The sequence below is a fragment of the Dipodomys spectabilis genome, unplaced genomic scaffold (assembly GCF_019054845.1).
Source record: "Dipodomys spectabilis isolate Male_0828 unplaced genomic scaffold, ASM1905484v1 ptg000487l, whole genome shotgun sequence".
In the NCBI taxonomy this organism is placed as follows: domain Eukaryota; kingdom Metazoa; phylum Chordata; class Mammalia; order Rodentia; family Heteromyidae; genus Dipodomys; species Dipodomys spectabilis.
In genome coordinates, this window is record NW_024871164.1 from 134,321 (window position 1) to 206,409 (window position 72,089).

At 34.5% G+C, this 72,089-nt stretch overlaps 2 non-coding genes and 1 pseudogene across 2 annotated transcripts; all 3 read right to left on the reverse strand.

The window, feature by feature from the left end:
- Nucleotides 1-34,937: 34,937 nt before the first annotated feature.
- On the reverse strand, nucleotides 34,938-35,044 carry LOC122098709. Its single transcript, XR_006145789.1, has one exon. It is a non-coding gene; the product is annotated as a U6 spliceosomal RNA (small nuclear RNA).
- Nucleotides 35,045-50,987: 15,943 nt separating this feature from the next.
- On the reverse strand, nucleotides 50,988-51,084 carry LOC122098711 (annotated as a pseudogene).
- A 16,376-nt stretch (nucleotides 51,085-67,460) lies between these two features.
- On the reverse strand, nucleotides 67,461-67,562 carry LOC122098718. The gene has a single exon (XR_006145792.1). It is a non-coding gene; the product is annotated as a U6 spliceosomal RNA (small nuclear RNA).
- Nucleotides 67,563-72,089: the final 4,527 nt, after the last annotated feature.

Sequence of the window (72,089 nt, forward strand, 5' to 3'; positions counted from 1 at the left end):
AGAGGTGTGACTGGGATCAAGGTGGGGAGAAATAGATAAGTGAAGCAAAAAAGTGGGGAGAAATGCAGTATCTAACTGCATATCCTACCAAATGAAGAAACTTGAAAAGATGGGATTGAGAATGTTGGGGAAAATTATGATAGAAGTGACATTGATCAAAATCCAGTGTACTCATGTACTCACGTATTGAATGTCAACTCTTGTGTACAAGTTGAAATCAAAATGAAATTTAAAAACCCAATGCTTGGTATGCTCATGAGAGTATTTTTGTGATAGCAGTTCTCTGAATAACAAAAAATCAACAAAGGGTTCAAGGAAATAAGTAGCAGAAATGGAAATCATGTTTGGGTGGAGAAGAGGTTTAAGAAAAGAAGAGGCAGATTAATGAAAAGAGGAAGGATGGCAAATACAATCATTATATTAATGATATATATGTAAAAATGGAACCAAGTAACTTGGAGGATGGGTAGTATTAGGAAAGATGGGATAGATCAATGGAACACTAATCAAGATGCATTGTTCCCCTGTTTTCACTGTATTTAATGTTGGTATAATTTGTGGAAGGGAAGGGAAAAACAAATTGTCTAAATAGGGATACAGGTGGACCCATTCCAACGATGAGATGTACAAGACTTTATGTCCAAAAACTAAGTTTACAACTTTGGCGTCAGAGAAGGACGGGAAGGAATGTGAAGGGGAAACAAAGGAGGAGGCAACAAAAATACATTGTACTAATAAACAAACATTGAACTGAAATCTCTTTGTACAACAACTTTATGATAATTACATATGAGTAAAAACAAAGACAATAATTAAATTTGTGCTTCATTTTATGTAGCACAATTAATATATAGTAAGCGTTAATTTGGACAAAAAGTAATGTTAAATTAGCTACATGTCAAAATAAGAAACTGGAAATGTCTTGTGGGTAACATTGCCTTTGGAAATATACATACCTCATAATATACTTTTCAAAAATATCAATATTCTGATTACTCTGATATTTTTGAAAATAAAGTGACCTGTGAACTTTGGGACATAATGTCTTATGATACATAAGTTAGCTAGAGTTGTTATTTATCTTATATTGTAAACTATAAGGAATTGGTATGATACCACTACATTATAACCGAAGTTTCTCTTTTTAAATTGCTGTATGGGCGACTGTTACATACAAGATGTTACAAGTCTCAAAATCATAAATATAGGTAAAATTACTTAGAAGGAAATGGTAGGAGGATAATTATTATCTTTCACAATCAATGTCAGCCATGGACTTCATAAGTCAGAGACAAATGTGTTTGTTTCACAAGGCCTCTAGTGCCAAAAAAGAAGTGTTGAAAATACCCATTATGGCAACCTATTTCTCAAAGTCAGACCACTATATAGTCAGACCTTCCAAGACCACTACATGGAAGAAAATCTCTTCCTTTAGTAATTTAGGTGTTTTGAATTTAGATAATGAATGAACGTTTTTCACACAAATGAAGTTTGAAATCCCTTTGATCCATTTTGCCATGCTTAAAACTAGCAATACAATATAATAGTTGCCACAATTTGGAATTTTCTGTATCAATGGAAAAACAATCTGGATAATATAATTTCTAGAAATAATCAAAGGAATCTAGAGATGCATCTATTTTCCACAAAATTGTTCAAGTGGAATGAAGGCCAATATAATTTCTTTAAAGTAAGAATTAGTCTAATTCTGCACACCCACACTTAACAAACATTTGTTGTAAACTAAGTGATTGTACTCTAGGTAGACATTGTAGACTTTCTTATTGTTAACAGAGACAAAAATCTAATTGAATGAGACAGAGCAACCTTAAGTAAGACTTACAGATAAAGCACATAGTGTGTTAGAAGAGGAAATCATAATAGAAAAATGAAACTTACAGGGCTGGGAAGGTACCTCATTGGTAGAGCGCATGCCTCATGCATGAGGCACTGAGTTCAATTCCCCAGCACCACATAAGCAAAAATAAAAAATGCCAGAAGTGGCGCTGTGGCTCAAGTGGTAAAGCACTAAACTTGAGCTGAAGAGCTGAGAGACAGCGCCCAGGCCTAGAGTTCAGGCCCCACGACCGGACCCCCCCCTCCAAAAAAAAAGAAACTTGCTTTTTTTTAGTCATGGGGTGTAAACTCAGGGTCTGAGTACTGTCCCTCAGCTCCTTGGTTCAAAGCTAACCCTCCACCACTTTGGAAGAGATTTCCACTTCTGATTATTTGTTGAATAACTAGAGACAAATCTCATAGACTTTGTTACCAGACTAGCTTAGAACCATAATTCTCAGATCTCAGTCTCATGAGTAGCTAGGAATATAGATGTGAGTCACCAGTATCCACCACCCCACAATGAAACTTTTCAGCTTCTAGTGAGTTCAATTTTCAGTGGACACTTGAAAAAGTATGGCCAGGAAAGACCTCCTAGAATGGTTCTTGCTACTAAGGAATTGAAACTACTGTATGAGCAACCAGGAAGTTGTCTGTTAGTAAAGACCAAAGTATAAAAAGGTGCTATTAATTTCAGTTATTTTTTCAATATGATTGATCTTCAGTTCAAATATGACCTTGTTGTCACCTCTTGGCAGGAGCAGAGCCTGGGCCTATTCTACTGCAAATGCAAGAGATTAGCAAAAGAATAGCCTATGGTCTTTCTGCCTAGAAGTCAGGACAATTAGTTGAATGCACGAAAGAAGCAACATATTCCTGGCATGGGAAGGTGTGGGAGAGACAACAACCTAGAGAGAAAAATGGTGGTCACAACATTTAACCCCTTCTCCTCTGAGGAACTGACCTCCCACAAAGTGGCAGTGACATATTTCACATAGTGCATTTTCTGATATGAAGGTATCATGTCTCACTAAACAACTTACTTGTAGTCAAAAAAGGGAAATTCTTTTATATGCCCCTTATGCCCAGTCTCAGTTAATCTCTACCATAGACTTTGTCCAGTTTCTGTTCTTACCAGAAGATACCTGTGTGATCTCCTGGTTCATTCTCTGAATTTTGCCTTTGTACCAAATCTCTTCAGAGAAATTCAAGGAATGACACATTCTGTCTGAGGGAGTTACTTTCTCGATTTCCAAAGAGGTCAATTAATATCTAATTCTGAGGCCCAGATCCGTCACTAGATCTTCTAAGCTGGAGTGGAAATTAGTGCAGAATCCAGGCCATCCTCACATGTCTCCAGCTCTTTCTCATGAACCAATAGATCACACAAGTTAAGTTCAGAAACAAGGAAAAATAAGAGTAGCAGAAAAACCATGGGCAGGTGGAGGAATTAGAAACTCAGTGAAAATGAGATCAGAAAATCTTGTAGGATCACTCACATCATTCAGAAATCATATCATAAGATTAGGGAATAAATGTAATAAATTACTGCTTAAACTAATAACTCTACTGCTCTGACTACAAGTGTTCTGTCAAAAGGTAGGTGTCCTAGATCTATGTTGATGAGGAAAAGACAGCACACTCTTTCATCACAAATTTCTACTAAGTATATTCATCTATAACACAGATTGTTTTTACTCTCTACTTCTCAGTTCCTTTTCTTTGCTAGATTCTATCAATGACATTTGAAAGTGTTATCATTTTCAGATGTAATTATTTTACTTTAATCCATTTGTTATGAAATAAAACAAATTTTAGGGAAAATCTGTCCATGTCTCATTTTCTTCCATAGCCTATTTATTTGATGCCATTAAGTATTGAATAGTTTCATTTTTTAAAATTGAGCAAAATGTTTTGTTAAATTAACACTAATTAGTTGCATATTTTTCGTATTTTTCCTTGTCTGTATTTCTGAAAATATATCTCAATCAGCACCCCACATGTTTTCTTCATCTTCTTTCCTTCTTTCCACAAAAACATAGGTGCATTGTGCAACGTCAATCACATCAACAATTTTGGCCATATTCTCTCTCGTTCACAATTCTGAACATCCTGTAACTTCCTGCTATTACATATACAAAGACAGACCCTGTTTTGTCTTCTCATAAACATTTTAAGTTTATTTTATGTTTTGGAATGAGTTTCATCAGTGTACACCATATATACATAAACTTCATTCAAATTGACCATGCAGATGACTGTTTTCTCTAACCTTCATCCATCTTCTATCATTCAACAGCTTTTGATGAATCTTATTTTACATCTTCTTCGTTCAACTTTTCAAGATAATTTGTTTTTAAGTTCTAGCATTATTTTTTCACAATTGTTGCTTCTTAATTTGCTTCAAATTATAACTATATATGATGTTCCTGTTTGTGTTCACTCATATATTTAAATTTTGTTCTAACATTCACATATTATAGGATATCTTTAACCTGTTGTAACTGCTCTGAAAATCAAAAGGGATGTTCCTCACAGAAGTAAAAATACAATGCCATAAAACCCATTGAAATTAGTATTAAGTGTATATCAAAAATACTTTGCAATGAAACAGTGGAAGCATTAACTTCTATTATATCCAGAATATATTTATAGCTATGAATAGCACATTTTTTTATTCCTTCTTACTGGTGCATGTAGCTTGATTGCAGATCTGGGTTGGTATGAATACTGCAACCATGAACATGGATGTTCATGTTAAATCATATTCCTTCAATATGTATCCAAGTTACTGTAAAGGCCATTAAAATATATGTTGTTTTCTTTTTTTGGTATTGTGTAAACTTCCATTCTAACCTCCATATGGGTTGTGCTAGTTTAAATGTCACACAACTAAATACAGTTCCTGATTTATTTCAACCTCTTCAGCATTTGTGTTTATTTGTTAGAGTAGTTATAACTATTCTGATGTGTAACATGGGATCTCAGTGACATTTTGATATGTATTTCTTATGTGGATAAGAATTTCAAATATTTCATTTATTTATTAAACATTTACATTTGTACTTCATTACTGATCAGTGTTACTATTTGATCTATTTGATCTATTTTTAAGTTTTTTAATTTGTGATTTTTTTCCATTTCCAACTATTAACATTAGCAAAAATAATCATTACAGTGGTGCACAATTTACTAAAGTCAAGTGATCATATTTTTTTTATTTTTTTATTTTTGATCTGTCGTGGGGCTTGAACTCTGGGCTTGGGCGCTGTCCCTCAGATCTTCAGCTCAAGGCGAGCACTCTACCGATTGAGCCACAGCGCCACCTCTGGTTTTCTAGTGGTTTATTGGAGATAAGAGTCTCCAGAACTTTCCTGCCTGGGCTGGATTTTAACAGCGATCCTCAGATCTCAGCCTCTGAGTAGGTAGGATTACAGGCGAGAGCCACTGGTGCCTGGCAAGTGATTGTACATTTATAACACTGTTTTTGTGTTTGTTTACACCCAGGTAAGTATTTCAATAAAGATGCTGAACTTCTTTCACTAGAAAAGTAGATTGAAAGTATAATATCTCAATTAGCTCTAAGATAATCTCAGAATTAACAGTCACAGCCTAGACCCCAACAGTTGGGCTAAGTAAAAATTGCATTTAAAGAGATCAAAGTACTTCATAAAAGATTTTTTAAAAGGCACTACCTTCATGAAGCAAATGTTGAAGTTCGCAAGCAGATCATAGGAATGTGAACATCAAATAGATCAAGGGATAAAAGTATACAGAAGGAAAATTTTATTACATTGACTCAGAATTGGTGGAGGGGGGAAAACCACTAGATACCAAAACTCAATGCTGAAGGGAAGAAGTGTTTTACCCCAGACCTCAGCTGTCTGACTCTCTCACGCCACATAGACATACACACACACACACACACACACACACACACACACACACACCTCATGTACACAGAGAACCCCACTGGCAGCTGTATCCTATTCCTTTCAGATAATTAAACTTGATAGTGAAGTTGGCTCCACAGCCACCCCACACTTGAGCATGAGGAGGGAAAGGATTCCCTAGAATGAAGCACAGCCTTGTGTACCCCTGGCTTTCTGTGTAAGAATGCAGTTCATGGTCCCCTAGGCATGGGTGGCCAAGTTAAAATGGGGGTATGCTTTGCCTGGAGGATGGCACACGTGAGCCACACATGCATGGTGAATCAGGCTTGGGATGCCCTTTAAGCATCTTCGTAATGGACACTCAGTGGTGTGCCGTTGACTCTGTAGTTGGATGTGGCTGGAGGCAGGAGGACAGCTGGAATCCAGAAGGTGGGAGAGGAACAGGAGTGCATGGGCCTTTCTGTGGAGACACCTAGGGCAAGCTAAGGAAGTTCCCAGCCCACACTTGACAGCCACCATGTTGGTCCCCGGAGGACCCACCCAGTCTTGTCCATGGCACCAGTCCTGACCTACAGCTGGAACTTCCCCGGAGGCCCTCTTCTTGGCTGGGCTGGAACAGTGCCAGTCAGGCATGTTTCCTCATCCTCCCTGTGCATGGCCTCCCAGCCACTGCTCTATGGGGCAGGCCGAGGCTCTGCTGGACAGTCCTGGTGCCCAGTGCAAGATAAGTTGCAGGCTGAGTCCGTGGCGGCGGAGTTGGCCCTCACACACTTCCAGGGGTATTGGGAGAAGCATCACTGCAGCTTGAGTCCTGTTGCCTCCACCCTCAATGCCCCTACAGTTTGCCTCCAAGTCCCTGCCTTTGTTTTTTAAAATTCTTCATCCACCGATTGTCTCATTTCTCATTTTCTGCTTGGCAGGACTTGAGAATCCTTCCTTTGCTCACAAGGCTGCCAGGCCCCAGGGGATATGCCCCAACCATCCCACCTCACAGACACTCCCCAGAACCTAGCCACCATAGGGGTGGCTGCTGCCTGAGCCACTGACCTTCCCCCTCCTTCCTCTCCTAACAAGCCTCCCCCATGTCCTACCCTCCTCTCCCTACCCCCCCCCCAACTCCAACCCCAGTAAGGCCACTGTTCTGGGGAAGACAACCCCGTGGCTTAGGTAGCATCAACGTTGCCAATGTGTGCAGCTGGCTGAGAGCTGGAGGCAGCATAGGTCTCTCTGATCAGTGTCTTTCACTTTACTTACCCATTTTTCATTGTATTAATATAGTACATAATTTTTTAATCTTGTAAGTATCATTTCATTAAGCCTTTGCAGAAGAGCTGGTAGAAATATAGTCTCAAAATTTGGATTGTCTCTTGTTTAATTCCTTCCAGATTCAGAGATGTTTTGGGTACTTACAATAATCATGAACTCTCATTTCCATAGCAGAATGCTATTCAAAAATAATTGCTTATGCATATGTTATTAATCATTTACAATACTTAACTCTTTTAAAATTTTAAATATTACAGGAAGGTCTGATTCATGTTGAGTGGATGTTTGTGAGTAGGTTGAGCTGTTGCATACATTTGTGAGGGGGTAGGGGAGTGTACATATATTATTGAAATCATGGATACAGATGATGAGCGTAGGTCTGAAACTGTTTCTTTTTTCTGAGATATACATTAGAGTGTGTCTCTTTTGGTGGTGTGCTGTGACTGCTTGTTTTTGCCTGGTGTGCACTTTCCAGCTCAATTTTTTAATAAAAGATTCTTATTTCTTATTGAGCATACAGGGCTCTGGTATTTGTCTTTAGTCTGCCATCTAGGATGTTATTTTCCTCTTTAAAAATTAACATTCAATATAAATTTTACTTCCTGGCTGATTTTCAACCTTTAATTTGCATTTAGAATAAGTATTATAAGATCTTTGAGCTCTGTATTCATGATGAAAAACAATTTTGAATTCTCTTTTTAATTCTCTTGTTAGCACCAAGATCTTGAATTTCTTTTGTAGTTTTAGTTTAAAATACCCGTCTTTGTGATTTTTGGCATTAGGAGACAAATAATTCCTGGTAACCATGAGAAGAGTTTTATTCATTAAAATATCAGATAATTCATAATTTTGAATATGTCTAATGGCAAATGAATATATTTGCTCAATAGATTTGCTGCATAAACCCATGCACAAAAATACCACTCAGTGGCTGGGAAGGTGCCTCAGTGGTAGACTGCTTACCTTGCATGCATGAGGCTCTGGGTTGGATTGCTCAACACCCCGTAAGCAGAAAAATAAGGGGTGCTGTGGCTCAAGTGGTAGAGCTCTACCCTTGAGCTGAAGAGCAGAGGAATGGTGACTAGGCCCAGAGTTCACCACCACCTACAAAATAATAATTAAATAAAACTAATAGTCAAGGAGATTAATTTCAAAGGTTGATTATCATGTTACCTAGGGGCATGGTGCCAAGACATAGTAGACCTCTATCCCAAAGCTTTAAGAAGGATTTCAACACCTAAAAAGTACCGAAAACAAAAAGTTAAAAAAAATAGCTTTGCCAACAACATAGAGAATCTGCACTCAAACAGAAACAGTTACTAAGAATGCAAACTTTTTATAACATTTCTTAAGAGATTCTGGCACTACATTATCATAAAAATTGATCTTTAAAAACTCCATAGATGGGTCTAAGTCTTAAGGGCCTCTAACTAAAACCGGAGGAGAGAATCATAAACCTGGATTTTTTTGTTATTGTTAAGGTAGTGTTCACTTGGGTCACAATTTTGTAAGTTAGGTAATGACTTCATTTCTTATTGGACAGTCTCATCACTTCCTTTGCTCTTTCTCTGTTTTTTCCTCCTGTCCCTGTCCACAACCGGTATAATTCATTATCAACATAATATCTACAGAGAACCAGTGCTGTATTTGTATCCCTGTTCTGTTTGAATTTCTGTGGATCCCTTCCTGCCCATAAATTGATAAACAAGAACAGAAAAATACCTCTTGCTCCGAATTCCTGTAATTCATTTAAATATAAATATCAGAAGTTTTATGAGAGCGTCAGGCTCTGTCCACACATCCAGAACAGTTATACTTCCTGCAACAAGTCATAACTCCCACCAGATTCTAAGCTCCATACAGTAAATCTTTTCACTTTCCAGATGGGAAGAACCTGAGACTCAGAAAGATTGAGTAATATACTGGAAATACTGAGCTGAACATTGAAGCTTACTCTTATAGTTTTCCTACTCCAGAGAGTGAGATCTGAAAATCATAGTTTGAAACCAACCCAGGTTGGCGTATTCATTAAATGTTTTTCTCCAGTTAGCCATCAGAATTGTGTGTTTCAAGTGGTACAGTTAGAACACCATGAGACTTGAATGGGAAACCTACATGGTAGTGCCAATATGTGATTTTATTAAGAAAAAATGTTGTCCCATACAAAAAAATCAAACACCACACACACACACACACACACACACACACACACACACACACACACACACCTTAAAAAAGATGTTAGTACTGAAATACAAATAGGTTTTTTATTTTTATATGTCTTATTATTAGTTTTAGTGAGATTTGACGTGGTAGTCTCTACTGATGAGCCACAATTTGAAAACTGTTGAAATGACTACCCATGTCTGTGCTCAGAGAAAAATTCTCCTATTTAAGTCTTCCTCCTTTTCCAGCAATGATAAGTTGTCTGTCCTTGGCCCAGTTTCTTTTTTCGGGATGCAATATCTTAGACATTTCTGTCTTAATATATCCAGGATTATAGGTGGCAACTACTGTACTGGACGATACCGTTGGGAAAAGTGTTGAAAGTTCACCATTCAGTAGAGGTTGTTAGCATTCACCCATGATCACTCTGTACACAGAATTGGGAACTTCTTAGGGCTAGGAATTCAGGGGAAGCACTGTGTGTTATTTCCTATTTTTTGATTTAATAGCAGCTTCTATCTATTGTCGACTTTTAGCATTATGTGAAGTTTAAGATTGCCTCTAGCAGACAGAAGCACTGTACTAACTGTTACTATCAGAACACAGGAAGAGGGAAAAGAAGTTCTGAAAGAGCCATATAGCCTAGGCAATGAGCTCTTAGAAACTCAAGCTGCCTGTTATCTTATTTCAACCTAGAAAGTCAGAGCCTGAAGGGGTTTGTAAGCTCCACTTATATTCCTGATCATGGGGCTATCTTCCCCTCAGTACTTCTGACCCTTTGCTTCAGGGTTTGGCAGTGTGTCTTTCTTTCTTGTTAGTTCATTGGATATTAAGCACGCCGAACTGCGGGTTTCCATTGCCCTAGTAGATGTTTGGCATTCTAGGACCTTCCTTCCAGGGAATTCTCTTCTTAGACCCTCATAGGCATATTCCCACAGAAGTGAGTGACTCACAGACTGTGGAACATAGTTGCTCAATGATGATCAACTCAGAGACTCAAGAAGGTGTCATTTGGAGCCTTTCTGGGAGACCTTAGCCTAGGCACTGTGGGCAACATTGACAGCAATTCCTCAGAGAAATACCACTGACAGCAAGTGAGCCCTGATTAGTCCTTAGTATCCTTGACTGTTCTACTTAAGAGTGTGAACAAATGACCAAGTCCTGTTTAGCCTATTGTACAGTAGCCCAATCACTGAAGTCATTTTGAGCCTAGGAGAAAAAGCTCCCTTTGTAAAGCAGTACACAAAAGAAGCAGATGATGCCCCACACTCAAACGCTCCAGGAGAACAGAGTGTAAGGGTGTCTACACAGTTGGGAAATAGGATTCTGAAGGGTGGAAAGGGAAGACATCAGATGTTAAACTTTGAAGAAATTATAAATTTTTTAATTGTTACCCTAACTTCCTTGTGCCCCTTAGATCTGGTTTCAGGAAGTGATCTAGTTTCAGGAATTTTTATGATCACAAAATGGAGTTTTTAACCCCAGGCCCAAACTCTAAGTGATCTTGTTAGATCTTCCCACCTGTCACTTATGCCAAATAAAGAGATGTGGTGAAGGTCAGGAAAAGGCATTGATTAGATGAAAGCCATGACAAGACAACACATTAGCACAACTTCAGATCACTAAGCATTACTAACCTACATTCCTATTCACCCATATCATTAGATCTGTGTTGTATCTAGGAGTCCTCCGTGCCTTCTGAACAGGAAGATCTAGGGAAAGATTGGTCTGGCATTTCTGACATAAACTAACTTGTTTGATGGAAACCCTGTGTACTGTCCTATATATTTATGCATTTACCGTACTATATTTGATACGTATCCCCTCACTAACTTATGTATGATTGGTTCAGTTGCTGCCATAGCAGCAGTCTGGTGGTTGAATTGTGACATCGTTTTTTCTAGTGAACCAGAAATGGAGATGGAGAGACTGACCTCAGCACGTTTGTACATTTCTCCATGAGCAGTGATTGGCAGGGGTGTATTTAAGATGCTACCTATGTTCTTAGCTGAGCACTCCTCAGATCCCTTGTGACCATGAAAATTGACGTTGGAGAGGAACAGTGAGGTTTGTAAAAGCTGAGTGCAGGTAACTATGTGGAGCCTGTTCTGCACCATTGTGGATTGTGGTCTCTCAGGATGCTTAGGGCAAAGATCCCAAAGCCGGTGTCAAAGAATGCAATCAATTTGGAGTAGACATTTATGGATGGCACGTGCCTGAACCCAACATGCTGATAATGAGCTGCTAGGAGTAGCTCCCTAAAGATCTAACAGTCAAAACTGGAGAGGCAAACCCAGAGTTCTGCACCACATCAGTCTACCATACCAGTTGTTTCTACCGTAGTACTGGCTACCCAGTTTGCACACCCATGATCTTGTTACCCTGATTGTGTCACCCTAATCCCTCACAGCTTTTACTCTTTCACTTTGCCTTTGCTTCCTTGTCCCTGCTAATCTGTCTCAATACCTGTGTTAGCTACCCCAATCCCTGAAAAGCTGTTGCTACTACACAATTTCCTGCCACTGCAACTAAGCAATTACAGTCACAATTTCCCTTTCCCTTGTATCCTAGTCTCTGCTACTCTGTTCTGCTACCCATAATTCATAACACCATGGTTCCAGCCACCTGATCCCTAACACCCCTGTTGCTGATATCCCCTTCCCTAATAAAGGGAAGAATGGGCACAGCCATGGACTTGGGTACTGCTGTCCTATTGAGGCACATTGGGACAAGTTATACCTCAGGTATTTAACATGAGGGACTAACTAGAGGTGGAAATGAAAGAGATTACTCAGAGGTGACTAAACTATAGGGACATCAATATATCACTGGTTGCTAGGAAAAGAAAAGCCAAAGGTGAAAATTAATGAAAAAAGAAAATTTTACAAAGAATATTCGGAATGATACAATAGGTTTAGCTTATTCTCTACTATTAGTGATCTGTATAATTTTATGACATAGATATGCAACTGTTTCACATTTTAAAAATTATATGAAAATACACATTTATGTGTACTTATATTAATTTATGGAATAGTTGCATATGATCACATTAATAATATTCTGTATTTTATGCTCTATGATATTCTCATTAGTCTGCCTTTGTCAATATGAACTGAGCTCTCTATCAAAAAATGGAATTTCATTGTCAAATACTAGAAGAAGATTACTGATGCTAGTACCAAAATGAAAGCTAGAACAGGAAAATTGAATAAAGCTACATGTTTGAAAGGAGGGGACAGTTGTAAGAGTTATGATGAGGACTAGTAAAATGGAGGTTCACATGGTGAATTGAAAGAGGATTCAGGGCACAGCCTTGCTGTAGCACTGAACAGCTGGCAAGTAAAAAGGAAAAACATCCCCTAAATCTTTACATCAATGCTAACTTATTATATTTTTAAAAAGAGTTTTACTTTCCTCTTGTTCTATATTTTTGCCTGGGACCCTCTGAATTAACCAGAAATCTCCAGGATTTCTTCATGCTCAGTAATACAAATAAATGTTGCTTCTATTTTCTTTAATTAATGAAGGTTGCATTTAGGACTTTCCCATGTAAGATACATGAAAAAGAAATCCTGCAGTGAATCTGTGAAACACCGAACAGGATGTCTTCTAAACTTCTCAATGCAAAAACGTGGAGCAGTGCCTGTCTTCAGAATAAAATGAGCTAGCAACAGGTACTCACCCACATTGTCAATGGGCTAGCTCTCTCTGATTAAAAAATAATGCTGCCGTGCACATGCAGATCACTTATGGAAAATATTTTCCAACATTCTTGTTGTTATATTGCATTTCTCTTCCTCCTCCAGTCTCCTCTCCTCCTCTTCCCTCTGGTCCTTTTCCTCATTCTTTCCCTCCTTCTCCCTTCTTTTTTCTCCCTTTTCCATACTCCTCCTCTTTCTCCTGCTTTCTCCATTCCCTCTTTTTCCTTTTCCCTTCTCTCGCCCCTTCATCTCCATTTTTAATCTCTTTCTCCTCCTCTTTCACTTTCTTCTACTTCTTTATGGTCCTGGGGCTTGGAATCAGGGCCTTGTTCTCACTAAGCAGATGCTCTGTTGCTCATGCTAGTCAGCCAGTCATTTCAATGACAATCTATTTGTGAATACTTTAAGTACCACACCCAGCATGGCTTCTGATTCAGGATCAAATTCATTTTACATATTCTATACATTAAATATATGCTACACACATGTTGTGGCAAATGGGTTTTGATTATGCTCTGGGCTTCAGATAAACTTATCAGAAACAATGTGTTTGAAGGCACTCTAAATGTGAGCTTGTGTTACTCCCAATTAATGAACTGGTTACTTTGCATCTTGCACAAGTGACTTCCATATTACTCTCAATTTAAAGGGCTCTCACATTGTGGTAGTACCCACAGTAACAGTAGGGGATCAGAAGATTAAATCCAGACAGAAAAATCCATTAGATCTGCATCTCCAATTAACTACTAAGAAGCCAGAAGACCTGTGGCTCAGTGATTTAGTCCCATCCTTGCAGAGAATAAGGCCTGAGTTGAAGACTTGTGCTAGGTGTACACACACACACACAAACACACACACACACACACACACACACACACACACACACACACACACACACTTCCCCAGCAAGAGCAAGTAGAGTTTCTGTTTCCCAGTAACATATCTGAGTTTCTTTCCTATGTGTTTGGATACGTTTGAAAGCTGCATCAGCTTCCCTAATTTCAATAAATGACTCTCGTTCACTATTATTTCTTCCTCGTTGGAAAAAATTTTAAGACACATTTTCATGTAGAAAATTGAGTTTGCTCCCAATATTCTGATTCTCTTTGATTGTAAGAAAATTAATAATTGTGCCTTTTATTAATTAGCTCATAAGTTAAGTTATACGTTTCATTTAGGAGTTAAATTGATGCTCATCGGGAAGAGTTTGAAGTCACTTGTCTGAACTTTTAAAGTGGAATTTGAATTGCAGAGAAGCCTGAGGTAGTGAAAGCAAGAGACAGATGAAAAGAAACAGAAATGAACTTCAGACTCTGCTTAAGGCCAGTTATATTTCACAGTCCTGCTCTTGAACTCAGTATGTAATGATTTTGCTCAATAGCAGGCACTCTACCACATTGAGTCACACTTCTAAGCCCTAAAGGCATTCATTTGAGAGGGGAATTCCTGGAGCTTGAATTCAGGGTCTGGGCTCTATCCTTGAGCATCTCTGGTACAAGCAATCTAGCACTTGAGGCACAACTCCACTTCTGTCTTTTGGTAGTTAATTCAATCTAAGAATCTCAGAAACTTTCCTGCCCAGTCTCACTTCAAACTGGGACCCTCAGATTACATCTTCTGAATAGCTAGTGTTTTAAGTATGAGCCACCTCCAGCCAAAGCTAGGAGTTTCTATGAGACTCTTATTTCCAATAAAAGTCTAAAACACATACACGCACAAACACTCACACCCACAAGAAAAAAAGTTCAGCTATTGCTCAAGTGTTACAAAGAGTGTTAACCTGTAGCAAAAACACCCACATACAGTGGCCAGGCCCTAAGTTCAAGTGCTAGAACCAACAGAAAAATAAATAAATTCATTAATTAAAATATAACAATGTCAAAACAAAAAATAAGTGGAAAAGGCAAGTTGTAAGAAAAGATGCATTAAGGGGGTGGAGAGGCCTGGCTAAGTTAGTGAAAGCATTGGTTGGCTTGTGGGAGTCCTGGTCCTGGACTTAAAAATATAGAAAAAAGAAAACAATTATGGCTTCTAAAATGAGCCAGGCAGTAGTGGCACACATCTGCAGTTGCTACTAAAAATCAGCTATCTGAAGGTCGGGATTCACTGTCCAGGTAGAAAATCCTCCTGCCTGCTTGCAACCAGCAGACAGGCATCATCAGCCCTGTGCCTGCAGCACAGCTGGACCCCTATGCTCACCTAAACCCAGAGCAGAAACCCACCCAGCTGGACACAACAGCAAAATCCAAGCCTTCCCCAACTTGATTTAGAGCCCAGAGGCACTTTCTGTGTACTATGGTTTTGCTGCTCCAGGGCAACAAATGAGGCAGACCCTTGTTTCATGGCTCCACTGTATTTTATCTTGCTGGCACCCTCTGTCTAGGAGTCCAGCCCAAGCTTCCTTTCTGTCCTATAGGTGCAGAGACTTCAGCCCTGTTCTTGTCTGAAAACACTTTCAGACAAGTTTTATTTTCTAGTTACCCAATCCAAATTGAATTAAAATCTGTGTTCAGAATCTCTTTCTACTTCCTTTCTCTGGATAGCCACCATTTTCTTCTCGTATATTGTAGTCAGTAAATAATCTTTACATGGAAAATGCATTCTTCATTATGACTTCAACAATGAAGGCTCAATTTAACTGATCATATACTCCAATCGTTTTCATTATCTTACCTTTTTCTTGACAGTCATGAAGCATAGAGAGTTGAATGGAAATACACGAATCCACAATTAACAGGACACTTCATTCCCTCTCTCACATCTGTTTTGCTGATGGAGACCCCTGAGAGAGGATGCAAAGCCATTAAGAAGTACAGAAAGAAGGAAAAAGAGAGGGAGAGGAAAAGCCAGAGGGAAAAGTGGGACAGGGAGAGGGAGCACCAAGCCAACAGGGACAGGTTTACCTCACGCAGAGGTTTGGCAGGTTTGCAGTGGAGTTCTTCCAGAAATTTAAAATTTGGTAACAGTGGGTGAGGGAAATCAACATCCCAGTAAGTCCTAATGAGCCATATATTAGCTTCCATGAGGTCAAGGATTGAGGTGGGTCTTCCTGAATGGAGAAAAGAATATGATAGGAAGGATCATGAAAAACTTTTCCCTGACTACAACACATGATTTAATGAAATAAGTGAAATAATGTAGGTAAGACCTGTAGATATTATATTTTGATAAGGGATATTTGTTTATAATGACACAAGCATTACTCTGTATATAAAATACATTCTCTCAAAGCTATAAAAGTATCAAATAAAATGTTAGAATCATATGGATGTCCAGAACCAATTACTAATATCACATACTCTAAGAAAGTATTCTCAGGTTTCTCTAGTTTAACATGAAATGTGTTGATCCTTGATTTATTTCCCACAACAATAATTTTTTGAGTCTTAATTAAATTCTGAGTTGTGTTATTGCATTTGTTTCATATTAAGTAGTTGATAATATTACTCTCCCCCTCTCAAAGAAAAGAGAGAGAGAGAAAGAGAGAGAGACAATTAGATGCAGTCACTAATGCATTTTCTCTGGGGGGACAGACAATATTTACTAATTGTAAATAAGTAAATAGCTAGCTCTTCCTAGAACTATAGGTAAATGAATACTTTATAACTGAGAAAAGTAAGCTACAAAAGATGGAATATTTTCCTTTTGTTCATAGTTTTGGTGATAAATTACCAACTGTAGGGAGTAAATCTACCTAGCTGTACTCATTAAGACATTAATGAGATTTATACTTCATTTTCTTTCTTTTTGTACATGTCTAGGGGTTGATATCAGGATCTGTGTTGTTTTTGAGTTTTTTTAATAATCACTCAATTTTTTTAATGTTATTATAGAGCTGATGTAAGGAGCGGTTACAGTTGCACAAGTCAGGTAATGGATATATTGCTTTGCTTTTAGGATGATGTCAACCCTTCTATCCCTGAGCTTTTGTTTTTTCAAGGTTAGCACGCTACCACACTTGGGCCACAGCTCTACTTCTGGCCTTTTGCTGTTTCATTGGAGTTAAAAGTCTCACTGACTTTTCTGACTGAGCTTATTTGAAGTTAACCTTCCATATAGGAAGGATTATATTTGTGAACATTTGGTACCTGGAATACTGTTCTTTAACCTGACATAAAAGTATAGTAAAATACACAATACTCTGGAAACGCAGTCTGTGATTCAAGTAGCAGAGTTATTCCTTCTGGAAATGTTTCTAAAAAGAAGATAGCCAGAGAATTTTAATTCCTCCTCTAATGTAAGCCTTTCATTTCGTTGATCTGAATTTCCCTCAGGTGCTTAAGATTGATATTTACTTCAGCTCACCTTCAAAGGAACAGAAAGTTAGGATTAAATCATAAAAATTTAAATGGTAGCTTACCTAAAACTTCATTATAAAACTGATTCCACTTCTTCTCATTAAATGTTTGAAAGTACAGATCAAAAACAATCATATTCATCATCTGCTTTACCCTCTCCATGAATGACATTTGATCACTGATCTCAGACAGTCCAATAGGCACATAGGAAGGTGGAAGCAGAAGTCTTCCAAACTGTTTCTCATATTCATTGCCAGGGAAGAAGCAGGGAGTGTACACAAAAGGAATTTTCAGTAGCTCAGACAGCAGTTCTCCACAGGAAACCAGGGGGTCTGCTAGCAGGACATCAAACTTTTCTTCGTGTAATTTTTTTCAAATTTTCTTGGTTCAGAACATGTCTTTGCAGAGGATTTCATAAACATCAGAAAATTCTCTAGACATGCTTTGCAATATTGAATAAAATTTCCAGACAGTATTTTGGGAACTCATATGTCCATTCATTGACCTACTGTTTGAAATGACTTTCAACACCTGCGTATTCAAAGACATTTGGAAAATCTCAAATTTAAAAGGGGATGATTTTCTGGAATCCACACGAATGGCAGTAGAGAATGACAGGACATTGATCTCATGGCCCCTCTGCACGATCTCATCCAAGATCATCTTCACATTCATCCAATGGCTGTACCATTGTGTCATTAACTAGAATTCTCTGTCCTGTTAAGGCGAACATGAAGAGAAAATGAACATTATTCATTAGCTACATTTTATGCTTAAGAACTCCTTTGGAAGCAGCATCATTTATTGAATAATGCAGGTGAGAGAACAAGTTTAGTAAAGACTGTAGGTTAAAGGATACATTCTAGATTTTCATTATAGAAAATGTTAATACATTTACCAGTGTCAACTTAATTTAATTTTCTTCTCTAGAATGAAAAATACCAGGGAAAGAGAGGTTCAGTCATAGAGGATGGTGAAAGGGAACAATGAGTACAAAGTCTCTAACTTTTTCAAGTCTTCATACTGATTGTTTTCATTTTTATTTAAATGATATATTCTAATCACTAGAATAAGAACTTAAGGATACTTTAGTGTTCGTGTAATGGCAGAGTTAAATAACAGTGACAATAAGAAAAGTAATCAAAGAACTATGTATCTACCTCTGAAAGTTTAAATGTGTGTAAATAATTAAAATTGATATAAAGGATAGTTCTTGAAACATAACAGTTTCTCACTCTAAATTACATATTTCTTGACTCAAAATCTGAAGCTATTTCACAAACTAATATGAAGTATTATAACCATTAACCTCAAATGTGGATATCAGGAAAAAAACAAAACTCTAGTTTCCATTGATCCTACCTTTTCCAATTTTATTAACATTAATTGATTTCCTAAACTTAACTATATCCCTAAACCTAACCTTTAACCTAACACTAAATTTAACCTAATTTAAAAACAAAAGTGTAAAAGTAAAAAGAAAGGAAAAAAATCACTGCTATTTTTTAAATAAAATTTAACATTTATTTTAATTTTGATTGAAAGTAGTACAGTCAGTATTACCCTAAAGCTTCCATTTTTAAAACTCTACCCTTAAGTAAAACTAGAAAGCTAAAACTAATTAGCTCGAATTATTCTTGCATGCAAAATGTCCCACAAACATACTTATTTTCTTTTATTCTAACAGTGACTCAATTGATAATTGTTAAAAGTAAGTTGCATTCTCACCAACAATGCTGTAAGGTTCCCTTCTGTACACATCCCCTCCAGCATCTGATGTTATTAGAGTTCTTGATTTTAGCCTTTCTAAATTGAGTGTGGTGGTATCTCAATGTTGTTTTGATTTACATTTCTTTTATGGCTAGGGAGTTTGAGCATTTCTTCATGTGTCTATTGGCCATCCTTCTTTCTTCTTCAGAGAAGTTTCTCTTTAAGTCTTTAGCCCACTTATTAACCACTTTGGGAAGTAGTATGGAGGTTCCTCAAAAGACTCCACATAGAGCTCCCCAATGACCCAGCAGTCCCACTTTTGGGCATTTACCCAAATGTTTACAAACAGGAACACACTAAAGCACTAGAACACACTACCACCACGACTATGTTTATTGCAGCATTACTTACGATAGCTAGGATATGGAACCAACCCAGATGCCCCTCAATAGATGAATGGATCAAGAAAATGTGGTATATATACACAATGGAATTCTATGCCTCCATCAGAAAGAATGGCATTGCCCCATTTGTTAGGAAATGGAAAGGCTTGGAAAAAATTATATTAAGTGAAGTAAGTTAGGCCCAAAGAAACATAGGTCCCATGGTTTCCCTTATTTGCAATATCTAGTATATGTCTGAGTCAAGCAGAAAAGGTCAGATAAGGTGATGTTAGGGAAATGAACCCTAAGATATATTCAAAGGTTTTTTTTTTCTTTCATGCAATTGTTTCTAACACATTTATAAGATTATTTCTTTGTTACTTTGTATGTCCCTCCCCCACAGTATAAACCCTACTTTCACTGTATTTGATGCCGGTATAATTTGTGGAGGGGAAGGGGAAAAACAAATGGTTTAAATAGGGATACAGGTGGATCCATTGCAACAGAGATGTACAAGTCGTTATGTCAAAAACGAAATTTACAACTTTGATGGGTGGGTCGGGGAGATTTGGGAAGGATGGTGGTGGGGAGGATGGGAAGGGATGGGAAGGGGAAACAAAGGAGGAGGCTACAATGCTTGATAAGATATGTACTCATTATCTTGCCCATGTAATTGTAACCCCTCTGTAGAATATTTTCACAATAGAAAAAATACAATAAAAAAAAGTAAGTTGCATTTTACCTCATAGTTTCTCTTTTCTAATTCTATCCCTAGCACCAACTGGAGCACTCAGGCTAAACCTAAATTTAATTATATATGAATCCTCAAATTATTGCAACGTATGTTTCACATTCCTCCTCACCTTTACTTGGCGTGTATTTACTTTTAGTTTAGGCCTCTTTTTTCCATTTTTCTAACCCTAACCATATCTCTGCACAGAACTCTTACCTGAGCCCTATTCCTAATGGTGGCCTAATCCTAAAGTTGAAGAAAAATCTTGGAGTTTTATTCATCTTAGGTGATACACCATTTGTCTTTCTTGAAAGGAATTAACCCCAAATCTTACAGGTTACCTGACTCATAATTATGAAAGAATCTTCTTCGCTGACATGAACATTACATCCATGGACCTCATATTCTCATACACACACACACACACACACACACACACACACACACACACACACACACATACACACACCACACATACTCACACCACACACACACACACACACACACACACACACACACATATGTATATTTATAGTTTTCATTGATATTAACTATCCCTGAACTCTTAGATGTTAATGTAAGTTTCAGATTTACCAGCTGTCCAACACATTTTTTCATCCTAACCCAATTCCTAAACAAAACCAGAAACCTACCACTACCCTTACCAAATTTACACCATATTGAAAATGTAAGTAAATTCTCAAGTTTCTGTTCAATATAACATTTATTTTTTCTTCTACTTGTTAGTGGAAAATACAATTTAATCCTAATGTAACCCTTTCCTAACTCTAACCAGTTCTAATGTAAACCTCACCTAAAAGGAATGATACCAGAATAGTTTTCATTCATCCTAACTTTGATTTAATGCATCCTCCTTATAATAAGTTGAAGTTTTATGCAGTATCCTACCATTTTTCTAAACTTCACTCTAACCCTAATTAAAACACTGAGGCTCACGCAAAATATAATTAAACCAAAATCCTAAAATTACTACCAATACTCTACACTTGTCCAAAGTCTTTTGTTTCTTGTAGTTCTAAATTCTATTTTCATATCGATGCTTCATTTTCCATTATTCGAACCTGCACCCTAATATCTGCCAGAAACCTATCCCTAAACTTCATCCTAATTGTAGCCAATTCATAAAGTAAATAAAAACTACTCAATTTTTATTCATTCTAATAGATAATCTAGTTATCACTCTTGAAATAAGTTGCAGTTGACCTTAAGTCCTACAGATTTCCTGACTCTAGACCTGAAGTTACCTTGGTCCCTAACATGAACCATTTTATCAATTGACCTGGAATGTTGACATCATGAAAAATACTATGATTTCTCTAGGTTGTAGCTTTTTCTGTCCTAGATCCTAAAATAACTTTCACATTTACTTAGCATTAATCCATTTCCTAACTCCAACTTTAAATCTACATGTAATTTAAAACCGAAATTTATAAAGTTAAGGCTAATACACAATGAAAAGTAAATGTAGGGAAAATACTACACTTTCTAGAATATTTCACACTTATTTTACATCTGTTAATAAAAATAAACTCAGTTTTATCCTAAAGCTTCCTCTTCCACAACTCAAAACCTAGCCTGAACTAGAAAAACAAACCTAAACCTAGCCCTAATAACCCTCCTAATGTATTACGTTTCATTCATCCTACCTTTGAATGAATTGATATTTGTTGAAATTGGTTATTTTTAACCCGACATCGAAACCTTTTTTCTGAGCCTAACCCTAATCCAGAATCAAACAGTGAAACTCACTATAACCCTAATTGCACCAGAATCTTTATATTAGTATCAGAAATCTACTTCACATTCATCTGAAAATTTATTTGTCTTGTAGATCTAAAGTTTAGTTTGAGTTTGAGTTTGACAGTAAATTTTCCATTTCCATAAACACCAACACCCCCAGACATGAATCTTAAACATAACCTTGATGCGAATGGTAGCCCAATCCTAATGTTATAAAAAGAACTTGAGTTTTGATTCAGCATAGATTCAAACTCTGAATCTATCTTATTCTCAGTTAGGAGTAGTTTTAACCATTGACTTCAAATGCTCACAATATTAAAATACATAACAAAAAATACTGTAGATTCTATTGAGCCTAAGTTTTCCTGAATTCCTGTATACAAAAGAATGTTTCAGATTTACTACACTCTAGTTTATTACTTAACCATAACCCTATCCCTAACCTTACTGGACACCTTACCCTAAACCTGACCCAAATGATCTCTGATAGGAAATGTAGGGGAAACATTGTAGTTTACATTAAATTTCACAAATAATTGACCCGTAATTAGTAGTAGAAAACAGTTTTACCTCAAATCTTACCCTTCCCTGACCCTAAGGTTAATCTGAATTAGAAAAGTAATCCTAACCCTATGGATTAAAATAAACATCATATGAATACATTGGTTTTTACTCATCCTGACTTTGGTTCAACACAGCCTTCTTAAAATAGTTTGTGGTGGTACCTCATATATTATATTTTTTCAAACCCTAACCTTAATTCTAACCCTAATGGGAACATTGAGGCTAACCCTAACACTAAATGTACCTGAATGCTCATGTAAATAGCAATCCTGTGTTTAACATTCATCCTAACTCTTCCTCAGCCTGTAGTTCTCAGATTTACTCTTCAGTTTTATGCTCAACCTTCCATTTACCTAATCCTAACTCTAATCTTTGTCAGAACCCTAAGAGTAACCTTGATGATAATAGTAACCCAATCCTAAAGTTAATGGAAAATACTCGAGTTTAGATGCATCCTAACAGATACTCATTGTCTTTGAAATGATTTGCAGTTTGATCCAAATCCTACAGATACCCTAACTTGGTATCTGAATTTATCTTGTTCCCTATTATGAATCATTAACCTCAAATCGTCATATCATGAAAAATACCCTAGTTTCCACTGATCTTAACTATTACTCTACTTCTATATCTCCAAAAAGAAGTTGGAGGTTTACGTAAAATCAACTCTATTTCCTAAACCTAACTACATACCTGAACCTTACTAAAAACCTAACTTTTAATTTAACCCTATTGAACACTAAATAGGAAACTAAGGAAAACTCTGTACCTTTTGTCAAATTTCACAATAATTTTATTTGAAAGTGTTAGAAGAAAACTCAGTTTTACCTTAAAACTTTCCTTTCCCTAACCCTGTCTAACCTGTACTAGAAAATAACCCTAACCCTAGAACTAATTGCCTTAGGATTCTAAAAGCCATAAAAATACATGAGTTTTTATTCATCTTATCTTTGATTTAACTCATCTTTCTTAAAAGTTTGTAGGTTTACTCAATATCTTGCCATTTTTCTAACTCGAACCCTAACTGGAACATTGAGGCTAACCTTCACACTAATCACACCCTAATCCTAATATTATTAGCAGTTTCTTATTTCACATTTATCATAATTCTAACTTGATTTGTTATTTGAAGATTTACTTTCAGTTTGACCCCTAAATTTTCCATTTCCCTAATGCTAACATTACGCTCAACTGGAACTGAAATCTAACTTTTACCCTAAAGATAGTCCAATTCTAATGTTTAAGAAAAAAACTGTAGTTTTAATTAATTGTAATGAATACTCCAGTTTGCACTCTGGAAATGAGTTTCAATTTTCCCTAATTCCCACAAATTTCCTGACTCTACCTTTGAAGTGATCTTGTTCCCTAACATGAACCACTATATTACTTGTCCTCAAATTCTCCTATCAGGAAAAATACTGTTGTCTCAATTGATCCTACCGTTTTTGGAACCCCTGTGACCTAAAACAGTTTCAGATTTACTTACCATCTAATTCATTACTTAACACTAACTCTCAACCTAAACCTGGCTGGAAAACTCTTATTAATCATTACAAGAATGATCACTGAGAAATTATAAATATAATGATAATGCTCTAGTTACTATTCAATCTCACATTTTTTTCTTCTACTTGTTGGTGAAAACTCAATTTTATACTAAAACCTTTTTTCATATCAGTAATCATAATAAGAACAAAATATTGACCTAATCTTAATCGAAATTTTATGTCAATAATAATAATAACAGTAACAGAAGTACAGTAATTTTCACATCCTCTTTATAGAAATAAGCCTTCCAAACAAAGATTTCAATTTTTTTCCAATATCTTAGTCATTTTCTAACCTTAAACTTAATCTTAACTGGAACATTGAGAATAACCAGAAGCCTAATTGTAAGTAGATTCTAATATTAATAGCACTAATTTCGTTCACAAATATTCTAATCTTATCGGGTTTATTCTAAAATTTAGCTTCAATTTGAGCCTCATTTTTTTCTCCTTCCCTCTAACCCTAAACATGGTTGGAATCCTAACCATAACTTTGAATCTAATGTTATCCTAATTCTTGAATTTATGAAAAATACTGATTTTGTGTCATCCTAACTGAAATTCCAATCTCAATTCAATAGAGATTTAATTCTTGAAGTAAATTGCAGGTTTTCCTAAACCCTAGTGATTTTCTCACTCTTCACTGTGAATCTATCTTGTTCCACAGCAGGAATCATTATACCCATTGATCTCAAATAATGATATTATGAAATACATTGTACTTCTATTACCTCAGCTTTTCCTGAATTCCTAGAACTTGAAATAAATTCGGATATACTTAACATTTAGCCAATTCCTTTTTTTTCTTTTTGTTGGTTGAGAGGCTTGATCTCTGGGCCTCAATATGATCCCTTAGCTCTAGGCATGGGGACAGTCCCTGAGTTCCTTAGCTCAAGGTGTGCACTTTACCACTTGAGCCACAGCACCACTTTTGGGTTTTACCGTGGTTAATTGGACATAACATTCTCCTGGACTTTCCTACCTGGGATGGTTTTGAGCTGTGATCCTCAGAAATCAGCTTCCAGAGTAGCTAGGATAATAGGCATGAGCCACCAGTTTAACCCATTTCTTTATCCTAAACCCCATTTAACCAGAAACCTAATCCTAATAAAAATCTGAATTAACACCAAATGGTTAATGTAAGGAAACTTATGTAGATTTTATTCAATCAAACATTTTTTGTTTCTACTTCTTAGTGGAAAACTAAAGCTTATCTTTCCCTAATCCTAACAAGAAATTAAAAAAACTCACACTTTAAACCAAATTATATCTGAATATTTAAAGTAACACAGACACTGGTTTTCTCTCATTCTAACTTTGATGCCATTCATTCTTCTTAAAACATGTTGCAGTTTTATACAATATCTTACATATTTTTCTCATCCTTACCCCAGCTCTAACTTGAACACCTTGCCTAATCCTAAACCTATATATAACTGAATCATAATATTAATAGCAAGGCTCTATTTCAAAATTATCCTAATTCTTGCTAGGCATGTAGGTCTAAATTTTACTTACATTTTGAACCTAAAATTTTAAAGTGTTTTTCTATTTCATGTCAGGTTTTATTTTTTCATTTTTAAAACTTTATTTTATTGTAAAGACACTTACAGTGGGATTACAGTTATATGCGTAAGGTAATGAGTATATTTCTTGTTGAGCATTGTTACCCTCTTCTTTGTTGTTGTCCCACTATCCCTTCCCTCTCCCACCTCCCTCACTCCTCCATCCCCATGGTGTAAAGTTGATTTTCAACATAGTGTCTTGTGAGTATCATTGTTGCAATGAGTCATCCTGTGTTGAACCTAAATTTTCTATTTCTCTTAACCTCATTCTAATTCTGTCTGGCATCCTAACCCTAACCATAACTATAATGATAGCTCAATTCAGAATTTAACAAAAATATTCAAGGTTTTATTCATCCTGTTAATCCACTGTACATCTTGAACTAAGTAGCATTTCACCTTAAATCTTCCAAATTAAATTATATGTGCATATAGAAGATGTAATTTTATGTGAAAAACAGAAGTTCTTTGGAGGAAGGAGTACGAAAAAGTAAATAGAGGAAGTATAATCAAATGCTTTAAATATATTATGGAAAGAGCATAATGAAACTGCCAATTCTGGGAAGTAATAACCATTAACAAAATAACTCAAAATTAAGAAATAAATAACACTACCTAATAGGGTTCTTTTTTTATAGTGAAAATACCATACGGAGGGGTTACAATTACATAGGCAAGGTAATGAGTACACGTCTTATAAAGCATTATTGACTCCTACTTTATTTCCCCTTCCCATTCCTTCCAATCTCCCACTTCTCCTCTTCCCCCTCCCCCAAAGTTGTAAAGTTCGGTTTTCCACATAACGTCTTGTACATCTTATTGTTGCAATGGTTCAACCTGTATCCCTATTTAAACAATTTGTTTTTTCCTTTCCCCTCCACTAATTATGCCAACATCAAATACAGTGAAAGCAGGGGTTACACCATGCGGGAGGGACATACAAAGCAACAAAGAAATCATCTTATAAATATGTTATAAACAATAGCAAGAAAGAAAAAAAGCGTTCGAATTCTTATCTTGGGGTTCATTTCACCTAACATCAACTTATCTGACCATTTCTGCTTTTCTCAGACTTATACTAGTAATTGTAAATAAGAGGACCCTTGGTAACTATATTTCTTTGGGCCTGGATTAATTGGCTTAATATAATTTTTTTCAAATCTTTCCATTTCCTAACAAATGAGGCAATGTCATTCTTTCTGGTGTTCTTCAGCAGAGCCATGATATGACTTGTGAAAAAAGTACTTGTGTTAGATAAACTTTGTTCATGCATAACTTATATATTGTTATTGATGAATTGGTTAACTTAATCAATAAAAATATCTCAAATATGATTCCATGATAAAAATATAAAACAGTTACTTAGTAATTGTTTGAGAAAAATGTTATAGTCATGACTTTTAGGACAATAAATTTCTATTTCCCTACAAAGCAATGATTTAGGTTTACGAATCTACTGTTTGTGGTAAGTCTAGAGAACATAATTGGCTTGAAAAAGAACAAACTGTACATCTTGCTTCTTGAATGAGAGATATTTAAACATTGTCTTTTATCAAATGAATACTTATGTTTATTTTTCAAATTCTCCTTTCAGAACAAGTATTTACCTTGCAAGTAAATATATTAATATATTAAGGTATTTAAAAGCTAAATTTTCTATGTTTGATATGTAGCTCTACATATTCAGAATGACAGGATTTTTCTATTCGTAAATGTCTAACCTCTGGGATATTTGCTTCATCAATATGAATTTTCTCATGAGGTTTTTGTGAAGGCTCTAATAACCAGTGTGGTCAAAATCATTTCCTGAATTCTAAATTTTAAATCTAACCATTTTAGCCTTTGATTATAACATTTATTTTCTCTTCAGAGCAATTAAACAAAAATACATACTACTTTCTAAACATTTCACTCACATTGTAAGTGATATTTACATAGTTCACACAGAGACTAATTATTCAGACTCACCATATTTGATGACCTTAGTGTGAAGAATGTAGAGAGTATAAGGTCTTTATACTTAATAATATTTTTGTTCATATTAAATTAAATCATACCTGGATTTCTAATTTGGAAGTTAATCACATGGAAACCGTAAAATAATAAGAAAAATGATTACTTTGGGACTATTTTCTTCTTAAAATTATGCAGCAAAAACTATCTCTAAGAAATATATTTTCAATAAAATGTTTCAATCCTTAGGCAAAGTGTATTATACTTTAATATAAAGTTAATCTCAGAATAGAAATTCTGCAACTAATCTAATATATGTTTTCATGCACAAAATGCTGTGACTTCTAGACTTGTTATGTGAATTTAATTATATTTTTCGTTGTGACATGATCCCTACTTACATTTATTACTAACTTCTGTAATTATACAAATCATGTCTGTGCACTCTAATTTACGTAAGATTATATTAAAACAAAATTATCTTTTTTCCTGTCTTCCACAGGGAAGGATGAGGTGCTGAAGTGTATTAAATGAAAGCACTCTAAAAGAGAGTTTTATGAAATGGAAATTTGCAACGTGAGGATGGGATCACAAGCACTTTCTACTTGGCTGAACAGGAATTCTTGTTTCTATAGTATTTTGTTACCTTTTAATCACAGAGGGAAGCCACAAAATTTAAAATTCGTACGAAGGAATTACATTCCTAAAAGATGTGGCAACCTGCTTAAAAGTTCGATTTTATCACTAGTTCTTTGTGCTTGCTGGCTGATCTATTTCTCTATCATATGTTTCATATTCTTAAGCATATTAGTAATTCAGCTGTGAGGACAATGCTGGAGACTCCTGAAATCACAGCTATTGTTGTGTAATATTCAGAAGGGACAAATATATCATATTAAGCTCCAGTTTCTCCTTTTGGCCTTAAATATACCAATTAATTCTGAAAACAATCATGTAAAATGTTAGTTTACTTTTCCCTTTTTTAATTAGAGTTTAAGCAAGTGTTTTTCACAATAAAAAGTGATGACAGTGGTATCAGAGCTCTAATATGAGCACCTTCTCCCTAACAAGTAATGCTCTATGCACTGCAAATATGGAAGCCACTCTAAACACACACTCTCTCTCTCTCTCTCTCTCCCTCTCTCTCTCTCTCTCTCTCTCTCTCTCTCTCTCTCTTCCTCCCTCTCTCTCTCTCTCCCACACAAAGACAGAACTACCACCCAGACCCATCAGAGATCAGTTTCATTCTTTTGTATTGATAGTGGTTTGATGTTTGCTCCTATGGTTTTTCTTTGCTTTAGGATCTTGCCTGGTCCTGTATCTTTCCCTGAGATCAGGTCCCTTGTTCTTAGTATACTGTATGTCTGTGTATTCATAATAGGATCCCTGGCTGCTTCAGGCCAATTAACAGTATCCTGAATACAATATCCCCAAATTTATTATTCAAGTCAAACTTCATGATTTTATATTACTATTCCAAAATACTAAAATTTATTGGATCTAGAAACATAAAAAAACACCCACCTTGTTATTTTAGTAGCAATTGACATGATGAAATTAGAAGCATATTGATCAGAAACTGAGGTTAGAGAATGGGAGTATGTAGGGAAATGTAGAATACTGGCTGTGTGTTGGAGATACAAAATCATCTTCTATAGGCTCATTTATTGAAAAATTGTCATCCTATATTGAAAGCCCAATTTACATATACAGTTTTCCAGTTACTTTGCTTATGTATCACTTCTGATCTCAAATCCTCTTGTGAATTTTTATAGTATTTTTGAAAAAAATCAGACTATTTGCATGTGCTTAACATCTTAAGGAAAGACAGTGTGCGTCTACATCTTTCATTCTATGTGACAATCCCTTATTTTTTGTTTCTCGGTTTGCTGAGTAAATGTATTCCTTGAATCAGGATATTGACAGCAAATCTGGGTCTAATTTTCATTTTTTAAATTTCAAATATTATATAAACTTTGTTTTGACTAGTCATTTTCTAAAAATTCATGAACACAAATATTTTGGTGCCTTTAAGTAAATTGAGATTTGATGTGGTAGTTCTTGTGTCTAATTGACTTAACCATTATATTATTCGTGTATAAACATGTTCACTGCACTTTTATATTTTTATGTATAAAAATAATCCCCAAGGATTTACTTTAAAGTGATAACGCTGAGTGGGGTATGTCTTTCTGTTCCAAACTTGATATTTATTTCAGTAAAACTACTAGAAGTACATGATGTTTACTGGAACAATATTAAAGATGAGAGCATATTTCTAAAAAGAAAAGATTTATTGAATAAAACATAGAAAAGAGTAAAATACTCAGGTTTCTTTCTTGAGACTGCATAAGTTTAATATGAATGTAGCTCACGATGAGACTCAAAGATAAATCCATATTAATATTCCTAAGATTTACATCACAATATAAGCAATATAGGAATTTAAATAATTGGTCATTCAAAGCTCTACATACCTGATGGATGAAGAATAGAATTCAAAATTACAGAGGAAAACAATTCAACATGCAGCTATTTATGATTTTATAATACTAATATGAAAGAAATGTGCTTTTGCCTTTCTGAAGAAGAAAGTTTAGCCAGTTATTTCAATGTAATGCACCAGTAAAGTGTTTTCTTCCAAGATATCCAAGAGAACTATACTCACCATCTGAAGAGAAAATAAGTAATTACTTCAATTAGCTCTGCTTAATATTAATTTTCTTGTAGCAAATAGGTTAAAAAGTCTGCTCTCTTTCTTTTAACGTAGTAACATATATTTCATGTTGCAAGAGGTAAGGGCAAGAGAAACACATAAGGGGAATTCAAATAGGAAAGAAGTAAATCTAACCCTTTGTGCAGATGAAATGATCCTATATTTAAAGGGACCTATATGTTCCTCCCTCAAATTAGTAAAGGTTATGCTAACATTCAGCAATGTAGCAGGGTGTAAAACCCACAAGAATCAGTAGTTTTTCTGTGTTACCAACAATGGGAAGGTTGAGGCTGAAATCCAAAAAGCAAACTCATATTTATTATCCTCAAAATCTAATCAAATCTAAACAAAGAAACAACAATACAACTAGGAATTAATTAATTTAACTAAATATGCGAAGGAACTCTACTGTGAAAACATTAAAAATCTAAAAAAGGAAATTGAAGCAGATTAAAGGAAATGGAAAGTCTTTCAATATTGCAATTTTAAGGATGTTAATTCTTCCAAACAGGAGCATTGGAAAAATACTGCCACCAAACAATTGACATTGCAATACCCATCAAAATCCCAATAATATTCTTCAACGCAGTCTTGAAAGCAATCCAAATTTAATATGGAATTACAAAATGACAGATGAAACAGAAGGCTTAGAAATGAACTCATGGGCCTATAGGCATCATGAACACACACACACACACACACACACAAAATGGAATTCTATTCACTCATCAAAAAGGATGACTTTTCACCAGTCTTAAGGAAAATGAAAGGTTGGGGAAATTATACTAAGAGAAAGGAATACAGACTCAGAGAAATATAGGTTTCATTGATTCATTTAGGGTAGCAAGAAAGTGCCTACAAATCTACAAGTAAACAAGACAAATTCTACCTCGTCTAATTTAGGATGGCCATTATCAAGAAAACTAACAATAGCAAATGCTGGCATGGATGTAGTAAATTGGGAAGTCTATTACACTGTTGGTGGGAAATTAAACTTTTCAACCTCTCTGGAATGCAGTATGGAGATTCCTCAAAAGACTAAACCTAGATCTCCCTTATGACTCAGTAATACTCCTCATGGACAGTAATCCAATAAATAACAAACAAGCTCATGTTAAAGCTGCTAGCATAATCATGTTCAGAGCCCAGGCCCAGAGTTCAAGGACTGGAAAGAAAGTTACTACTGCTGGTATTTGTTTCCCCAAATACGAATCTCTTGACATAAGATACCAAATCATTCTATTTGCAGTAGCTAGGATAGGACTTAAATATACTGGGTGATAAAATGCCTTCTTTGTTGAATATTAGGAAAAGATGTAGGCAGTCCAAGAAAAGGGAGATTTTTGTTGTTGTTGTTGGTCAAGGGGCTTGAAGAGTGGACTTGGGCACTGACCTTGAGCTCTTCAACTCAAGGTAAGTGCTCTTCATCTTGAGCGACAGTGTCACTTCTGGTTTTCTGGTGATTAAATGGAGATAAGAATTTCAGGGACTTTACTACCCAGGCTGGCTTTGAACAGAAGTCCTCAGATCTCAGCTTCCTGAGTAGCTACGATTACAGCTGTGAGCCACTGGCACCAGGCTAAAAATGGTTCTTTTTGTTTTTTTATAAAAGAAGAAAATCCGTCTCTTATATTGGGTTTAAACTTCAGATATCACTATTAGAACACTTCTCCCTCAACTCAGTCATCAGACATTTGTAAATTTTCTCCTTCCTACATGTGGGAATATTGCAGTCAATATTAACTGAGTTGTGAGACTGGATCAATTGTACGGTAATCTCTAGCACCTAAATCAGGAACTATTACATCATAAGAAATGAAACCCTCATTTGGAATAATGTTTTTTCTCTTTTTATTACAAATCTGTGCTCGATTGCTTCCTAATGTGATATTGGACCTCCTATCAGAGTGATGCCATTTTCTTTCTCTTCAGCAATTGGCCTTCTCCCACATGTGGTAAATTTTTAAGAATTGAAAGATTTCCTTGGATAATTCATTAAGCTGACCTCTAAGAAATTGTGCGTTTCTGAAATTTGGACTGCTGTCTTGTACTTACATGCACAGGCTTTGTATGATTTATTTCTTCTACAAGGAATTCTATTTTCCAATCTTCGTGTGACCAATTTTAGTCTCTCTGATCAGTCTTTCTGACCCTCTCACTGAAATCTCATTTCATTCTCCCTCATAAAAATATATTAGTTATCAGCTAACTGATTCTCAGCTTCTGGTTTTTTTTTTTTTTTTTTTTTTTTTGACTGACTTCATGTAGACTGTGATAGCAGCCCTGACTGGCTGTGCTTACTGGAGGTTTTACTGTTTGTTTGTTTGTTTTTAGATGTCTAGGATTACTATTCAAGGTAGTAGCTTCTCTGGGCCTCATTGATTTCTCTGGCCTAGAATCAATGGTTTTATCTCCTAAAGATACAAAGAACAGCTAACTAAATTCCTGTTTTAATTGTCTCAAAATGAGGCAATTTGGCATCCTTGAAAAGCCATGAATAATCCTTGTAACCATGTACAGAAATGGTCTATCAAGATTGCTTTTCAAGATTAACTGTGAAAAATGTTCATTTCCAAGTCACCACCATAAAACAGATCACATCCTTGGGAGCTGATTTTTGGAAGGAAGGTTCACCTTCTTTCCTACTCTTATGACAGATCAAACCAAAATATTCTGCAGTTGTAGTCAGCCTGGAGCACATTTTCCCAAGAATATTCTGTAGTGTAAAAGAGGACCAACTATCAAAATAAAGGTGAAAATACTTGTCTAGTATGACTGATTTATCTTGCTTATATCTGTTGTTATTTTCATTACTTCAAACACATGGATAATTTATATTGGGATTAGACAAGTGGCAAAGGATTAATGGAATAAACATTCAGTTTACTTTCATATATCCAGTGTAATACACTTAACCCCTTATGGAAAATTAAATCTAACTCTAGAAACAATGTCAGAAATATTAAATAATCCTCAATACATGTAATCTGGCACACATACACCATCATCTACTCAGAAATTCAGTCTGTCAATAAATATTTATTTAGTACAAAATAATAAAAATTTAATTAATGAATATGACTTTTAAGTATCATCTGAAATACTCCTCACATATATAATTGTATAGCTGTCACCTAGACAGGAATTTAACATGCATGTAGAAATCAAATTTCCACAATATAAGCTAGAGAGGAGTCATATGCTCATGTATAGTATTGTGTGAATTTTACCACGGTGCTGAACCCTTCTGCCTAATACCAAGAGTCATGTGCAATAATTTATTATTTAACATTAAGAATACACTTTGAATTATTACATAATTATTACATAATTCACAGAATTGAAACAACAATGATATATTATTTGTTTAAATTCTAATGTTTCTCAATTTTACAATTCATGAAATATATTATTAAACTTATTAAACTTAGTTTCACTTTCTTCGTTGCCATAGATACTAAAATTTAAATTATATATTAAACATTAAACTTATGAAATCAATAATAAGTAACTTATTATTAAAATAATATGCTATTAATCTGTGATTTAAGTTATAGTTCTAACAAATTATGAGGTAAAAAAGATTTGATAGAAGTATGGTTAATTTTTTTAAACTTACCAGCTTGTTATTTGTTTCCTAATTGTGTCATTTGTTATTCTTGTTCCAAGTCATCTGTTCCTCTTCATTGTTTAGTGTTCTATTTTATCGGTATTGGTTTACTGATTGTGCATTTTTCCGCTCTTCTTAGTGACTGACATGAGGCTGAAAATTTGTATGCTAGTTTATTCCTCCTATGTTAAAGCAAAATTACTGCTCTCCACAGCTGTTCTACTCTTCTTTGTATATTACAGTATTTCCCCCACTCCCATCTCTTGTGTTACTGCTCTCATGTATTTTATTTTTTTATTTAAATGTTTTTCCCACCATCCCTTCCCTCACACCTCCACAATACACTCCCCAAGCCCTCCACCCCTCACTACCCCCTGCCCTCCTAAATTGTGAAGTTTGTTTTTCAACATAGTGTCTTGTGCATCTCATTGTTACAATGGGTCAACCTGCATCTCTATCTAAGCATTTTGTTTTTTCTCTTTCCCTCCCCAAATTAGCGAAGTAGATATACAAGATGCAGGAGCACCAACATTGAATACAGTGAAAACAAGGGTTATACTATGAGGGAGGATTATATAAAAAAAAGGAAAAAAAATCACATTGTACATTATAAATACATTAGAAACAACAGCAAGAAAGAAAAAACAACTTACGTTCTTATCTTGGGGTTCATTTATCTTAATATCATCTTATCTAGTCCTATGCACATAGCTTATGATCTTTTCTGCTTATCCCAGACATATATTAATTATTGCAAATAAGGGATACCATGGGAAATATGTTCCTTGAGACTTGGCTTACTTCATTTAATATAATTTTTTCCAAGTATTTCCATTTCCTAACAAATTGGGTGATGCCATTCTTTCTGATGTAGGCATACAATTCATGTACACACACGCATGCACACACACACACACACACACACACACACACAAACACACACATTTTCTGGATCCATTAATCTACTGAGGGGAATCGAGTTTGGTTCCATATCTTAGCTATGTTAAATGATGCTGCAATAAACATAGTTGTGCTGGTAGTTTTAATATGGTCTTGCGTGTGGTGATTTGGGTGAATGCACAAAAGTGGGATTGCTAGGTTATAGGAGAGCTCTATATGGACTCTTTTGAGGAACCTCCACACTAATTTCCAAAGTGGTTGGACAAGTTTACAGTCCCACAAATAATGCAGTAGGGTTCCCTTCTGGCCACATCGCCTCCAGCTGTTGTTGTAAAAATGGAATGCTTCAGTAATTTGCATTTGTAATCCTTGCACTGCTGCCATGCTAATGTTGTCTATATTGTTCCAATTTTAGTGTATGTCCTGCCAAATTGAGCACAGAACAGTTTTTTTTTTTAATCTCTAAAGTGCAACTGATTTTCTTAAACTAGACAATTAAAGAAAAAGTAAGTTCAAAAGAATTGTCGTGAAATTTTAGAATCATGTATTTCTTCCATAAGCACACAATTAAGAATAAAGTCAAGATTAACCTGTCCACAACAAAATAATTCCAGATATTTGTTGTTCAAGAAATTGTAGGAGGAGGAATTCAATTATTGTATACAAGGCACCTGCCATAATGAACACTGCAGCAAGTGTAAAGATTTGTTAAAGTTTTACTGTTTAAACATTTAATTTTGAGAATTTGCTTATATATGCCAAAATGAAGTCTGGCAGGTGAAAATACTTTTCCATAAACTATTTAAGATTTATATTAGCAGACATATACTACTAAATATATACATTTCAGAGTTTATAGAAACTTTACTGAGAAGTTGCAAAGTCTTTGTCTAAAGAAGCAGAATGAAGAGTTAAAACTTTGTTAATTACACAGTTTCTGTTAAAACTTTAGGGCTTCCATACTTTTTATGTTAGTGAAGAACAAATGATGATATAAGCCATGTACAAACGATAAAATTAGCCATATATACTAATCATCGCCTACTCATCGCCTATAAAACTCTTGTTGAACATCATAAACTTAGCCAGTTTTAAATGTACAGGAATACGAGAAAATAGTAAAAATCTAATATGTAATACACTTCAAGTCCTGGAAACACTGGTAATTTTTTTTACTTTATTAATCATTAATATTTAATTATTGGTTTTCTTTATTTGTAGCATTCTTTTTCTTGTACTATAATACAACGTTTTAAGTCATCATTAAGAGGTACTTTGAGGATGTTAATGGGATTGTCACAGCATTTTTTTATAGGTGCACATGAATTTACAAAGAACAAAATTAAAACAAAATATTGATTAAAAATTTTATCAAGCGATACCACTTGATGCACAGTATCACTTCCATCTTTTTCTGCTTATGTGGTGCTGAGTAATCAAACCCAGGGCCTCATGCATTCAAAGCAAGCACTCTACCACTACGCCACCTTCCCAGCACCTGAGATACTGTGTTTTAAAAAATCATCTAAACAACATTTGTTTTCTACTTTGGGTTATATAATGAAATATATGAATATCATTTTATATTTTTGTGAATTGTCATATTTCTAAATTTTTATTAACCAAAGCTACTTTATTCTTTTCAAAGTCATGAAATATCTCTGAGAGTTTACTTCTGTGAAGATTGTTTTAGCATTTATAATTTGTTCTGAGTCATTTTTATGTTTTATCAAAATTACTTTATATTTTATGTTGATGGGTTATCATACATCAAATACATTCAAACGTACATGTAGAATCTAAGGATAGCAGTATGAGTATTCTCATACAGCTCTTGTTTATCTGTTATGCACTTTCAGTATTATGATATTTCTCTCTCTCTTTCACTCTCATTTTCTCTCTTTCTCTTTCATGTTGCATGCCTGCTACTTAGAATTTCTGCTAGTCTACTATTATCTTTCAGGTTCCACTGGTTTTGTAGGAACATGATAGGGACCATCAGTTACCCTTGCATTCTTTAAGAGTTATAACAGTGACGTGATATTATTCTCTGTCATTCTAAATGGCAAAACAACAGATCTAGGAATTCCTTTTCTCTTTTACCACAATTATAAATTTTATCTCATAGGAAACATTGGGATGAATATGATACTTTTAACCTGTGACCTAAAAGTTCTTTTTCTTTTACAAACAACCTTTTTATTTTATTATCAGTAAGTAACTACATGTAATGAAAACAAAGCTGTCCTATGGAAAATAGACTGAAGTTGTTCACAGGGATGAGAAACAAGGTAATGGGGGAAATGAGTACAAAGTGATACACATTATATACCACAGAACCTCAGAGCAGTTTATCATGTACACTTTGTGAGAATGACAATGTGCTGGGAACTGTAGGTTAAATCACTGAACACCTGATATATGTGTGTGTGTGCATATATATATATATATATATATACATATATATATATATTAGTGTGTGCACATATATTTTAAATGTATAGTTATTTATATATACATATATGTGTATAAGCCCTTATATGTGTACACATGTATGTTACTATACACACAAATGCACACATACTTATACCCATGTGTACATGAACACATGGAGAAAGACACATAGTTACAGCCAACACAAGTTTCACTAGTTGTTGAATTTGCCTTAGACGGAATGCTTAGAACCAAATATGTTGAAGATATATTGGTCTCTAAGAGAAATTTTGTCCTTCGTCTTATCTCTTAAAACTGGTAGGTTTTAAGAGATAAGATTCGACTTCAAATGTTTTCTTCTTTCTTGAGATTGCTTAGAACATATTCATAAGATGATTTTTTGTTCATTTGAATGTCCCTCCCCCCTGCTTTCACTGTATTTGATGTTTGTAAAATTTCTGGAGGGAAAGGGCAAAAACAAATCTTATAAATAGGGATACAGGTGGACCCATTGCAACAATGAGATGTACAAGTCGTTGTTTCGAAAAACAAACTTTACAACTATGGTGGGGGGGAGGATTGGGTGGAAGGAGGTGGAAGGAGTATGGGAAGGGATGAGAAGTTGAAACAAAGAGGAGGCAACAATACTTGATAAGAAATGTACTCGTTATATTGCCCATGTAATTGTAACTCCTCTGTACGGTATTCTACCAATTTTTTTTTTAAAGCTCCAATCAAAGAAAAAAAAGAAAACCATACATTTTTAGAGATCATTGTCATCAGAAATATATACATATATCTAAATTTATGTGTAGAACAGTATACAATATAGTGAAACAAATATCATAAAACATAATTAAAAATTTAAAAACACATAAAACAAGTGCCAGTGACTCACGCCTATAATTCGAGCTATTCTGGGTAATGAGATCTTAGAATTTTGTTGAAACTAGCCTAGACAGAAAAGTGCTTGTTAGATTCTTTCTCCAATTAACCACTAAAAACAGGAATTAGCTCTGTGCTTCAAGTTGTAGAGTGCTGGCTTTGAGCACTAAAAGGCTTAGGGACAATGCCAACAATTACAAACACTAACAACAAAAACAACAAAATATAGCACATTAATTTCACAAAACATCTTTTAACTGCTATGAACATTTCTTAGAAGCATGAATACATGCACCTGGAAAATGTTAAGTAAAAATTATAGAATATTTGGTGCTGGGAAAGTGGCTCAGTGCTAGAGAGCTTGCCTTGCATGCATGAGGCCCTGGGTTTGATTCCTCAGCACCACATTAGCAAAAAGAAAAAAGCCCAAATTGGTGCTGTGGCTCAAGTTGTAGAGCACTAGTCTTGAGCTGAAGAGCTGAGGAACAGCGCCCAGGCCCAGAGTTCAGGCCCGACGACCGGACCCACCCCCCCCAAAAAAAAGAAAGTATAGAATATTTACGTCTATGTTAAAGACATGAATATTTAGATTGTTTAAGATATTTAGATAATGATTAGAAATTAAGAATAATGATAATATATTGAGACTGGTCTTTTATTCTATTTTACAATAGTAAGAAATGATATTTTAATGATTATATAAAATTACTCTTGTTTGGTATTGGAATTATAATAAGTGATAACCATTTTTAACTGATTTCCATAGGAAAGGATCATGTTCTTAACAGTATCAATTCTTCTGTAATTTCACAACAATTAAGAAAATTATTCCAAGGCTGGTTTGCTCTAAGACTGTAATTTTTTTCTTGTTCTAGTTTTCATATGTTGGTAGAAATTAAAATTCCAAAAATTCAATGGATGTTGGAAATCAGGAACATCTTCATAGATACCAAATTTGGAGTCGATTGAGTGGAATTGTTTTATTTAATATTTTCACAAATAAATCAAGATGATTGTCTATTTTGTTTCTTTTCACTGCTATTGCCTCTTAACCTGAGAATACTTTTTCTTCCTAGCAAAGTAGAGAAAAGCAATTGGATTGAACAAGTAACATATGGCTTTCATAAAATGCAGATGCATAGATTTGGGTCTTCTGTCATTTGCTAAAAGTTTCTTCCAGAAAAGGTTATCAATTACTCATAAGTGATGCATAATTCCTAGATATTCCATTTATCACATACACTTTTTGATTGAGTTATCTCTGCATAAACTCAAAACGATAGACCAAAAAATAAACAGAAATATCATCTTTTTTTAAAAGCTGTAGTTTTTTTTAGCCAACTCCGAAAATATCTTTTCAGATATTCTGCAATTTGTGTAAAGTATTTTTAACAATAGTTTTTATTTTTGCTCTCATATAATTTATATGCAATGTATTATCTCCTTTTACTGTATACATTTTAGTGCTTTGGAAGTGAATTGTACAATCACAGGTTTTCCAAGCCTAATTTTCACAAACTTGCATTTCTTCAAATAGAAATGTTGTAAATTTTAGAACAGACATTAAAATAGATATAAAATTCAGTTACAGGAATTTTTGCAGAGTACATCCTCTATAGTGTGTCTTTTGAAAGTTTGTTTTGGGGGATTATTTCCAGGGTCTCACACATACTATTCAAGTGCACTGTCAATGAACTACATTCCCAGTCCAAACAAGTGATTTTACTTCTCTTTAATACATACATAGAAGTGTGATGGCTGGATCATCCAATTCTCTTTCACCTTTTGAAGACTCGAAAACTTGCTGCTTAAAATGATTGCAGTATTATACAAATCATTCTGATATGTGGAGTATATCAATTTCTCCACAAATGCATTACTATATTTTGTCATTTTTTATATGATGATCATACTAGTGAGTTTTTTATATTTGTTCTTAGATCCTAATGAGGAGCTTAATTCATATGCTCCTCCTATTTACTATTAACTTACATATGTTTTTTAAAAGCTATCCTGCAGGGAAAAACTTATATAGTGTTAGAAGGTGTAAAAGTACTTAAGACTCAGGACCATTGTAGTATTAACATTGTAGCATTGAAAAATACGTGTCCTCTATCTGTTGGATATGTTTTCACTTATTTCATAGAATTATGAAAGGTTATCAGTTGATATTAACCAGTTTATTATTGCTTTTCTTTAGCAACTAATACTTTCCATGTCAAATTTTTAGAAACCTTTACTGATTTAATTTCATGAATGTTTATAGGTTTTTACATCTCACATTTAGTTTGATAATCACTTTTTATTTTAAATTTTTGTATAAGGTTTGATGTAGTAGTCTAAAATCATTCTTTAAATCTATGGAGGCAATAGTGCCAATAAACCTATTTAAGATTCTATTTTTATTTCATAAAGTCATGGCATCCTTTTCAAAATCTATTGACCATAAAACTAAGAATTTATTTCTAATAAATCTGTTACACTTTTCTATGTGTCTGTTCTTATAGTAGAGATATGTTGTCTTCACTACTGAACATGGTAATAAGATTCAAATCTTATATGAGGGCTCAAGCTACACCATTTTACAAGATTGTTCTGACTGACCTGTATTCTTTGAATTTACATATGAGTTTATTGAGCAGGTGGACCAATATTCTACAGAGATATCTAGATGTTTGATAGTCACTCATATTGTGTAGCTTGTGAAACACAAGATCCCAGATATTATATACAGAAAAAAGTCTTTAGGCAATGCTTCAAGCAACTAAAACTAATTTAGGAATGAATTCAGATTTAGATAAGACTATAGCCTAAAAAATCTGAATGATAAAGACTTGAGCTGTAAGACATTGGGGAGTGAGAGGGGAAAGAATGATGGGCCACATAGGAGCTGTATGTCATTGGTATTGTGTTTCAAAAATCAAAAAGACTTCAGAGAAAAGAAGGAGGAAAATATTCAAAGTGACCTAAATCAAGGTTCTTTTGAATACACATAATAGTGTGTACTGAGAATCAGAGAAGGTGGGAAAAATAAAATAGAAAGTAAAACATTTTTAGACCTCTTATAATGTAATGAAATTGTAATAGGAATATGATAATTAATTTCCTAATAAATAAGAGAAAGACTAGGTAAACTCTGAAGGCAAATACAATGAAGAGAGAAAATAAGCAAAGTAAAACCTTTATCAATAACAAACACAAGAGTATCGAAAAGGAAAGGCAGTGGAAATATTCTAAATAACAATAAAATAACATTAAAAATTGCTAACGTGAATATAATATAGTACACATTTTATTATACATAATTTTGAAAAAACATACTAGCAATGAAAATTTAAAAGTCATAATTAAAAAACTTTGTGCATTATAACTATACGATATAGTTCAGTGGTAAAACATTGGCCTAGCATATGTGAAACAATGGTATGATCTCCCAAGCATTACAAAGTACACAGAAAGCACATACACAAAAATACCACATAAACACACACACATACACACTACATACACACATTTGGAATATTGATATTATCATATTAAATAGAGGAAATTATCACAAATAGTAAAATTAGGTTAATATATGAAATCATAATATTGCTTATACTATTTAAAAGTTTAGTAGAAATAAAATAATCACAATATACTTGGATTCAGATGGATTAAGTAAATTGAAAATTAAGAAATAGAAGACATGAGAATTTTGCAAACAAGTTTTAAATAATAAACATTGTGAAACATATATCCTTTTGACAAAAGATTGATGTTACTGGTGTTTTAACTCAAGATTTAGAATATTATATCCAGGCACTCTATATCCCGCTATGGATGGATATATCGCTAATCCTTTTACTCTGGATATTTTTATAAAAAGGTCTCTTAGTTTCTCAGGCTTTCCCGAATTACAAACCCTTTTTGCAGTTCCTACCATAGCTAGAAAATGGAAGCCACAAATCACCATGCCCAGTTCAAACATTTTTAATTCAAGTACAAATATTTACAAAAGAGTGACCAGGTAATGAAGCCTTTCTTAATAAAGTATGTGCTTCTTGAAAATACAGTAACTATTTGTTACCTGGAACAATGTGTTTATAACTATAAGAACATAGATTTATTTAAATTCAACAACCATATAAAATTAGGAAAACAATTTTAAATATTCACATATTAAATATTTTAAAAGCAAAATATATGTGTCTGAATAATTTACATGTGTAAAAATCACGCAAAAGTACATCAACTAATCCTACAACTCTTAAAAAATTACATTAAAGAAACAAAAGAAAATAAGTAATTATTTTCAAAATTTGACATTTAGAAAATGAAATGAAGTGCACACTTAGTTGACTTAAGTAAAAGTAAACCCTCTGTATATAAATTTTTATAATAAAAACCGCATGAACAAAGAAGCAAAAGTACCCATTGATCAATAGCAACAGCAACAGCATCAGAAGTTGTTTGAGTGTACAACAAAAATCGATGAGGGGGTATCAATGTTCCTTCCATAAGAATTGTACTCATTACCTTACTTAAGTAACTGTAAGCCCTCTGTACATTACCTTTACAATAAAATTAAATAGAAATTAAAAATAAACCAAATAATACACCTATTAAAAATTCTTAGAAGATATTGGTTAAAAACATTGTAGGAAACTGCCCCAAGTATTCAAAGAATATACTTCGATGATAATATTTAAATACTTAAATTTCATCAGAGAAGAAAAAATTTAAAAACTTTTACAAAGAAAAGTAATAAATCAGAATATATTACTATAATAAACATTATATGAATTTTCAGTGGTAGTCAAATATTTAAGAAATGAGGCAATATACCATTTGTTTGCACTTAATTAGTGAAAAGAATTTTCTAGGTCTTTTAAATATATCATAAGTTTAATGAAGAAACTATTCTGTCACATTATATGATAATGAGATAAAGATGATATTAGAGCAAAGAACAGATTGTACTAAGTTTTTGGATGTAAATGTATATGCTTATTTTGATTGTGATAAATTGTGGGGATTTCCACTTGGAATATTGTTCTTGCTAGGATGGCACCATATCAATGGTTAATTTTAATATAGGGGTTTCCTTTCCACAAGAACATGCACCTTATCTGTTCTTTGAGCCTTCTCATCATCAATAGCATCAGAATTGCACATCATCTTGTCTAGCTTCCTACCTTGGCTGGCCTGGATCCTGCAGTCCTTTAATCTTAGTCTCTAGGATAGTACAGGATGGTGGAAATGATCCAATGCACCCAGTTATAGATTGAGAAGGAAGGCCACTAAAATTTGGCCTGGGTTCTGTTCTCAAGCCTCCTCAGTAGTTAAGAGTACAGATGGGAACTTCTGGTGCAGAGCAGTAACAGTATTTTTAAAGAAATTAGACACATATATGACTTAGGCTTGTGATTATCGCAGGAAAAGAATAGAAGAGCAGTGAAGCATACAGGACAGGCAGAATTTTAACTAGCTACTAAGAGGCTGAATCAGCTTAGCTAGCTACTTGAGAGGCTGAGATCTGAAGACCACTGTTCAAAGCCTTTCCAATCATGAAAATACATGCAATTATCTCCAAAAAACCAGAAGTGCAGCAGTGGCTCAAGTGGTAGAGCACTATCCTTGGTCACAGAATCCTAGGGATAGTGCTCAGGCACTATCAGCCACAGGAATGATGAATGCATGCATGAGCACATGCACATGTGCGTGTGTGTACATGACAAGTGTGCATACACACACATACACACAAATATGTATTTCAATACAGAGTTCTTTATTTCTTACCTTGCTGTACTTTATTTACCTGTACTAGTTCACAAACTGACAAATTCAGCTAAGCACCTATTTACTACAACTCATTATGCTTTTATTTGACCCAAAAGTAAATTATTCAGGAGGTCAATTCATCTCCCTCAACTCTGTAGTGTTAGATGATTGTTTAGGTTCTTCCTATCAATATGATTTTGTGAAATCTTGCATAAAGCAGCATATTTCTTTCACGAGAAAGAATCCACTGTCAAACAATTAATAATAGGTTTTTCTCCTCCAGGCAAACATCTGTAGTTTTATTATCTTCATATAATTCATGATCTGTCTGTGTATGCCAAAGACAACTGTGAAAATAAAAAGACTCTTCTCAGCACTTAGCATATGTACACCGTTCATAGATATGAAGGTGTTTAAATATTACTGAAATTGCTTTGGACTAAGTAATGTTCACCTTCACTATCTTGAGAAAGCACAATTGGTTTCTCAGCACTTTAGGTAAGAACATGAGTGGAAGAAACAAAAAAAAAAAGAGAGGAGCAACTCAACACATACTTTCAAATGAAAGAAAACAACAACAAAAAAAACACAAATTAATTCAGTATTCAAGAACCTGCAGGAAATGCACAGATATTTTAAAAATCAGCTATGATAAGCTTATGAAAATCCTGACTATATGGGAGTGTACTGTTGTGAGGATAGTGGTTAAAGTCCAGACTGGCAGAACAATCTGTACACAATTCCAGGCAACTCTTATTCTAAATTCCAGGAAAAATAACACCAAGTGGACTGAGCCCAGGATCATACACAAGTAAGAATCCAGATTCTATCTGAAAATTAATCAGGATAATTTTTGTCTGGGAGCATGACAAAATGATACGAACACCCATTTAGGAGAAACAAGACACTCAATTCAAACGCTAATATTATGGGTATTAAAGAAAAAAGCTATGGCTTTAAATAATTGGAATAATTGTAACATTTGAGTATTTGAGTGGAGAAAAATCCATGAGAGAGATAGAATGAACCCAGGTTGCAATGTTTTCTACTTAAGTGATAATGTTATGTGGTACTCCAGACATAACAGTGTTATCTTGTAAATGAGCATGGATCTACATTTGGGTGATGGAAATACTTGATTACCCAGGGATAAATTAAATAGACTTTTTTAGGTAGATTGTAGTTCTTGGACTAAGAGCCTGGGTAATGTCCCTGAATTTTTTCTCTCAAGGCTACCACTCTACTACTTTGAGCCACAGTTCCAATTCTGATTTTCTGTTGGTTGTTTGGAGAAAAGAGGCTCTTTCCCAGGATGGCTTCAAACTATGATCACCAGATCTCAGCTTCCCAAGTAACCAGGATTCCAGGCATAAGTTATCTATGTTTTTAATAATTTAGTAAATTGTACAGTTAAGAAGTTATAAATTATCATTATGTCCTGTATATGTGTGTATGTATATATCAATGCATACAGATAGAAATATTTTAACATCTACTATTGCATCTATAGTAGATTTATGAAATCATCCTTCGATATAAAATAAAATGGAAACAAAAGTTAATGAGGAGCAAAAAAAAGGGAATTGTCACATGTTTCTTATTGAATGGAATATGTATTGCGAGAATCAGTTTGGAGAAACCACCTTTACTTTAACAAAATGGATAATAATTATTAATTCCAATCCATTTATTTGCTCGTATTGTGCATCCTCGCACATGAGTGTCAAAATCAAACCACACTTTTTGCCTTTATATTTATATCACCTGTTATAATTTAGGGGAGAGATGAAGCAATCAAATAAAGATTAAAATAATAGTAAGTGAGGCTATGAGTTAGAGCTGAAAAAGATTTTAAATATGATAATAGGTAATTAAATTACATATGTTTTACTTTATTGTCATTTCCCTCATTCCCACATTAGTAAAGTACATAGCAGGTTCTCACTAAATAATTATGAAAAAATGTTTTGAAAAAATATGGGCACCGTGTGGTTTTACCTTATTGAGATCATTAGGAGGAGTTAATTTGTTTTTGAGGACTTGCAAAACTTTGTGATAGAGATGAAGGGAGTGATGTGCTTATTCTGTAAACTTGGCTAGACGATTGCTCCCAGAAAGATAGTGATGAATTTTTCCAAAAGGTTACAGTAAAATCACTTTCACAAATATGTTCACTGTTGCACTATTCACCATAGCCAAGTTATGGAAACAACCCAGATGTCCTTTGGGGAGGAATGGTTGGAGAATGTTTGGCACATATACACAATTGGATTGCACCCATCCATTATGAAGACTGTTACATCATTTGCGAAGAAATGGATAGATCTAAAAATATGTTAAGTAAACTACATCAGAGCCAGACACACAAAGGACCCACTTCTTTTGTGTATTTGGAAGCTAGAACTTTACGCAAGTTTACACAACAGTATTATCCAAACCATGCTATTTGCAGAGAAGTTAAAAGGTGTAATTTCTTATAAAATTGAACTTTTAATCCTATAAAATGAATACCAGAAAACTATCACTTGGAAGATGTGAGGGGAAGTCAAAGGGAAGGAATGAAGAGAGCTATGGAGGAAGAGAGTTAAGGCATAATATTCAATGCAGATAGCAGGAAACTAAAAAAAAAAAAGTGGGGTGAGGTTTGGAAGGGTGTGGGAAAGTTATGTAAAGATCCATTGTACTTACAAACTGATTTGCTGAATGGAAATTCCTTCGTACAACTATTTAATAAAATATAATTAAAAACAATGGGGATATCTGCTCTTAAACTTTGTGCTCTTAAACCATGAATCAGTATAATAATTTCCTCCTCAGATATTTTCTTTGCAGGTGTTTTTCTCAAAATGACAGAAAAGTGAACAACGCAATGAATATTAATACAGCACATTGCATATCCTAAATAGACACAATATAAAAATCATAGTAAAAATATTAGAATTCATCACATGATAAAATAACAGGTAGAAAGTATTAAATACTGCTTCTTTTTCCAAGCACTTTACCTATGGTATCTAATTTAGTCCCCACAATAATCCCATAAAGTGGAACTACTTCTATTTTTAATTCTAAGATGATGATATTGAAGACTTCTGAGTTGGAATTACTAGTACAAGATTGCACACATGGTAAGTGTTAGCTTGAGGCCCATTCCCACCATATCAAATAACCTCATTCTATTTTATGACTAAAATATCAGCACTCAGACTACTAATTCTAAGAAAATTTCCCAAAATTGTTGTGCACACTCTAATAATATTTCACTTTAACTTTGTTAGGAAATAGGTAACTAAGGTGGGTGCTGGTGGCTCACGTCTGAAATCCTACCTACTCAAGAGGCTGAGATCTGAGGATCATGGTTCAAATCCAGCACACCCAGAAATGAACATGAGACTCCTTTTTTTTTTCTTTTTCTTTTTTTTTTATTGTGAAAATACTGTAAAGAGGGGTTATAATTACATGGGCAAGATAGTGAGTACATTTCTTATCAAGCATTGTAGCCTCCTTCTTTGGACTCTTATCTCTAATAAACCACTAGTAAGCCGGAAGTGGGATTGTGGCTCAAGAGGTAGAGCACTCACCTTGAGTGGAAGAGAACAGGAACAGTGCCCAAGCCCAGAGTTCAAGACCCACGACTGACCAAAAAAAGAAAAAAAAAAGAAAAGAAAATAAGTAACTGTAATATGAAAACTCCATGATCATAATCAATTTATACCTCCCTGCTGAAAGGAACTGCTAAACCATAACATTCTTGATTTCTCGCTCAAAATAGTAGAAATCATATTCTATCCCGTGACTCAACTCTGCACTGCCTGCGTACCACATCTCTGTTTAACACAGTAATACTAAAAGAATGACCTGTCCAATTCCTGATGGAAATAGACTGCAGATCTTATGGACCAATCATTTCCACATTGTAGCTCACCTAAGTTGGTTACCATTAGAAGCATTTTGATTGCTTTTTATACCCAACATTTTGAGGGAAATATATTACTTTAAAATGTTCTTAAAGCAAGACTGATATGAAAATCACATTTGAACCCAGATAAATATTTTACTTTTCATATACCCCAGAATGCAGTCTGACGTATCATTAATGTTAGGAATGAGAGGTTAAAACTCATAGACACCAAGACTTACGTATGAATTAAAGGCTAACTTGTGAATACAATTGGTTTAAAAAGACATCAATACTACTGCATTTTTTCAAAATGTCTTATGATAATGATAATGATGATGATAAACTATTAACACTTGAAAATTACTTATTTTCTTGGGAGTAGGACACAAAACACAAGATTAATCCTAATCATTTTAAAGAACTTTATTTATACTACAATTCACTCTTATAACTATAAAGATTCTAAAACCAACTAAAGTACAGAGACACAAAGGAAATAATTTAACTGCATCATCAACATTCAAAGAACTGTGTTAATAGAAAACAAAGTTATACTAACAATTAGCTTACCAAATTCACTTACATTCTTTTATTCTATTTCATTTACATTCATAAAAATTGGGTTTTCATAAAATGATGCATAAAAAGCCTATATACTTCCATTTTCAGATCTTAACAATATTTATTTTAGAAATGTCTTTAGCTCTACAGTCAATGAACTGAAATAATACAGAAACAGTCAAAGGCTTTTCAGAAATTGCAAGACTCTCTCTGGGACGTTATTTATATTGGAAAAGATATTTAAAAGCCTTATTAGTTAAAGTTGCAATAGTTAATCCTACAAAAGAGCCATTTGTGAAGATCCCATTGCATATACAAGTCAACTTCAAATACATCCACAATCTGGAGATGACACATGATTTTTGCTTGTTTGTTTTTGAAAGAAATATCTAACAAGCATACCCATAATACTTATTTTCAGTCAATAAGATGGGATATTCAAATGTAATATGGGGTTGATTATCTCTTAGTGAGAATAGGTATGACCTTACTAAGTAACTTATTTTCAACAGAAATCCGGAAATAGTTTATCCACCTTGTGTTTCACAGGAATAACCAGAGAGTAATACTTTTTGGTCAAGTCAGTCAAACTCACTTCATGAGTGTATCTTAAATATATAAACAATTTAAGAGGTCAAATTCATATTTTGTACTGACAATCATCTTACAGAAATAACTTACTACTAATTATGTCTGTATCTTCTCACCTAACATGTAATAAGAGTTGAAAGCAGTCTCTTTTATCTAATTTAATGTTGTAAATGGTTTGATTATGATGATATTATTTGACAAATAAAAGGTACAGAAGGATGGTACCACTGAAATGAAATGACAGAACACTGATAAAGAAAACATTGCAACGCAGTTAGCTCTTTTCAGCCTCAAACTGTCCACATTGGCAAGCAACATTGCAACAGCACACGCATACATATACACAAACACACATGTGCGCTCATGTACACACACAATTACATGAATGCTAAATTCAGGGTTTATTGTACAAAAAAAGTTCAAAAAAATATTAGTGATTAGGACACATGATAGCTTGCATAATTACAAAATAATACATAATCCAGTCACCACGGGTGTTACATTTTACCTGCCTCTCCACATGTGACCAAATAATTTATTTATATTTAATTAATTAACTAATTAATTAATCCATTTTTGATGCTAATACTAGGGCTTGAACTCAGTGCCTGGCTCCCAGAATTTGTTATTTTTTTGTTTTAGTTTCTCAAGGACAACATTTTACTGCTTGTACCACAACTCCATTTCTAGCTTTTGCTAGTTACTTTCAAATCAGAATCTACTGGACTTTCCTTTTCTTTCTTTTGTTTGGTGGGGGGGGGTCTGGTCGTGAGAACTGAACTCAGGAGTGTGCTGTCCCTCAGCTCTTCAGCTCAAGGCTAGTGCTCTAAAACTTGAGCCACAGCGCCACTTCCGGCTTTTTTTTTCTTTTTTCTTATGTGATGCCAGGGAATCTAACCCAGGGCCTCATGCATGCACGGCAACAGCTCTACCACTGAGCCACCTTCGCAGCCCCTGGACTTTTTTTTTCTTGGTCTGGTTTCAAACCTCAATCCTCAGATTTTATCTTTGTGATTATCTAGGATTAAAGCCATGAGCCTTTAGTTTGGCTTCTATTTTTTCTTTTATGTTTATCTAATGAACATATTCAGACAATAATTTAAAACTTAGATTATAAAAGCAAGATGTACAGTGATGATATTGTCCTGTCAGAAATTCAAGTTAGTAATGTACATTTCTTCTTAAGCCCATACACAAAAAATACCATGATATAGAGTAAAAGAACACACTTGTTGCCAAAGGATAAGTATGTATCACTACCTCTTTTAAGTTGTGGAAGGCTGTACAAATTGTTCTCCTCAGTCCTAATGGTTTGGTTAAGTTTCTTAAATTTCAAAATTGCCAGACCATCCTTTGTGTCCACACAAAATATTTTCACAATCTAAATAAAATAAATCTTTTTTTGGTTGGTTCTGGGGCTTGAACTCTAGGCCTGGGTGCTATCCCTGCCATCTTCAGCTGAAGGAGAGTGCTCTACCACTTGAACCACAGCTCCACTTCCAGCTTCCTAGTGGTTTAATGGAGATAAGAGTCTCACGGACTTTCCTGCTTGGGCTGGCTTTGAACCGAGAACCTCAGATCTCAGCCTTCTGAGTAACTAGAATTATAGGAGTGAGCCACTGGCGCCCAGCAACAGCAATATCTTACTGTAAAAATTCATGGATTCTGTGGAATTCGTCCAAGTGAATTTCCTACCTTTGATGTCAAAATGTATTCAAGAGTTTTATATACATCTATAACGATTTCTGCAGAGTTGGTGATTTTTTAATCAGAAATAATTTAACTTATATGTTGAAATGAGTAGTACAGAAACTAAAGTATGTCTGGTCATTGTCTGAAAATAGTATAGTATAAAATATTCTATATTCTATGTTTGTATAACGTCCATAATCTATTTTATTCTTCCTAGATATACTCTGAATTCTATATTGTTTTATAATATATAGGTTCTTTAGTGTGTCCTTTCAGATTGCATTCCAGATAAAAACAGTTTAAGATTCCTTTTTTTCCTTATACTTATATATACGTCCTTATACTATTTTATTTCTTTGGGAGAAAATGACAAAGTTGTCTAATTTCAAAAGATTTGTAAAGATTATGCTATGTAAAGGCCTTTCTAAGGTGAAGATTTTAAACATTGATGTCAAACTAACATTTAATTATACTAATTACATTTATTGTTACATTTGTAATTTTGTAATCAACTTTTTAATAACTGTTTTTCATTTCTTGCATCTGAAGAATGAAAAATATGGAATACTTCGCAAATTTTCATATCATTCTTGAGCAAGAGCCATGTTAATCTCTGTATTGTAATTTGGGTATACGTGTTGCTAAAGCATGTAATATCCTTTAAATTTAAGTAGTTAATGATGCAATCTTTATACAGGCTTATATTATCGGGTACCTATTGGTAACAAAGAAACCTTATTGTTCCTAACAATGCTATTGATCTTATTTCCCTATAATTCTGTGAATACTGGAAAAAATTATATTGTTCAGTCAATTGCTCACATTTGCAATATTTTTGTCAATCATTATTTTAAGTCTTTTTAATTTGGGATTTGATTGTACTTTCAAGAATTTATAGGTAGGTCTAAAGGTGATGGCTGTTTCAAGTACTTATTTATCCAACTGAGTTAGCTTTGTGGAGCTAATGGATTCCAAGTAAGCCTTGCTTAAGAGCTATTTCTAAACTTCTGCAGCTGAAATTTTCCCAAATGAGGTCTTACAGCACAAATGTCTATCTGACCCTTTACCCTTTTTCCATGTAGGAACAGACCAAACAGAATATCTCACCCTGACAGCATAGACTGTCTTACTTGAATAAAACAAGTCTTAGTTGGAAGGGATCATAGAGACATGAACATTTCAGACAGAACTGTTCAGACTAGAAGGTATTTTACCAAAATATAATTGTTTATTATACCTACCATTTCAAAAGTAGCTAAAGTCAAGGAGGAGAATAAATTGTTCATATGCATGATTACCTAATGTCATGGTCTGTCTACCTTCCAACCAAGCAGGAACTTTCACTACTGCCTTTCTATCATCAAATATTTTCAGAGTTGCAGGACAAGTCCCTATGTTTCTCCTCCTTATTAGGCCTCAAATTGGTAATGTTTTAATCACCATGTTTCCTGTTGCTTACAGGCTTTAAATTTACAAATGGTAAAGCGTTAGGTCTAACTGTAACAAACACTGAGTTAGAGATAATAGAATTCTACTTTAAAACATAGTTGCCTTTGATACCTTAACCACAACAGAACAATGCAAAACATGTTCCTTTTTTATTATATTATACCTAGTTATCTATTTTATATTTATATGTGCTGATTTTATACTTCACACAGTGAAACTTATTAGCGTTTGTTGATAATTTGACAAATAAATTGATATTTATTTATTCCAATAAATAGAATTGGAATATGAATAATTAGGTTTAGAAAATATATTAGAATATAAAAATTATCAATGCAATGTCTTCAGTATAAACTTGTGATACTTTCTAAGTATTCTTGGTCTTCTGAATTCACATGGTAAAAAACAATGTTTCCTCTAATCTATAAGGGATTTTACTCTGCTGCTCATGCAACATGCCAACAGAAAGTAATTGAAGACCCATCTCAATTTCTCATTTCCTTTTTTTCAGGGCCCCAATTTCTTGATATGCAGCAATTAGCAGTAAGCAATTGTGAAATGCAAGGCAACTTAAAATGAAGGATGAGATACAAATCTGAAAGAATGTACTGTAATTCAAACTTTCAATTTACATATGACCAGCCCATATGAGTGAACAAGATCATAAAGTGTTATAAGATTATTTTTAATACCTCTCCTCTAATGATTAATGAAAGATTTCAGTCCAGCATAAATTTGTTAAAAAATAGTTTCTGGAAGGGTAGATCTATAATTGTTCTACCAAGTTTCAGAAAGCTTGATTAGAGGTCAAATGTATTTCAGAAAAACATTAATTGAAAAGCTCCTTAGTGCTTCAAAACACTGGCACTTCAGTACAACTTGGTTCTATGGTATAAAAATGTCACTCTCAAACCAATGTTAACCTACATTTAATTTGAAAATGTATTTCTTTTCAAATAAACTTTTAAAAATCACATTCGCCAAAATAACATTTTACAAGCAGATGATAATTAGTGACATTACAAATTTTTCAAGTGTAGAGAGCAAGTTAAATAGAATTGATTTATTTACACAGCACTAATGTCAAACAGGTTCAACCATTCATTAAAGTGTAGAAATAGTACCACACAGCATTTGTGTTGTTCAGTATGTGCCTTCCAGAATTGTGTTAAATAGATCATCCTCCCATATTCCAAACCCAAACGTTAACTAATAAAGTAAATTTCATTACTTAGTAAGGTACATTTTAAAAAGTCACAAATAATTGCCTTATCATATTTTGTTTTATGTTTTCCCTATCTGCCTAACATAGTAAGAAATATGACTTTAAGTCTTGAATATGGGTACTCTTCATAGATGTGACAAACAAAATCTGTTTTCTATTTCTATCACATTTCTCTATAGTAGTAAATTTTAGTTTTCTTTTTCTTTTTCCAAAACTCATAGGTAGAATAAAGTATTATCCAATGTAAAGTTAAATAATCACACACTATAGTACAAAGCCATTTATAAAAATTTGTAGTTAGGAATACATTCTAAGCCATTTTTAAACTTTCTTGTTGACTAAAGGTGAATCTTCTAAATGGATGAGAATAAAATCATATCTAGGTGTTTCATGTCTCCAGTCTTGCAAATTGTTATTGCAGATGAATGAATTGTGGAAATAAAAACTGACATCAGTTCATGTATATGTAGCATTGAAATACCACGGAATGTATATAAACCTTTTAAAGTATCAACAGACATTTTAACAGAATGACTATCAGAAATTTGAAACCAGAGAGGAATAACAGTAAAGACATAGAATCAATGAAAAATGGAACAAGGGAGATGTACAAGTGCTTATGTTAAAAACAAACATTGCAGCTTTGGTGAGGCGCGGAGGAAGACTGGGGGGGGGTGGCGGGAGGATAGGAAGGGATAAGAAGGGGAAACAAAGGAGGAGGCTACAATGCTTGATAAGGAATGTACTCATTATCTTGCCCATCTAATTGTAATCCTTCTGTACAGTATTTTCACAATAAAAAAAGAAAAATGGAACAAGGGGCAAATACAGCTAGAATACTCAATGTACACATGTGATAAAGGAAGTGTTAAATCAAATAAATCTTGGAGAAGGGGTTGGTTGAGAATGATAGAAGGAGTGACTCTCATCCAGGAACATTGGACAATTAGATGGATATATTTAATTGTAACACACTTGCACAACCTTTTGAAATACAGTGAAAAAAACAAAAAAAGCACAAAACAGAAACACACGAAAATCAAAACCAAACATCAATCTCTAGAGAGTATGAATATGACCCTTCAAAATTTAAAACAGTTAATGAAGGGCAGCCCTGGGAAAAGCAAACAAAGCTTTTAAAAGAGGGCAGTTTGGAGAATTTTCAACAGATTTAAGTAGATTGTCTAATATTATAAATCACCTACATCTGCTGAAAACATTATCTTTTTTCTTCAAGTTGTATTTGTCTGAACTGGATATTCCAGTCCTGAGCCACACTTGACAGTTTATGAAGATAGTATGGAAGAAACATGATCAAGAACCCATTACCATAGATTGTAACTGGAAGTAAGTGAAAGTAATTGTTAATGGATGTGGAAACTGATCCTAGGAGAGGAATTGAACATAAAGGAATGACAAAGTTCAATTTAACTTTTCCTTTCCTTTTTACTGCACAAGAAAAGAATACAAGGCTTGAAGGATATTGACTGTTTTGAGTGTGTTCTTTACTCATATAAAACTTGTGTGTAAAGTTCTATTTGAGAGTATTACAAAAGGAAACAATGTGCCATTTGAAGGCCAGCATAGAAAAAATGGAAATAACGTTGTTTTAATAGTGTTCTACTGCAAAGAAACAAAGATATGGAGGTTTTAAAGTGTCTTATGGACAGATGTTTCACTCCTGAGCTGATTCTCTTGTTGTAGGATTCAGTTATCAATTCCTTTAGTCTGGTCCTGAGTTCCCTGGAGCAAAAAGGATTCCAAAAAAGCAGGATCCAGTGAGTATCATCAGCAAAAACAGACTCTTCTTAGACCAGTACAACTTTAAGTAGGGTCCCAAAGAAATACCTGGGGTTTGTTTTATTTGCTTGTTTGTTTAGTTTGTGCTGGTTCTGGGGCTTGAACTCAGAGGCTGGACCCTGTCGCTGATTAGTTGTCTTTCCTGCCCACCTGCTTCCAAGGTTAGTACTCTACTGTTTGAACCAAAACTTCACTCCTGGATTTTTTTGGTGTTTCATTATAGATAAGAGTTTGAAAGACTCTTCTGTCTGGGTTGGCTTTGAACTAAGATAGCAAGATATCCAAGTGACCTCAACTGTATGGACTTCTCTCTTGAACCAAGAAATAAAAGATGAAATTTATTATAAAGCTAATATTTGTCAATTTTTAAAGAAGAGAATATGTCCAACAAAGAATCTATAAATTAAAAAACTCAGCAAAAATAGGTGCACTGAATCATTTTGGAATTTTTTCTCTGCTTGGGAAGATTAGTATTGATGCCATCATTACTTTTGGGGAAACTTACAGTCATATTTGCACTTTTTTGTTGGTTGTGGGCCTTGAACTCTTACCCTGGGTGCTGTCCCTCAGCTCTTCAGGTCAAATTGAGAACTCTACCACTTTAGCTACAGCACTATTTCCTGGTTTCTGGTGGTTAATTGAATATCAGTGTCTCATGGACTTTCCTGAACAGACTGGATTTGAACCACAATCCTCTGGTCTCAACCTGCTGAGTAGCTAGAATTACAGGCATGAGCCACCAACACCCAGTTCATATTTGCATTTATGTTCACTTAATGACACTACCTAGACAAAGAATGGAAATCGGACTCAAATTATATGGCATTGCAACTTTTCAGAATAATTGAGGTAGCAATAAATATATTCTTTTTCCATTTTGTTATATTAATGACTTATGAGCTATGGGACCCTTGCATTAGCATCCTCTTCCATCTGTGAAGGAGTATTTAGTATCAGGAAATGTTCATAGGGAAAGAGAAAGACAGATTATTAGAAAGCAAAGGAGATCAGGTATGAAAGAACAGCATAGAAAGAGATACAGTTATCAAACAAAGGTTAAGAACTAGCTTAAGAGATTTAGAATGCTAAAGGCAATGAGGAATAAGACTAGTTGATAACGAGTTCTTCAATAACCAAAAATGGCTCTCTAGAACGCTTTCTGCTATAACTTAGATACTATCACTTATACTTTTCTTCTGTAGTTATTCCTTCCGTTCTGTCACAACCGTTAACTAGCCTCTGCCTTTTGGTGCCAAGACTGGCCAAAAAGGTTTCCAAATCTCACTTAGACTACCCTTCTCATTGTGATTAGCAGTGACCACTCAAAAGCCTGGAATCTTTGAATTTCCAGAATTAATCTTCATCTGACATCTAAGCACATTCTTGGCATTAATTACCATGACCTAATGAACAAAGCATTTTTTTTCAACACACTATCCTAATGTAGGTAAAGTACATGAATTAAGGATTATTGTTAGGTATTATTATGGAAGGAGCAATTATATATTCCAAGTATGGGTTATTTATTTTGCATTTACAAACTAAATGTTTGTTGTTGCTGTTGATGTTGTTATTGTTGTTGTTGTTGTTTTAAGCCCCAGTCCTGGGGCTTAAACTCAGGGCTAGAGAATAATTCCTCAGCTTTTTTTTTTTTTCTCTCAAGGCTAACACTGTACCACTTGAGGCACAGAACCATTTTCATGGTTTCTTTTTCTGTTTATGTGGTACTGAGGCATTGATCTCAGGGTTTCATGCATGCTAGGCAATCACCGTACCATGAAGCCACTTTCCCAGAGCCCTAAAGGACTTTCTTAAGATGGCATTACATTTTCATTCGGTAACTATGTATCATAACATTGGCCAGAAAATTTTGCTAGAAAAGTACATGTAATGCAATACTAAGTCCAGTAAGGCTAGATGGACAATGAATAACTGTCACGGTCTAGCCAAGGCACAGAGGGGCTTACCTCATGGAGCTGGTACAACAGACTAAGTGAAACAGCACCTGACCCTCAGCCCACATCTAGAATGAGAGGGCCACCTTGGTTCTAGCCACATGAGGACTCTGGGCCATCTCCTCCAGCACCCATTCAAATCAGTTCCTGTGAGAGAGAGAGAGAGAAAGAAAGAAAGAAGGTCAGAATTAAACTTAAGCAGGTGCCAGTGGCTCAGGCCTATACTCCTAACTACACAGGAAGCTGAGGCATGAGGATCATGGCTCATAGCCAGCCCGAGTTCCATGCAGCACCTGCAATTTGCTAACTGATCACTCACCTAATCACAGTCGGGCTGTACAAGGAGAAAGGTGATCTCTCTGTCTTTCTCTCTGTCTCTGTCTCTCTGTCTCTCTGTGTCTCTCTCTCTGTGTCTCTCTCTGTCTCGTTCTGCCTCTCTCTCTCTCCCTCTCCCTCTCTCTCTCTCTCTCTCTCTCTCTCTCTCTCTCTCTCTCTCTCTCACACACACACACACACACACACACACACACACACACAGACTCAGAGCAGTGTCTCTCCGGAGTTGTTGGAGACCAGATGGACAGGGAGCATCAGCCAGAGCTGGCAGAGCTGGGAAATATGATCACCCTATGAGAACTGTTGACAGCTGAGGAGGGCGGGACAGGCCGGGTGTATGTGCGTGTGTGTGGGGAGTGTTCCTCCCAGATATTCCCCATGAATTCTGACCACCAGCACCCTCACCTCCCTACTGGGCTTTTCTGGGACCCTCTTCAAGTGAAAGGGTGACCCAGCACAGAAGACGAAGGCTCACACAGCATGGGGGGTCTATCTTCTGCATCCAACACCCTCCACCCGTGTAATAAGGAAAAAAACCCTGAAGGTAGGTGTGAACATTCTGCACCCCACCTCTGACTAAAGATACCATGTTCCCACCAGGGAGAGGAAGGGTGCGGATACGCCACTGTGTGGCACCCACTACTCCAGGCCAGGGGCTCTGCTGTGCCTATTCCTCACCCAACCCTGCATCTCCCCATTTCCTGGGACACTGGGTGCTAAATATGGGGGTGGAATCTTCGGGCCAACACCCACTCCCATCCCTGGGGTGCATTTGTGGAAGGGCCGGGGCCAGACCATGGGGCATGGAGGAGGCACGGGTCCCAGTGGTTGGGAGGAGAGGGGATATAGGGTCGTGGAGTACGGGCCTGTGTGGCTAGCTCTCTACCACTGGAGCCACAGAGCTCTACTTCTGGCTTTGTTGGCACAAGTTGGACAGGGGTCTCAAGGACTTTCCTGCCTAGGGTGATTTTGACCATGACCCTCCTATCACAGCCTTGTAAGTACCAAGGAGGCCTGGTGAGAGCCACTTATGCCTGGTTAATCATAGGTCTTGCTGATGTTCTTGGACAGACTGGTGAGTTCCCTATCATCAGTTTTAAGTGGTGGGAGCTGGAGGCCACAGTTGGAATCCTGGTCCTGCCACCTCCAAATGGAAGGAGACTAATTGGTAAATAGTTCAAGGTGAATTCACCAGTCTGTGAGCAACTAAGGAGTTAGGCCATTCCCAGGATCTGACATTGATCCCCAGAGTGGGCCACGATAGTCATAAATTCATTATTTAAACACAGGATTTATATTTACATATATGTGTGGACAGCATCTTGCATTTGGTGTACTTCTTCTCCTCCTTTACTAATCCAATGTCATTATTTTTACATTTATGTTTTATTGGTTTTTACCTATCACATTTAGTTTGATAATAATTTTTATATCAAATTTTTGTATAAGGTTGATGTAGGCCGGGTGCTTGTGGCTCACCTCTGTAATCCTAGCTACTCACGCAGCTGAGATCTGAGGATCACAGTTTAATGCCAGCCTAGGCAGGAAAGTCCATGAGACTCTTATCTCCAATAAACCACTAGACAATCAGAAGTGGTGCTGTGGCTTAAGCGGTAGGGCACTACCTTGAACTGAAAGCGCCTTTTTGATTGAGTTATCTCTGTATAAACTCAAAATAAACAGAAAAAAAAGCCTCAAAATAAACAGAAATGACATATTTGTTTTAAACACTGTAGTTTAGCGCCTAAGGCCAGAGTTCCAGCCCCATGACCGACAAAAAATAAAATAAAACAAAACAAAGCTTTGAGGTAATAGTCTAAGATCATTCTTTAAATCTAGAGAGGCTATAGTGCCAATAAATCCATTTAAGATTCTATTTTTATTTCATAATGTCATGACATACTTTTCAAAATCTATTGACCATAAAACTAAGAATTTATTTTTGACAAATCTGTTACATTCTCTATACATCTGTTCTTATAGTAGAAATATGTTGTCATTACTACTAAACATTGTCATTAGATTCAAAGTTAGTATGAAGTCTCATTACACCATTTTACAAGATTTTTCTGACTGACCTGCATTCCTTGAATTTACATTCGAGTTTATTGAGCAGGTGGACCAATATTCTACAGAGATATCTAGATGTTTGATAATCACTCATATTTTGCACCTTGTGAAAACACAAGATCCCAGATATCATATATAGAAAAATGTTTTTAGAGAATTATTGTAACAACTAAAATTAATTTAGGAATGAGTGAAGATTTAGATAACGTTGTAGCATAATAAAGTTTAATGATAACTTGAGTTGCACAGCAGAGGTGAGTGAGAGGGGAAAGAATGATGGACCACATAGGAGCTGTATGTCATTGGTATTGTGTTTCAAACATCAGAAAGTCTTAAGAGAAGAGAAGGAGAAAAATAAACTGTCCTGAATGAAGTTTCTTTTTAATCCACCTAATAGTTTAGACTGAAAGTCAGAGACAATGGGAAAAAATAAAATAGGAAATAATGCACTGTATAGACCTGTAAAGAAATTGTAATAGAAATATGATAATTTCCAAAGAATTAAGAGAAAGAATAGGTAAACTCTAAAAGGAAAAAGAACAAAGAGAGAAAAGAAGCAAAGTATAACCTTTGTCAATAACAAACACAAGAGATTGGAAGTGGAAAGGCAGTGTAAATATTCTAAATAACAATAAAAATTGCTAATGTGGATAGAATATGCACCACATTTTATCATATATAATTTTGAAAAAGTACACTAGAAATGAAAGTTTAAAAGTCATAATTTAAAACACTATTTGGATTCTAACTATACAGTATAGTTCAGTGGTAAACCATTGGCCTAGCACATGTGAAAAAATTGTGTGATCTCCTAAGCATTACAAAGTACAAACAAAGCACACACACACACACACAAAAACACATAAACACAAAAAGACATACACACACACCACATACACACATTTGTAATATTGATATTATCGTATTAAACAGGAACATATCACAAATAGTAAAAGTATGTTAATATATGAAATCATAATATGGCTCATACTTTTTAAAAGTTTAGTAGAAATAAAATAGTCACAATATACTTGGATTCTTATAGATTAAGTAAACTGAGAATTAAGAAATAGAAGACATGAGAACATTTGCAAATAAATTTTAAATAATGAACATTTTGAAACACGTATCCTTTTATTTTGACAAAAGATTGATGTTACTGGTGTTTTAACTCAAGATTTAGAATATAATAATCAGGTGCTCTATATCTTGCTAGGGATGGGTATTATCTAATCATTTCACTCTGGATATTTTCATAATAAAGTCTCATAGTTTCTCAGGCTCTCTCAAATTACAAACCCTATTTACACTTCCCAGCACAGCTAGAAAATGGAAGCCAGAAATCATTATGCCCAGCTCAAATATTCTTTTTTTTAATTCAAGTACAAATATTTTCAAAATGTGACCAGACAATGAAGCCTTTCGTAGTAAAGTATGTGCTTCTTGAAAATACAGTGAATATTTGCTACCTGGAAAATTATGTATATAACTAGAAGAAAATAAATTTATTTAAGTTCAAAACCAAATAAAAATTATGAAAATAATTTTTAAATATTCACATGTTAAATATTTTAAAAGAAAATATACATGTCTGAATTATTTACATGTGTAAAAATCATGAAAATATAAATTAACATGGGTATAAAAGTACCCATTGATCAATAGCAACAGTAAAAGCATCAGTAGTTCTTAGTTTGAGTGTACAAAAAAATCAATGGAATAGATAAAAATGTTCCTTCCATAAGAAATGTACTCATTACCTTATTTATGTAACTATAACTCCTCTGTACATTACCTTTAAAATAAAATGAAATTGAAATTAATAATAAACCAAATAATATAGCAATTAAGAATTCTTAGAAGCCATTGTTAAAAACTTTGTAAAAAACTGCCCTAAGACCTCAAGGAGTATACTTTGATGTTGAATATATTTTAGCTTCAGCAGAGAAGCAAAAAGTTTAAAAACTGATACAAATAAAGTAATAAATATATATATTACTATTAAAAATAATCATAACGAATTTATAGTGGTCATCAAATATGTAAGAAATGAGGCAATTTGACATTCGATTGCACTTAATAAGTGAGAAAGAATTTTCTAGGTTTTTCAAATATATCTTACGTTTAATAAAGAAACTATTCTGTCACATCATATGATAATTAGATAAAGCTGATATTAGTGCAAAGTACAGATTGTACTAAGTTTTTGGATGTAAATGTATATACTTATTTTGGTTGTGGAAAATTATGAGGATTTCAACTTGGGATATTTTTCTTGCTGGTGTCATATCAGTGGTTAATTTTAGGATAGGGGTTCTCTTTCCTCAAGAACATGCACCTGATCTGTCGTTTAAGCCTTCCCATCTTCAATGGCATCAGAATTGCACACCAACTCGTCTAGCTTCCTCCCGTGGCTGGTCTGGATTCTGCAATCCTTCCAATCTTAGCCTGTAGATAGTGCAGGATGGTGATAATGATCCAATGCATCCAGTTAGCTCAAAATAGTAGAAATCATATTCTACCCCATCTGTTTACCAGTCTTACTGAAAGAATGACCTTCCCAATTCCTGATGGAAACACACTGCAACTCTTATGGACCAATCATTTCCACATTGTACCTCACCTAAGTTGGTTACCATTAGAAGTATTTTGATTGCTTTTTATACCCAACATTTTGAGAGAAAGGTACTACTTTAACATGCTGTTAAAGCAAGACTGATATAAAAATCACATTTGACCCAGATAAATATTTTACCTTTCATATACTCAAAAATACAATCTGACCTATCATTAGTGTAAGGAAGGAGAGGTTAAAAATCATAGACACCAAGACCTAAGCATGAATTAACTTGTGAATACAATTGGTTTAAAAAGACAACAATAATAATACATTTTTTAAATTCCTTATGATAATGAGAATGATATTGACAAACTATTCACACTTGAAAATAACGTATTTTCTTGGGAGTAAGACACAAAACACAAGATTAATCCTAATCATTTTAAAGACCTTTATTTATACTACAAATTCACTCTTACAACTAGAAAAATTCTAAAAATAACTGAAGCACAGTGACACAAAGGAAATAATTTAACTACATCACCTACATTCAAATTACTGTATTAATAGAAAACAAAGCTACACTAATAATTAGCTTACCTAATTAAATTACGTTCTTATATTCTGTTTAATTTAGTTTCAGAAAAACTGGGTTTTCATAAAAAGATGCATAAAAAAGTCTATATACCCACTTACATTTTCAGATTTTAACAATATTTATTTCAGAAATGTCTGTAGCTCTATAGTCAATGAACTGAAATAATACTAAAATATTCAAAGGGTTTTGAGAAATTGCAAGACTCTCTCTGGGATGTTATTTATACTGGAAAAGATATTTGAAAACACTATTTGTTAAAGTTATGAAAGTTACTCCCACAAAAGGCAGTTAGTGAAGACCCCTTTGCATTTACAAAACAACTTCAAATGCATCTACAATCTGGAGGTGACACATGCTTTTTTTTTGTTTTTGGAATGTATATCTAATAAGCATATCCACAATAGTGATTTTCAGTCAAAATGATGGGATATTCAAACCTAATAAAAAACAGGGTTCATTATCTTAGTGAGAATAGATATGATCTGATGGAGGCATAGAATTCCATTGTGTATATATACCACATTTTCTTGATCCATTCATCTACTGAGGGGCATCTGGGTTGGTTCCATATCTTAGCTATAGTAAATAATGTTGCAATAAACATATTCGTGCTGGTAGCTTTAGTGTGGTCTTGTTTGTAAACATTTGGGTAAATTCAAAAAGTGGAATTGCTGCGTCATAGGGGAGCTCTATGTAGAGTCTTTTGAGGATCCTCCATACTACTTTCCAAAGTGGTTGAACAAGTTTACAGATTGCCCCATTTGATAGGAAATGGAAAGGCTTGGAAAAAAATTATATTAGGTGAAGTAAGCCAGGCCCAAAGAAACATAGGTCCCATGGTTTCCCTTATTTGCAATATCTAGTATATGTCTGAGTCAAGCACAAAAGGTCAGATAAGGTGATGTTAGGGAAATGAACCCTAAGATATGTATTCAAAGGTTTTTTTTTTCTTTCATGCGATTGTTTCTAACACATTTATAAGATAATTTCTTTGTTGCTTTGTATGTCCCTCCCGCACAGTATAATCCCTGCCTTCACTGTATTTGATGTCAGTATAATTTGTGGAGGGGATAGGGAAAAACAAATGGTTTAAATAGGGGTACAGGTGGACCCATTGCAACAATGAGATGTACAAGTCGTTAGGTCGAAAACGAACTTTACAACTTTCGTGAGTGGGGGGGGAGGATTGTGGGGGAGCAGGGGGAGGGTGGGAAGTGATGGGAAGGGAAAACAAATTAAGAGGCTACAATGCTTGATAAGAAATGTACTCATTATCTTGCCCATGAAATTGTAACTCTTATGTACAGTATTTTCAAAATAAAAAAAAAAGAAAAGAATAGATGCGATCTTACAAAGAGAGTTGTTTTCAACAGAAATCCGGAAAGAGTTTATCCACTTGGTGTTTCACAGGAATAAACACAGAGAAATACCTGTTTGGTCAAGTCGGTCAAACTCACTCCATGAGTATACGTTAAAAGTATAACCAATTTAAGAGGTCAAATACATATTTTGTACTGACAGTCATCTTACAGTGATAACTTAGTACCTAATTATGTTTGTATCTTCTTCCCTAACATACAATAAGAGCTGAAAGTGATCTCTTTTATCTAACTTATTGTTGTAAATGCCTCGATTATGATGATGTTATTGAAGGGTGGTTCCACTGAAATGACATGAGAGAATACTGATAAATAGAACATTGCAACACAGTTAGCTCTTTTCAGCCTCATCCTGTCCACATTGGCAAGCAATATTGCAATAGCAAACGCACACATATACACATACACACATGTGGGCACATGTACACACACATATACATGCATGCTAAATTCAGGGTTTAGTAAAAAAAGGTTCAACTTAAATATTAGTGATTAGGACCAATGATAATTTACCTCAATACAAAATAGTACACAATCCCGTCACCACGGGTGTTACATTTTACTTGCCTCGCCACATGTGACCACTTAATTTATTTTAATTAATTCATTAATTCATTTGTTTGGTGCTAATACTAAGGCTTGAACTCAGGGCCTGGCTCTGTCCCACAATTTGTTGGTTTTTTTGTTTTAGTTTCTTCAAGGCTAGCATTTTACTGCTTGTACCACAGCTCCATTTCTAGCTTTTGCTGGTTACTTTCAAATCAGAATCTAAGGACTTTTTCTTTACTTGGTTTGGTTTTAAACCACAATCCTCAGATTTCATCTTTCTGATTAGCTAGGATTAAAGACATGAGCCACCAGTGTGGTTTCTACATTTTCCTCTATAATTATCTAATGCACATACTTAGATAGTAATTTAAAACTGAGAATATAGAAGCAAGATGTACAGTGATGACATTGTCCTGTCAGAAATTTAAGCTAGGAAATTTCTTCTTAAGACCATAAAGAAAAAATATCATGATATAATATAAGAGAACTCACTATTGAACATATGAGCTTTAAGTGCTTTCTACTCAATCCATTATTTATCGTTATCCATCATTAGAAAAAATGTATAATGCTGTAGTAAAATAGGAGTCCTTTGTAGGAATACTTAAATTTCTTCTTTTTTTTTTTAAAAGACACTTGTTTTCATCTAAAAAAATAGGCCTGTCTACTGTCTTCGGGTGATTTTGATGATTGAAGGTGCTTAATGAGTCAAAGTGCATTAGTAGTATTTGCTATCAATTAAATCTCACCTTTTCTTCTTGGAGAATATAATGATTAAAGCAATAGTTCAGAATCAACAACAATAATAGTTCAGAATCACACTTCCAGCGTAAATGGATCACCAGTAAGTATTGTTCAATACCATTTTCCACAAAGTTTTGTCACAGATACAATTGGCCTGCCTTCTCTAGTTGTTTTCCTAACCTGGACCTATTCCTTCATTGTATAGGAAAAGTGTAATTCAAATGATTTCAGTCAGATCTGTTACTAGAATTATCAAGGATTTGGATTTTTGTCTGTAATTTGGTCAAAGCTATGCCTCTTCATGTAGGCTACTAAAAATATATTTACTATTTTCAAGTAAATACATAAATTCCATTTCCATCTTTTTTTAAAAATAAAATTATTTGCTTTATAAATTGATAAGAGGGATGGATTTTGTGGCCAGGTAGGTCATTGCACATCTGTCTTTCTCTTCCTCTCTCCCCTTCATGCTTCTCATAGATAATATGACTGTTCCATAATTATCCTAATTTATTTTGCTTTTATATTTTTGGTTGCATCATTTCAATTTCTGCTCTGCCATTTCCCAAATCATTTACATAGAAGGCATTATTTCCTATTTTCTCATTCCTAGAATAACCTGCACATGAAGACACCACTGGCCCTCATTTTGAGTCTGTACTTTTGAATACTGAGGAAAATCTTTCCTCTGCTCTCCATCAATTCCCTACTCTCCAGCTAGAATAATTTAGAATAGTAAAAATGGAAACAGAGAAAATAAATCATGGTGAAAAAAACAGATGCAGAAAATTCTCTGGATTTTTCTGACCAGTTCAACCAACGTGAACTATTGGGGAAATACATGGACACCTCATTCCCACTGGTACTCAAAGTCTCTGATTAGGCAATTCTGATGAAGACAAGGAACAAGATGAAAAAGTGAGGAACTTTATCATTTGCAAGAAAAAATGGAGAAGTATCCAAGCAAATTTCTTCTTTGGGCTGCCGAAAATAATCGGCTTACTACAGTGTGGAGATTACTTTCCAAAAAGGCCACTCATGTGAATACGAAGGATGACGATGAGTATACCCCTCTTTATCGGGAAGCCTACAGTGGACATGTAGACATTGTCCATGAGTAGGTGTCTCAAGGCAGATATTCATGCAATAACTGTGAATGGCAGGACACCCCTGCACAGTACTTATATGTGGAATAATACCAGAGTGGCTTCTTTTTTACTTCATCATGATGCAGATACCAATGCCGAAACTAAAGTTCTCTTGACCCCCTTGCATCTTGCTGCTGGGAATAGAAATACCAAAGATACGCTGGATCTCCTTCTGTTGATCCATTATATCAACCCAGGTCTGAAGAAAAATTTGGAAGAAACTGCATTTGATATTGACAAAAGGATAATTACGTATCACTACCTCTTTGAAGTTGTGGAAGGCTGTACAAATTGTTCTTCTAAGTCAAAAATGGTTTGGTTATGTTTCTTAAATTTCAAAAATGTCAGTCCATCTTTGTGTCCATACAAAATATTTTCACAATACAAACCAACAACAATATCTTACTTTAAAAATTCATGAATTCCATGGTATTCTTCCAAGTGAATTGCTTGACTTTGATGTCAGAATGTATTCAAGAGTTGTTTCTATATCTCTATAATGATTTCTGCAGAGTTTGTGACTTTCTAATCAGAGATAATTTAAACTTATCTGTTGAAATGAGTAATACAGAAATTAAAGATATTTCTGGTGCTGGTATGAAAAAATATATTTTAAAATATTCTGTATTCTGTTTGTATAATGTCCATAATCTATTTCATTCTCACCTCAATATAATACTTTGAATTCTACATTGTTTTATAATACATAGGTTCATTAATAAATGTGTCCTTTCAGATTGCATTCCATATAGAAACAGTTTAAGATTCCTTTTTCCCTAGGTCCTTATACTATTTCTCTGGGATAAAATGACAATGTTATCTAATTTCAAAAGTTTTGTAAAAGTTATGCAATGTAAAGGCCTTTCTAAGGTGTAGATTTAACACACTGATGTCAAACTAACTTTTAATTCAATTAATTACGTGCATTGTTAGACTTGTAATTTTGTCATCAATTTTTTAATAACAGTTTTTCAGTTCTTTTTCTTTTTGGGGGGGGTCCGCTCGTGGGGCCTGAACTCTGTGCTTGGGCGCTGTCCCTCAGCTCTTCAGCTCAATGCTAGTGCTCTACCACTTGAGCCACAGCGTCACTTCCGGCTTTTTTCTTATGTGATGCTGAGGAATTGAACCAAGGGCCTCAGGCAAGCAAGCCAAGTGCTCTACCACTGACCCAACTTCCCAGCTCCAGTTTTTCATTTCTTACATCTGAAGAATAAAAAATATGGAATACTTCACAAATTTTCATAACATCTTTTTGCAAGTGCCATCTTAATCTCTTTATTGTTGTAATATGTGTAGACGTACTGCTGAAGAATATAGTATCCTGTAAATTTAAGTAATTAACGATGCAATCTTTATACAGGCATATACCCCTGTTTGCCTATTTCCAACAAGAATATCATATTGTTCCTAAAAATGCTATTGATCATATTTCTCTAAAATTCTGAGTATATTGGAAAAAACTTAAATTGCTTGGTTGATTGCTCACATTTGTAATTTTTTTTGTCAATGACTATTTTAAGTGTTTTTCATTTTAGTTTTGATCATACTTTGAAGCATTTATAGCTAGGTCCACAGGTGATGGCTTTATCAACTGAGTTAGCTTTGTGGAGCTAATGGATTCAAAGTAAGCCTTGCTTAAGAGCTACTTCTAAATTTCTGCAGCTTAAAATTTCCCAAATGAGGTCTTACTGGCACATATGTCTCTCTGACCCTTTACCCTTCTTCCTTGTAGGAACAGACCAACCAGGATATATTACCTTGACAGCATAGATTATCTTACTGGAACAAAACTAATCTTAGTTACAAGGGATCATAGAGACATGAACAGTTCAAACAGAACAGTTCAGGCTAGAAGGTATTTTATCAAAATATAATTGTTTATTATGCCTAACATTTCAAAAGTAGCTAAAGCCAAGAAGGTACAAAAATTGTTCATATGCATGATTACCTAATGTGCTGGCCTGTCGACCTTCCAACCAAGCAGGAACTTACACTATTGCCTTTCTATCACCAAATATTTCCATATCTCCAGGAGAAGTCTATTTGTTTCTTCTGTACATTAGGTCGTAAATTGGTAACGTTTTAATCACAATGCTTCCATTTGCCTCTAGGCTGTAAATCTACAAATGGTAAAGCTTTAGGTCTAACTCTACCAAACACTGAGATAGAGATAATGGAGTACTATTTTAAAACAGAGTAGCCTTTGATACCGTAACCACAACAGAACAATGCAAAACATTTTCTTATATTAAATATAGTTATATATTTTATATTTATATGTGCTGATTTTATATTTCACACAGTGAATCTTACCAGAATTATTTGATAATTTGACAAATAAATGGATATTTATTCCAATAAATAAATTGGAATATAAATAGTTAGGCTTAGAATATATATTAGAACACAAAAATTATCACTGCAATGTCTTTGGTATAAACTTGTGATACCTTCTAAGTGTACTTGGTCTTCTGAATTCCCCTAGTAAAAGAAAATGTTGTTTTCCTCTAATCTCTAAGGGATTTTACTCTGTTGCTCTGTTTATTGTTTTAACTCGTTGGTCCCAAAATGTTTTTCTCCATATTTCTGAAGCATTCCTACTGATCATACCCAAATTTTGCTGATATAACGTCTAATAGGTATTATTCTTCTGCAAGACACACGGGTCCTAGGGTCCCAGGTCCCAGTTATCTACATTATCAGATAACGAGGGCAAGACTTCTCACCTAAGCCCATGCAACATGCCAACAGAAAGTAATTGAAGACCCATCTCAATTTCTCATTTCCTATAATATTTAAGGGCTCCACTTCTTTATGACAAATGAATTAGCAGTAAGCAATTGTGAACTGCAAGGCAACTTAAAATGAAAGATGAGATCACAAAATCTGAGAGAAAGTACAGTAATTCAAACTTTCAATTTACAGATGACCAGCCCATATGAGTGAAAAAGTTCACAAATGTCACAAAATTATTTTTAATGCCCCTCTACTAATGATTAATGAAAGATTTCAGTCTAGCATAAGTAGGCCAAAAAATAGTTGCTGGAACGATAGATCCATAATCAGTCTACCAAGGCTAGAAAAACTTGACTTAGAGGTCAAATATAATTCAGAAAAACATTAATTGAGACGATCCTTAGTTCTTCAAAATACTGGTACTTCAGTAAACTTGGTTCTGTTGTATCAAAATGTTGTCATTCTCAAACCAATGATAACCTACATTTAATCTCATGAAAATATATTTCTTTTCAAATAAACTTTTAAAAATCACATTCGCCAAAATAACATTTGACTAGTAAATGATGCTTAGTGACATTGCAACTTTTTCAAGTCTAGGCTGCAAGTTACAATAGAGCTGATTTATTTACCCAGCACTAATGGCAAACCGGTTCAACCACTCACAAAAGTGTAGAAATAATACCACCCACCATTTGTGTTGTTCAGTAGGTGGCTTCCAGAAATGTGTTAAGTAGATCAGCCCCCCAAATGTCAAACCTAAACAATAACTAAAATATTTCATCACATAATAAGATATATTTTAAAAAGTCACGAATAGTTGCCTTATCATATGTTGTTTTATGTTTTCTCAATCTGCCTAGCATAGTAAGAAATATGTCTTTAAGTCTTGAATATGGGGACTCATCAGAGATGTGACAAACATGAAATCTGTCATCTATTTCCATCATATTCCTATATAGTAGTAAATTTTAATTTTCTTCTTTTTCCCAAACTTATAGGTAGTAGAAAATATTATCCCATGTAAAATAAAATAATCACAAACCATTGTACAAAGCCATTTATAAAAACTGGTAGTTAGGAATACATTCTAAGACATTTTTAAACTTTCTTGTTGACTAAGATGAATCTTCCAAATGGATGAGAATAAAATCATGTCTAGGTGCTTCACATCTCCAGTCTTGCAAATTGTTATGGCAGATGAATAATTTATGGAAATATAAGCTAACATCTATTAAAGTATATGCAGAATTGAAACTCAATGGTATGTATATAAACCTTTCAAACTATTACCAGATAGTTTAACAGAATGACTATCAGTAAACTGAAACAAGAAATGAATAATAGAAAAGATACAGAAGTAATGAAAAATGAAACAAGGGGCAAGTACAGCTAGAATACTCAATGTACACATATGATAAAGTAAGTGGTAAATCAAATAAATCGTGGAGAAGGGATTGGTTGAGAATGATAGAAGTGACTCTGATTCAGGAGCATTGGACAATTATATGGACATATTTAATTGTAACACACTTGCATGACCTTTTGAAATTCAGTGAAAAAAAACACAACAAAAACACAAAAATCACAACGAAAAGGAAATCTCTAGAGAGTATGTATATGACCTCTCAAAATTTTAAATAGTTGGTGAAGGGCAGTCTTTTGGAAAAGCAACCAAAGCTGTTCAAATTGGGCAGTTTGGGTTAGGGGAGAATTTTGAACAAATTTAAATACATTGCCTAAGGTTATAAATCACCTACATCTAATGCAAATATTTTCTTCTGCGAGTTTTATTTGTCTGAACTGGATACTCCAGTCCTGAGACACAGTTTATAGCTTGTGAGAATAGAATGGAAGAAACAAGATCAAGAACCCATTACTACACTGGAGAGAAAAGAGTCCTCTAGGTTTTCTCTCATCTCTCTTCACTACTCTTTTTTCATACTTTTAAGTCAAGTGATTTTGAACTGTATCTTTCCTTCTTTGTTCTGGCAAAGTAATTGGTCAAACTAATTTTCTAAATATTATTGGCCATTTTATGTCTATCATGCTGTTTACTTGTCCAAGTGAGTCCATTAAACTTCCCCCTTGCATTTGGTTGCCACAAAATCCCAACATCTATGTTAATGAGGGCAAAGTATAATGTAAAACTTTGTCTCCAAAAACCAGTCCAAGAAGCTGTGATCACAAATATTTAGCTATACTTTTTTCTTTTACCTTGAAAGTCTTCTTATGTCTAAAATGCCCACAAAAATAAGTACTCCTCAACTTTTTGGTTCAATCACTTCTAAACTCAAAGTTATAATTTGCTAACAAGATGCTTAGAGGAAACTGAAAATACTCCACTTTTATCTTCTCTTAAGAATCTCCTTAGATACCAAATCTCGAACAGTGAAGTTGTTATTTACAAAATTATTTCAATAGATTATTTTTCTCTTGGTCTTGCATTTGCTCAAAAATATGTATGGAGAAGAATAGTGTTAAATCACCCATACCTTGGATGACAGTCTGTTAAAATGGATAATACTTCTATGTCCAACTTCTATGTCCTCCTCTTAGCTCTTGCCTGATTTCCAATTAATCACATCTTCTTGGCTTCAAGTCTAGTGAAGCTGACGGACTATAAGGCCTCCCCCACTGCTCTATCTTCATGGTTTCTCTTTTATTTGGATGTGGAATTTATTTTCATGTCTTCATTCAATCTGTCCTGCATTGTAGTGAGCCAAATAGGCTCTGAAAAATCACTTTAGGTAGCAAAAATATTAACACATGTATATAAAAATGTTTTGGCCTCCCTCCACTGCTCAAGCCAATATGCTTAGCTAGGGCTTCAAAGAACGCATTTTCTTACCTTTTCAATTTGCTCAATTTTTTTCTGATCCACAAACTTTTTGGCTTATGTAATAAGAGAAGTCTTCACTATCTCATATTTTGTGAGCTACTTAGAAATGTGAAATCATTGGTTTGAATTATCCAATCAGATTTTTTTCTGTGTTTCAGTGCTTCACGTGCAAAAATATTGTGGAAAATATTACAATCAGAAAAGTGTAAACCCAATACCTTCTTTCATTGTGGAGGGCGCTTTCTCCCTAAATATTTTTATCAA